Source organism: Malania oleifera, chromosome 13 (assembly GCF_029873635.1).
Source record: "Malania oleifera isolate guangnan ecotype guangnan chromosome 13, ASM2987363v1, whole genome shotgun sequence".
NCBI classification, from domain to species: domain Eukaryota; kingdom Viridiplantae; phylum Streptophyta; class Magnoliopsida; order Santalales; family Ximeniaceae; genus Malania; species Malania oleifera.
The window spans coordinates 10,992,789-11,064,877 of record NC_080429.1 but is presented as its reverse complement, the minus strand read 5'-3'; the positions used below and the strand labels follow the sequence as shown (position 1 = coordinate 11,064,877).

Here is a 72,089-nt window from a genome sequence, read left to right as displayed (position 1 = left end):
TATTATTATTACATTCTCAAACATAATTATTTTCTGGGGCATTACAGTTTGAGTTGTTAGTTGTGGATAAATTGTAAATTTGAACTCAATTAGGTCATTTCTATACAGATATTTTTGGGAAATGCTCTATTTTCAAACGGCATGCTGCCAAAGTTTCTAAAAATCCTCCCAAATCATATTTTGTATTTAAATACTTCCTACTCAATGCCTTGCCTATATACTTCAAATTTTTCATGACTCTTTTTCCTGTTGCCAAAAGGGGGAGAAGAGACAAAATTGGGTACTTGGGAAGCCTTTCTTAGTTGTACCTACTTTTTCATAAGGTATTTATCATCATCAAAAAGGAGGGGGGATTGTTGACCTTATAGGTCATATCCCGTTTTGATTATGAAAAATACTTTGGTATTTAATGTTTGATGAGTTTGTGTGCAAGATCAATTAGAAGTATCATATGGTGCACATGGAGTTGAAAGAAAATGAAGACCCAAAGTTTTTGTTGTAATTTATATTTCATTTTATTAAGGGTCTGTAATATTTAAATATTAATGGTCTGTAATAATTAATGCATTGTCTGCATGATAGGACACGTAAGCTCAAAAGACCATAGACTGACTTTAGGTCCCAAATTATTGTATGAAAAAGCTCTCCATAACTTAGAAGTAACAATTATGTGAACACGGGTGTCTTTAAAAGAGAGTTAGGATTTAAATGCACAAAGTTGGTGTGTTCGATCGACCGAACCCTAGCATACAGAGTACCTTCGGTCGATCGAACCTCCCCAGGGTCAAAGGTTTGACCATCTAGTCAACCAATCTCAAAATGAACATCAACACCCTGGTCGATCGAACTGGCACGTGGGGATTTACCAATGCCTTGGTTGTAAGAACCCAACCCGAGGTATGTAAGTTGAATAAATACAAAAGGGTAAAAAGGTAAATTTTGCAGGCTTCATCGACGAAGCCATGGTCCTCGTCGACGAAGGCCCTCATACTCTTCCTTGCTGAAATTCAGAGTCTCATCGACGAAGAGATATTGAACGCATTGTAAATATCGAAATAGGGTTCGTCGTTGAAGGAGCTGGTTCGTCGACGAAATGCATGGATGATTCGTCGATGAAGTCGCCATCTCGTCGACGAGGTTGGCCAAGTCAAAGCCTCTATAAATATCCTATTTCATTACTTCTTGGCTAAGAATTCCAAAACTCTCTCTCTCTCTCTCTCTCTCTCTCTCTCTCTCTAGAACCAGCGAGAACACTCTCTCTCTCTTGATTTCTTCGCCGTTCATCATTAGAATCGACAATCTGATGTTACTGCGAGGATTAGGGAAGGATCCTCTTCGTGATTTGTGGAACGAATCTTCGTTTCGAAGAATTTTTGAGTTTTGACCCAAAGTTGAGATAAAACTCGGTTTTCATTTCTGGTTCAGTAGAACTGTAGAGAATGGGATTGTAAGTATGTAATATACTGTGGTTTACAGGTTTTGAGAACTCGGTTCATGGTTTAGGGGCCGTAGAGTTTGTGTTTTTATTTTCGGGTTAAGGTAAGATGATTCTATTTATATCAATTTATTTTTAAAATCGGGATCAGTAAACCGTAGTTTACGATCGTATGTATATTTTGGTTACTTATTTGGAGAAAATTATCAGGTGAAAATGAGGGATTTTTGGGTTATAGTTTTCTAGAAAATTTGGTGGTTTCGGGTATCATCTCTATTTTGTTCAGGAAATCATATGTTGTATTAAAACTATAGTATTGAGATGACCGTACCCATATTTGTATTTAACTTTATTCTTGAACTGAAAACAATATGATTTTCTGTATACCAAATAAGTGTGGATGAATGGTTGTATGTAAAATGTTCAAGGTTTTGTAAAAATAACTAGTGGCGGCTAGTTACCGTACGCTGATGAGTATAGGGACATAAGTTCCAAAATTGTTCCAGGTTTTGTGAAATCAGCTAGTGGTGGCTAATTACCATTCGATGAATCATTTAGTGCCAGCTAATTACTGTACATTGATGCCGTGCCTCGGCTAATTACCATGGACGAGAGTGTCCGGCTCTATATCCGAGGGTGTGAAATATCGTCTGTTCTTTCTAGCTGGTCACCGAAGGGTGTGAGCTACACCGTACTGGCAACAGTATCGCTGTGAGGCTTTAGTTATCATAGGGTATTGGGTACTTGAGTGTGACGACACTAAACGTATGTTTGGGTATCGTATGTACTGGAACTGGATTGTGAAACATACTAGAACTGTATTGAAATGTATGGAAATGTATGGGACTGTATGGAAAGGTATTGAACTATATGGAATTGTATCGTATCGTATTGTATGGTGTTATGTTTTACACTGAAATAACACTCGTATGCCACACACTGATATAACCTACTTTCTTCCTTACTGAGAGGTGTCTCACCCCGAATATACAAATGTTTTTCAAGTCCTTCGGGTAGCCGAAACTAGCATCCTAGCGTCCGGAAGCATGGGTGTCGTTTAGCTACATTTAGTACCTATGTAGGTACGAGTTTTGTAACCGGGTTGTCAGTGTTGGGTTTTGTAACACCCAAAGTTTATACTGTAATTTTGGGAACGTATATTCTAGTTCTATATAGACTTTGGTATGGTATGATGTATGTATAGAAATAATATTTTTCGCTGCGTATTTGATGAGTATGGATATGTATGTGTATGTGTATAGGGTTTACGTACACCCCACTGGGTCGGATCCTCATTCAGTATTGTATCATGTATGATTGATACAGAGACAAGTTAGGTTACTATATTCACACCTGGGACCCATCTGCGGGTTTAGAGAGTGACGCTAGTCGATCGAACTCCAAGTTATAAAAGGACCTAGTTGACTGAACGTATGAATCTGGTCAACCGAACCTTGGAGGTTCAAAAATCGCCTCAGGTATGGTCGACCAACACCTCAGTTCAAAAACACCCTGGTCGACCGAACTAGGCAATTTGGTCAACCAAACCTTAAAAATGGTCGACTGAACCTCTCGGGTTGCTCGAATTTTACTGATATTAAAACGTGGTTAATTTTTATTAACCCTATTTAAACTTTCTCAAAAATACCAAATAGGTCCCAAACGGTTATAATTTTTGGGGTGTCTATATATACCCCCTCATTTGGTTTGAGTAGCACCTAATTAACAAATATCATCAGCAAACTTTCTTTGAAATTCAAAAACCCTTTTCTCATATTCAAGCTCTCCACTTCCATTCTTACTCATCCTTATTGAAAAAGTCATTTAGTAAGAGTGTTCTTGTGATGATCTTATAAAGTTTACACCCTCACTTGCTTTTTTTGATTGAGATTTATTTTATTTGAGAGTAAGCTTTGAGTTTTTCTTGGAGACTTTGTCGATAAGTCTTCCTTGGGAAAACTCCTTAGAGCTTGTGAGTTTTGCATTACCATTGCAATACTCAAAATCTTGTATTGTATTTTGTTTGTGAAATAATTTTTACAAACCGATTTCAAATATATCTTCTGCTTATTTTTGAGAAAAATATTTTTGAGATATTTGCTTGTGTGCTGAAGATCTTTGTTGCTGCATCTTGTGATTGAGATTGTGACACAAAGATCCCAACATATACACTCTCACATTCTGATTGGTATACTAGCATTATTTTTTAGAGTAGGCATTGAGACTATATTGAGCTTATCATATCCTATCATACCGTAGTGTGTTGATTATACTGGTACAAATTTTCTTGTTTGAGAAGCATACACTGTGTACAAAAATTGTATTGTGAATCTGTTGTATTCCAAGCGTGGCCTGAAGGGGGTGATAATCTAACTTGAAATGATTGTATAGGTTGAGGTCAGCCCCATTAATTGACCTGGTTGTATTAGGTGCCGCTCCACCCGTTAAGTGAGTCGTAGTGGAATCCTTGTGCTTGTGAGCCAAGGCAGGGATGTAGGCACATTTACCGATCCTCGATAACATATCTGGTGTCCTACTTGATTTACTGTGTTTGCTTGAGTAATTTAATTACGCAATTTAATATCAGCTGCATTTATTGATTCGTTTAATTATCTGCTTTAGATTGACCCTAGGGTTGTGTAATACCGGTGCTGGATATCTAATGCAGGAGAGAAAAATTTTAAAATACCAATTCACCCCCCTCTTGGGATTACAGTAAAACTAATATATTTGTTGATTTTAAAAGGAGTTAATTAAAGATTATTAAATTATATTTGGGGATAACTTATAATTAATTAGGTACTGTTCATCGAACGGGTGTGCATAGGGTGCAAAAAAGTTTAACTATAAACTAATTACCATTTATTTAATTTGACATCTCTCTCTCTCTCTCTCTCTCTCTCTCTCTTATTCTTCTTCTTCTTTTCTTCCTTCTTTCTCTTTTCCAGTGTGCACACACACACACTCTCTCTTATTTCTCTCTCTTCCTCTTGGCTATCTCTTTCTTTCTTCTTTTTTTCCCCCTTCTTCTTCTTCTTCTTCTTCCTCCTTCTCAGTCTCTCCAAATCTATTCTTTCCTTCGCTTTGTTTTTTTTTTGTTTTTATTTTCTCACCAAATGTCTTTTTTTTCTTCTTCTTGTAGATCTAATCTATACGAGGGATTGGGGCTTTTAGATACTCTTAAATACGCCCAAAAAAAAAAAAACCTAAGATAAGAACTCTTTCCTTTTTTTTTTTCCTTTTTTTTTTCCTCCAAACCAAACACCCCCTTTGATTCTTTTAAAATTTTTTTGTATTTTTTTATTTGTTGGGTTCCACTGAACTTAGTGGGTTGAGTTCAAGTTGACTCAGGTGAGTCAACTCACCGAGTTGGTCTTAAATTGACTTGAGTTAACTGAGGTGGGTCAACTCGCTGAGTTAGATTTGGGTTGACTCAGTGGGTTGGGTTTGTATGGACAACCCACTGTTTGGGCTGCATTTGAATTGGGACTTGGGCTCATGCCTAAGGTTTATTTTGGATTGAATCTTAGGCTTCGGTCCACTATTGAGTTTTAAACAAAACTTGGGCTCAGATCCACTACAAATTTTAAAACAAATTTGGGCTCAAGCCCACTATCTTTTCTTTTAAAAACATATTTAGGCCTTAAATTTTGGATTTAAAAAAAAAAAAAAATTTTAAGCAAATCTAGGCCAAGAACTGATGGTCCCATATCCAAATTTGTTCTGGGCCTTAGGTCTGCAGGTGCCTAAGTCAAATGGATCAACCTGGCCAAATGGGTCGGGTTTTCCAAGTTGAACTCAATGGATCAGATCCACAAATTGGATCCAAATCCTGATTCTTTTTCAATGCATTCTTTCATAAAATAAAATATAGAAAATGGAACTAAAATTGATACATACCTAAAGACTTCAACTCCACGAGTCTTTATGTAGCGACCTAGAGAAATTATAATATTTAAATAATAAAAAGAAGGGAAAAAGGGAAATTCAAAATGGGGCAAAGCAGGTCTTCACATTCGTCGACGAAGTGGCATATTGGGCTCGTCATTGAAAGTATGGTTCATCGACGAGAAAATATGGAGAGAGGATTTGAGGATTTTGAATTTCGTCAACGGGTAGAGAGCTCGTCGACGAACTGTCTTCTTGACCTCGTCAACAAGGTGATGTGGCTCACTAATGAAGACCAGTGTATAAGTATGCTAAAATCGGATTTTTCAGTAGAAATTACGTGAGAAACTCCTTCACTCTCTAGATTTTCGTCCCTCCTTCCTTCTCTTTAAGATCTCGGGCCGGATTCTCACCGATTCGAAGCCACCACGACACTCTTGGGGAAGTTCTCTGCATATTTGCCGGAGTAGATCGTTGGTGGGGCTAGTTTGAAATCCATCCCAAATTCAGGATAAGGCTTTCTACTCAATATTTGACTTCTTGACAATTGTAGAAAGTGTATTAAGCGTAGAAATACTGAAGTTTAGTTCTGTAAAATATTGTTTTCAGGGTGTTGAACGAGGAACCCTGCGGGTAAGGGACTGCTTATTTTAGGGGCTTTTCAGGAATCGGGTAGGGGATAAACTAACCTAGTTATTTTATGAAAATGTATGTATGTTATTAAGACATCGGACTTCAGGAAAATAAATATACTTATTGAAATAAGGAATAGCTTCCCAAGAGGGGGGGGGGGAATTTAATTCTTTTAAATTTTAATGATTTTTAAGCCTTTGATTTTAATTATCCAGAAAACAAGATGTATAAATAATAACCACACTTAAAAATACTGAAATTTAAATTCATAAGTTAATTAATGAAATCAAGATAATTCAATCACTCAACCAAGAATATTAGAGTTTTTGTTGATTTCCCTATAAACTCTTAGTATGCACTTTACTTGATCAAGATTTCCGTAGATTAACCAATGTAATCCCTTTTTGGGTTTCCGCAAACGATTAATCAAAACGTACTTTCTAAATATCAAGTACCTTTCTTTCTCACTTAAGAATCTACAACCTGCACTTTTAAATCATACAACAATAGTAAGTGAAGTAGAGAGAAAGACACAAGATTTTTACGAGGTTCAGTTTCAACACAGCCTACGTCCTCGCCTTTGGCAAAACACCAAAGGATTCCACTATATCAGTTCCGTTACCTGGTGGAATAACACCTATTTACAATCACTCCTTCTGTTAGGCTAGAGCCCGCCTCTCCAAACAACAATCCCTTGTTTGGTCCAACGATTCAACAGCTCTGAATTGTCTAAGAATGATGATAAAGAAATTTTGTGTACAAAAGAAAACTCTCATAACAGAGTAAATTAGTACAATGATCAGCACACTTATACTCCAAGGTAATTCAAATATAAGAAATTTGAAGCTTAATACTTAGTATGAATTACCAAATTATTTTCAAAGAAAATGAAAGATTCTGATTTTTGAAAGCTTTACTTCAAAGTATAAATCAATAGTAGATCAGAAATTTAAGGTCAAGAGAGTTTTAGATACTTTGAGAATTTTGAATACTTGAAGATCGGTTGATCTAAAAACTTTTGAAAAGTTGCTTGATCTAAAAACCTTTGAAGATTGCTGGATCTTAAAACTTTTGAAGATTGCTAGATCTTAAAACTTTCGAAGATTGCTTAATTTAAAAAACCTTCGAATATTGCATCGATGTTAAAACTTTTGAAGATTAGAACTATTTATAAATGTTTTAGAAGCCATCCATTACTCGCAAAGATTCCTAAAAATCATTTCCAGGTATTTTGAAATAAAAATGTCCAAAAACAGGGTTTAAAAAATTTTCCCCTTAAGAGATTTAATGCCAACGTTCGAGTGGCAGTCGCCTATCACAGAGCAGACTCTCAACACAGAATGCTGGCAGTCACTTGCCAGAACCAAGGCAGTTGCCTGGCTTGTTCACACAAGCGCCTGGCAGGTTAGGCAGTCGCCTGTCTAGCTACTGACTTTATGGAAAACCATTTTCTTAATGTGGCAGTTCCCTGCCTCGTCACGGCAGTCGCCTGGCCCTTTATTATTTCAAAAAGTTTTCTTTTCTTAAACCCTTTCTTTTTATTGATTTAAAAAATATTCTTTAGAGTATATATATAAAAACATATTTTTGAATATCTATGAGCTTCAAACCACTTTATACTTGAGATTAACTTTGAAGTACTTACATTTAGAATATCCTTGAAAAAATATAATTCTTTTAGTCTTCAATCTTGTTCTTCCATCATCTTTGTGGTTGCAATCTTTCCTTTGAGCTTTTCACGGTATAACTTTGTTCTTCATGCTCTTTATAATCCATAAGCTTTACTTTGTGTTCTTCAAGGATTCTTTGTAATCCATAAACTTTCTTATGCACTTGAGCTTTGTTATTTTCCTAAAAAACTTTTACTTAAAACATATTAAACATATCATTTGATTTGTTATCATCAAAATAAGAATTGTAAGCCTTATTAGGCCAACAATCTCCCCCTTTTTGATGATGACAAAACGAGAGCAAAAATAATAAGATTTTAATACTCATGGCTCCCCCTATCAATAAACATAATATATTTTTAAAGGTATGATTCATGCATATAATTCCATACGATAATCCTTGAATAAACCATACATACAAGTACAAAAAAATTCATCCATCCATTTAAAAATTTCACAAACCATGATAAAGTTTTACAAACAAACCATGATACAAACCATGAGTTTTCACAAACCATGATATAGTTTTACAAACAAACCATGATACAAGCCATAAGTATATTTTTGCACTCACCTTCTCTTAAACATTTCTCCCCCTTTTGACATCAATCAAAAAGGAGAAAGAAATACAAAAACAGAGAAATGCTGAAAGCAAAGTACTAGTTTTAGAATACCAGAAATAGCTTATCCGATAAAACTTGAATACATAAAAGCACATAAAAGTGATAAATATCTTATAGATAAAAACACATCAGTCAAAAGCTTCCAATAGAGTCACTTTCATCATCTAATTCCTCTTGTTCTCTAGATTCATTATTTCCTTCCTCTTGTTCACTTTCATCATCTCCTTCCTCTTGGTCACCAGATTCATCCTCACTGGATGTAGAAGAACTGATACTCATAGGAGATTTTCCTTTAGAAGAACTGGCCAACTGTTGCTCAATCTTTTCAATTCGCTTATCAATATGTGAACAATGAGTTTCTATGGATGTAACCTTCTCTTGCAGAGTACCAAGGCTAGATTTCATACCATCACTGAACGTCATATAATGGTTAAAAAATGGAACAAACCATGAAGGAGTGTTTGGATCAAGCTGAACTGAAGGTGTTTGGATGGAAGATGAAGAAGGTGGTGGTGCAGATGAGACATTCCTATGTTCTTTATGAAACCACCCTTGCGGAGAATTCTTAAAGCCCATCCGTTTGAGAACGGTATCAGAAAATATATCATAATAAGTCTTGCTAATGAAGTTGAATGATGGTGTTAAAACATTGAAATGAGCAAAAACCATATTCAACATTCCAGCATATGGTAGAACAATACGAGGAGCATCGACTTTCATTATAATCCATTGGATGATCAAACTTGGAAGATCCATCTTCTTTCTTTTGAGAATGCAGCACATTACAAAACAATCCAGAAACGAAATATGGTCATGAGAACCGGATCATGGTAAGATGTTGTTTGTAATGAGCTTATGCAGAATTAGGGCTTTTAGACTAAGCTGCTTATAAAGTGGAGGATGCCCAAAGTTAACCGGAGTTTCAGTCATGACCAGAGGTAAAAACTCTTGTGGAGTAAAACCTTGAGCCATAATCCATTGCTTCTCAATAATATGAACCTCAAATTCCCCTGGCTTAATTCGAAGAATCTTTCCCAAGGATATGAGAGTTGGATGGATATTTTTCCCAAGCAAATTTGTTTTGATTCCATTATTGCATCGTTCCATGTTTGCATAAAAAATTCGAACAACATTGGGATAATAGCCTTTAGCTTGGTAGGTAATAAACTTATCCCATCCAATGTTCTTAAAGAGTTCTATGATTTTGGGGAAATCTGAATTGAAGAACGTTACGTCAAGAACCTTACCTAAAATTGGTTCAGTTAAAGCAATCTGATTTCGGTAAAGGTGCTTAGCGTGTGGAGTGCCCAACCATTTCTCCACCTTATCGTTATTTGTCCTTGTTGAAAATGAGGATCCCTTGACACCAACGGATTTGGATCGAGGCTTATTTGTATGGAGAAATAAAACAAGGAAACCCTAAGGTAAGTTCGAGATTTGGTGAGTAGGAAGGATTAGATACTTGGTTTCAAGATGATTTGAGCGAGATTTGTGTATGGAAAGTGATAAAGACGAAAGATTTCAGAGAGAAAATGAATAGTCTAGCACCTGGTGGGTTTTAAAATGACTTAAAATAGAGTTTTAAACCCTATCCTCTGCGAGGCAATCGCCTTCCTGAATGTCGCAGGTGCCTGTCTATGTGGAATTTTAAAAGACAGTAGCTTGGCAATCGCCTGGCACCTTGGTGGAAGTCGCGTGCCAAATAGAACAATGTTTAGCTTACTTCACGACTATGAAGCATGCCCAATTCTCTTCTTATAAATATGAATCTTTCTTCCGATAAAGGTTTTGTGAAAATATCTGCTAATTGATCATTTGTATATACAAATTCTAACATTATATCTTCGTTTTGCACATGATCTCTCAAGAAATGATGTCTTATGTCAATGTATTTTGTTCTTGAGTGAGATACTGGATTTTTTGAGATATTGATAGCACTTGTGTTGTCACATTTGATTGGAATAGTTTGGTATTGTATTTTAAAATCTTTTAATTGCTGTTTCATATACAATGTTTGTGCACAACAACTTCCTGCAGCAATATATTCTGCTTCTGCTGTGGATAATGCTACAGAGTTTTGTTTCTTTGAAGACCATGAAACTAAAGAATGTCCTAGAAAATGACACGTTCCACTTGTGCTTTTTCTATCTATTTTGCATCCAGCAAAGTCTGCATCTGAATAACTAATCATTTCAAATTCAGATTCCTTTGGATACCATAATCCTAGTTCAAGTGTGCCTAATAGATCTCTAAGGATTCTTTTGACTATTGTTTGGTATGATTCCTTAGGAGCTAACTGAAACCTTGCACACATACATACACTAAACATAATATTAGGCCTACTTGCTGTTAAATAGAGTAAGCTTCCTATCATCCCTCGATACTGATTAGTCTCAACTTGTTTCCCTTTCTCATCTTTGTCAAGATTAGTTAAAGTACTCATAGGAGTTCCTATAGGTTTACTTTCTTCCATGTCAAACTTTTTTAACATGTCTTTAATGTATTTAGTTTGATTTATGAAAGTTCTATTTTTCGCTTGTTTGATTTGTAATCCAAGAAAGTAATTTAATTCTCCTATCATGCTCATCTCAAGCTCTTTTTGCAAACATGTGGCAAATTCTTTACATAGCTCTTTATTTGTAGCTCCAAATAAAATATCATCCACATATATTTGAGCTAATAGCATATCTTTGTTTTTAGTTTTAATGAATAAGGTACTATCAACCTTTCCACTTGTAAATTCATTTTTAAGTAAAAATTTACTTAACCTCTCATACCAAGCTCTTGGAGCTTGTTTCAAACGATAAAGGGCTTTTGTCAATTTGAATACATGGTTTGGATTTTTAGAATTTTCAAACCCTGGAGGTTGTTTGACATATATGTTGACTCTATGAGTCCAATCCGACTTTTGATAATGACAAATCACTTGATATTTGATCTGTGCATTGAGTTTGTGAACAGGACTTACACTGAGCATGCACGGAAAGATAACGAGTCATGGATGCCATAAAGTAAATCTTATACATATTAGAAAGTACCATGGAACTCAAAGAGTATGAGAATCAAGATGCAAGCGAAAAAGTTCAAGAATGTCTTGGGAATGTGTTGACCTTATTGGTCACGCCCGGTTTTGATTATGACAAATACTCATTGTATCTAATGAGTAGTTGAGTTTTTGTGCAGGAATCAAGAATGATAAAATCAAGATGTGCACAAAGCAAGAAAGGCTTGAATACAATTTCATAAACTCTTAATTATAATATTTTCCAGTGAAATTGTCTGTAATAGTAATTAGGGTTTTTTGGTTTGTAATAAGCTCACACACATCACATGAATGATTTACTTTGTAAGCTCAAACCGAACACCGGACTTTTTCGGTGTCTTCAAAATTGGACCCCAAGTGACCTTAGGACACTCAACTTTGCACTTGTATGTAATAGGCACTTGAATAGGGTTTGATTGTTGCAAAAAGGGACCAAAATGCACACTTGGTGCACTTTCGGTCGACCGGCCAACTCAGTTCAATTTGGCCCGGTCGACCGAAACCGGTCCGGGTCAACTGTTTGACCCAGGCCCGGTCGACCGAGCACTTATAGGTCATTTGACCTCGGTCGACCGAACCTCCTTGGGGTCAACAGTTTGACCTCCCGGTCGACCGACCATTTTTGTTCGTCAACAACTTGGTCGACCGAAGGGTCTCGGGAAAATTCCCAGCGGTCCGGTCGACCGAGCCATGTAGTTCAAAAAGTGTCCGGTCGACCAAACCTCGGAATATTGAAAAATCGCCCTGCCCGGTCGACCGACCCATTAGTTCAAAATTCCCCCGGTCGACCAAGCTACTTGAGTCCCGGTCGACCGAACCACTTTTGGTCGACCGGACCTCTCGGGTTGTTCCCATTTTTACCGTGGTTAATATTTTTCTAAACAGAGTTAAAATGCATTACACTCCATTAAACTTTTCTAATAATACCCTATAGGTCCCCAACGGTCATATTTTCTCCCTTGCCTATATATATGCCTTCATTTGCAAAGATTAAGAGGTGATTAGCCACTTTGATTAGGAAAAATTCTTTGAAAATCCAAAACCCTATAATACTCATTCTTAAGCCTCCTACACTCATACTTACCTTCTCATACAAATTAAACCCTTTGTAAGTTGATTGAGTGCTAGTCTAAGTAGGTTTGCTCTCCCATTCATATTTGATTGTTTTATTATCCTTGAGAGCTAAACCTTGAGTATTCTTAGGGGACTTTATTAATAAGTCTATCCTAAGAAAACTTTGATAGATCTTCTAAGATTTGCACCTCCATTGCAACATCTTAAGAAGATAGTATTTGTATTTTGGTTGCAAAACATTTTCAAATATCTACTGTGTTATTAATCTTGAAAATATTTGATGAGATATTTGATAGTGTGATAAAATCTTTGTTGCAATACTCGTTAACTCATATATCTTTTGCTGAATACAAAGATTGAATATCCTTTTGCAAACCAAACTTATACGTTGCTAGATCTTCATATACATATGTGTATTGAGAAAACTTGTTGATTGAAATATATGAAGTCTGGATGATATCTTTGTTTGAGCACTTAGATTAAATATCTTGTGATACAAAGATCATTTAGGTTTGCACTCTCACGCACTCATTACAACGATAGTAAATCTATTTGAGAGTTGACATCTTAGACCACACTGAGCTTACAAATTATTTCATATTTGTGGTGTATATTATTGCGCGAATTTGGGTACATATCTACTTTACTTGAAAGCATAATCACTGTACCATTTCAGTATAATACACTTTGGTTGTATTTCCAGGCACGGGCCTGAAGAGGGAGACTAGCCCTGGAATAGTCCCGAATTGGCTTAGACCCGGTAAGGAAAGCTAGGTGCGTCGTCCTGTTAAGGCGTGTAGGTTGAGGTCAGCCCCGCTAATTGACCTGGTTAAGGTTGAGGTCAGCCCTGTGTTAATTTGACCTGGTTGTAAACGGTGCCGCTCCACCCTTAAGTGAGCTCTTAGTGGAAACCTCTAGCTTGTGAGCTTGAGGCGGGGACGTAGGCACGGTTGGCCGAACCCCGATAACATATCGTGTGTTCATTTATATTTCCGCACTTTATATTAGCCGCACATGTATGTTATGGGTGAATGATGCGTATGACTTAAATTTCACATTATACTTATCTACGCATTTGGAAATTAAATAGGCAGACCCTAGGTTGTGTATATACTGCTGTTTATCCGGCTTAACCTAGGTGATAAATTTTAAAATTCCAATTCACCCCCCCTCTTGGGAATACACCAATTCTAACAATTGGTATCAGAGCCTCGTTGCACTTGACTTAAACGTTTTTGTAAAAGATCGCAATGGCTCACATTGGTGTATCCCCATTCGTTGAGGGACAGGCACTTTCCAGCCCTCCAGTATTTTGTGGTATCAACTACACCATGTGGAAAGTTAAAATGACCATTTTCTTGAAATCTATTGACTGGAGGGTCTGGCTTGTAACTGCCAAAGGAAGATGTGCACAAATACATGAAAATGATTTTAATATGATTAGTTCTAATGCCATGAACATGTTGCATCTTGCTTTAGATTCTGATATCTTTGTTGAGTTTGTGGCATATCAAAGTGCACAGGAAATCTGGGATAAACTGGAAAAGAAATACGGAAAATCCCAGGAATTAGAAATGGTAACTCCTCTAGATGCTCCAAGTTTAAATGATCAAGAGGAGATAATTCATGAGCTAGGCATCAAAGATGAGGTATATGACTCTTACTCTAGCCCTCCTGATGATTTATGTAATGAATGCTGTATTGGGTCATATACTGAATCATCTGTTGATAATGCTGTAAATGGTTCATGCGATGTTTACTATGAAAAATTCTGCGATGAATCATATGTTTATCTTTGTGACATATCAAATGCTGGACCATCTGTTGAATATCATGATAAGTTTGATAATGATGTTTGTGATGATTCATATATTGAATGTTGTAGTTTATTAAGGAATGAATCATTGGTTGTACTTCATGATAGCCCTATTGAGCATGCATGCAATGATTCGCATGAAAATGATTGTGATAACCCTTGTGGTGAATCATGTGCTGATTTGAATAGTAAAAGCATGCTATCATATGAAGAACTAGAAAAGACTTTGTTGAAAATCCATAAGTTTCTAGTTATAATCTCTAAGCATGAAATACGCCTAAAGAATGAGAACAAAAGAATAGCAAAACAATTAAAGGGGCTGAAAAATTTAAATGCGATTCTTGAAAAGAAAAAGGTTAAGAAAATATTGAATATTGCATGCTTGGATGAAGAAAGAAATGATTATTCGAAAATTGCTCTTGAGATTAAAAATGATACGAATAATCATAATCAACCCTTCGGATCTAAAGAGAAAACTTTTTTCAAAAAGGGTTCGGGTTGCTCACATAAAACCAATGATCCAGTCTCACTAAAGAAATATGAATTAAATAAGCACAATCCTTCACGTATATTCTATACTTGCTTATTTTGCAAATTTGTGTGGCATATGTGGTTTAATTGCCTACTAAGAAGCGAGAAAGGACTAGAAAAGGAAATGAGGTGGATAATCAGTGAAGCAAACCTTGTAGGACTTAAAGAAAAGCAAACTCAAACTGAAAATGCATTCTTGCTATCCCTTCTTTATTCTTAGGATTAGGAGTTGAGATGATTGTAGTGTCAGGAAGTGAATGTTGTTTAAAACGAAACTCTTAGTACGTAGACTCACTAAACTATCTTGTTATACTAAGAACCTTTATCCACTTCCAAATGGACATGGCATGTACGCCCGGTATTTAGGTCTAATTGCTTAACCCATGCTATCACATCTGTAGGACACTATCCAATCACCACAGAGCTTAAGTTTAGAAAGGCCACACATTCCTTAGTGCCTGGTGCCTGAAATAGATTGATAAGTCAATTCTCGGTACGCACCTCACTTGAGCAATATTTCTTCACCAAGAACCCCTAAGAATCATGGTAATACTGTTACACATCAAATATGGACCTTAGGGAGAACTCTGGATCAAAAATCAGGAAAAACTGGGAAAATTTACTGTGCTCGGTCGACCGAGCACTGCAGTTATAAAATGCCTCGGTCGACCAGCCCATGTAGACTTTGACCCTTCACGGTCGACCGAACCCTCATGAACAAAGTGTCTCGGTCGACCGGAAGTTTCGGTTTTCTCCTGGTCGACCGAAACATGGCACAATACACCCTTACGGTCGACCGGCCATCCCAGTTCATTTTCGCCTCGGTCGACCGAAAAGTGTCGGTACGTGGGGAATTTCAAGCGTCGGTCGACCGTATCTACTCCTGGTCGACCGAGCTGCGATATAAATGTTGGATCTCTTCATTTTCAGCTCATTTGCGCGAGAAATATTGAGAGATCCTTCCCCATTTCCTAACAAACCCAGTTTCCAAACCTCATAGTTGCACTACCATGGCACACATTGAAGCTCACGATCTTGCACATGCCGAGGATGAGTATTTTCTCTCTGACAGATGCAAGATGCGGTACATACGGGAGTTCCGTCCCAAGGAGGTTATACTTGGTAAGATACTCGACTTAGTCTTTATGGGTCAATACTTTCAGAATATATTAGACTTGTTCGAGTATCAGGGGTGGAGATCATTTATCTCCTACCAACCTGGGGGACATTACCCAACATTCGTTAGGATGTTTTATGCCAACCTTGGCAATGATGAGAATGGGTACTTTTCCCGTGTGTTAAGGACAGATGTGCGGTTTAACGCACAATATATCTCTGAAGTCCTTGACATTGGCCTTAGCGATTTTCAGTGCCCCGAAGTGGGTAACACTTGGATCCTTAATCAGGGATTTACCGTAGCCACGTTTTCCAATCTGACCATGTCTGACCCTGGCACAGCTAGCCAGATCCATCCTCCCCAGTACAGACAGTTTAGCCTAGAGGCTAAGATCGTGCACCATCTGATCACATATAATATCCTGCCCAAGGCGGGATCTAGAGTGCACGTCTCCTTTTTGGATTGCTTCGTCATGTGGTGCCTCTTTGCTCGGAAGAAATTGGACCTGCCGAGTTTGATTATCCGGTGGATGATGGCCAAGACGATTGGTCACCGAGTGATCATGCCATATGGGGGAATCCTGAACAAGCTGTTTAGGAATATTGGAGTCACGAGGACGAATGTGGCTTCACTGAAGAGGAAACGACCGGCGGACATCTTCTCTGGAGTGACCCTTAGACTGATGGGGTATGAGCTCATAGGGAACGTTTGGGCGCCCACTAGAGCAGCACATGTTGGGGCCCCACAGGAGCCACCACAGCCTCCACAGCCATCGATGACAGATCTCATGACTGCGATCTCTGGCTTGTCAGACATGTTTATACAGTTTAGAGGATCGGTTCAGTCTGACTTACAGGATCTTGCATCATCATCCACTGCACTTAGGCAGGAGCTCCAGCAGCACTCCATCTCCACTGATAGCCGCCTTACAGACTTGGAGCGGACTATGACAGCCGGCTTCAGTGAGCTGAGTGATCGCATTCAGGAGATGCAGGATGAGAGAGATCGGATGACGATGGATTTTGACTTTGATGCCGCCGATGGTGGTGATGGAGGAGAGGATGGAGGAGATGATGGAGGGGAGATCTAGACTCCAGAGTTGTTCACAGATCAGATAGCGTGGCCTGGATTCTTTTTGTGTTATTTTATATCATCTGATCTGTATTAAATAAAACAGCTTTTTTTTTCATTTTATTTTGTACTCTCATGATACTATTAACATGCTACTCCGGTTATTTATGACATATATATATATATATACATTAGCAGTTTCTTGAGTTGCATGTTCTTGTGGTTAAGTGTGTATGGTATTGAAATGCATGAGTAGTATAGAATGCCTACTGCATGGCGGATGCAGTTGTTAAGAATTGCCTGCTAGTAGATGATAGGTTCTCGTGTGCCCTACCTCTATAATACTGGTTGTTTGAGAACGTTTTTGTGTAGGTAAAAATTGGAAAATGTCCTGTTTACAGCCGGCATGCTGCCGAATTTTCTGTGGATATTTGCCCAAATGATTGAAACATTACTTGTGTGTGCCAAATGTATATATACATGTGAAGTATTTGTTTCATAATTTGCACACATTTAGGAGGAGCATCTAAAAACAAATATCCATCTTGTCTTGCTCACAAAATATACTGGGATTGGGTGTACTTTAAATCAAGTGTGGCTTGTGCTTAAATGAAATGTCTTAAATTGAAATATGTTCATGTTGCCACTGCTACTTGATTTGCCATATGATCATGCATGTAAATCCAAAAATTTTGGATCACTATGGTTATGATTTTTCTGGATATAAATGAGTATGCGCATAATTGACAAACCAGAAATAGTTCTCTTCTTTTCACGCAACTTCCCCCAACTCCTTTTGCACATATTTAAGGGGAATATATATATATATATATATATATATATATATATATGCATATCTATATCTAGTTACAAAAGCAGAAACTGAACTCATATTGGATATATTATATGTCTTGCTAGTGTGCTTACTTGTCTACATGACTTGTTCTTTCCATGCATTAAAATTTATGTCATATCTTAAGGGTGGTGCGTTATATAACTGGCTCATTGATAATATGTGAAAATGCATGTGAATTAGTTAGACTACATTTATGCTCAAACCTTCTTTTTAGTATCATATGCCGTGTGATCCTAACTCAAATCTTCCACGGGTTTTATGATATGTTTCATTGTTAAAGGGTTTTGTATATTTCTGGTTTAATCTCGTTTGCTATGTCATCTACATCTTAGAATCACCAGTTATATTGATTGTGCGCACACGTTATACCTTTATTGCACAACCCGTCCAATTCATGCTAAATATTTCACTTGCTAAAATTGGACCATGCTGAACTGTTTGAGTAGTTGTGGATAAACTGTTAGGAAATATAAACTCAAACAGGTTACATTTATACAGGTTTACTTTTGGAAAGTCCAATTTACGAACGGCACTCTGCCGAAATTTTTCCAACATCTTTCCAAAATTCATCATGTATAAGTACACTCATCACGTATTGCCTAGGTTTTTAAATTCAAATGACCCTTTTTGCTGTTGCCAAAAGGGGGAGATGAAAAAGGGGGCAAAAATAATGGGTTAATGGTTTTATTTAAATACATTAGATGCATATTGTGAGGGGGAGCCTTATTAGGCCTAACCCTATATTTTCGCTTGTCGTATTTGTCATCATCAAAAAGGGGGAGATTGTTGACCTTATTGGTCACGCCTGGTTTTGATTATGACAAATACTCATTGTATCTAATGAGTAGTTGAGTTTTTGTGCAGGAATCAAGAATGATAAAATCAAGATGTGCACAAAGCAAGAAAGGCTTGAAGACAATTTCATAAACTCTTAATTATAATATTTTCCAGTGAAATTGTCTGTAATAGTAATTAGGGTTTTTCGGTTTGTAATAAGCTCACACACATCACATGAATGATTTACTTTGTAAGCTCAAACCGAACACCGGACTTTTTCGGTGTCTTCAAAATTGGACCCCAAGTGACCTTAAAACACTCAACTTTGCACTTGTATGTAATAGGCACTTGAATAGGGTTTGATTGTTGCAAAAAGGGACCAAAATGCACACTTGGTGCACTTTCGGTCGACCGGCCAACTCAGTTCAATTTGGCCCGGTCGACCGAAACCGGTCCGGGTCAACTGTTTGACCCAGGCCCGGTCGACCGAGCACTTATAGGTCATTTGACCTCGGTCGACCGAACCTCCTTGGGGTCAACAGTTTGACCTCCCGGTCGACCGACCATTTTTGTTCGTCAACAACTTGGTCGACCGAAGGGTCTCGGGAAAATTCCCAGCGGTCCGGTCGACCGAGCCATGTAGTTCAAAAAGTGTCCGGTCGACCGAACCTCGGAATATTGAAAAATCGCCCTGCCCGGTCGACCGACCCATTAGTTCAAAATTCCCCCGGTCGACCGAGCTACTTGAGTCCCGGTCGACCGAACCACTTTTGGTCGACCGGACCTCTCGGGTTGTTCCCATTTTTACCGTGGTTAATATTTTTCTAAACAGGGTTAAAATGCATTACACTCCATTAAACTTTTCTAATAATACCCTATAGGTCCCCAACGGTCATATTTTCTCTCTTGCCTATATATATGCCTTCATTTGCAAAGATTAAGAGGTGATTAGCCACTTTGATTAGGGAAAATTCTTTGAAAACCCAAAACCCTATAATACTCATTCTTAAGCCTCCTACACTCATACTTACCTTCTCATACAAATTAAACCCTTTGTAAGTTGATTGAGTGCTAGTCTAAGTAGGTTTGCTCTCCCATTCATATTTGATTGTTTTATTATCCTTGAGAGCTAAACCTTGAGTATTCTTAGGGGACTTTATTAATAAGTCTATCCTAAGAAAACTTTGATAGATCTTCTAAGATTTGCACCTCCATTGCAACATCTTAAGAAGATAGTATTTGTATTTTGGTTGCAAAACATTTTCAAATATCTACTGTGTTATTAATCTTGAAAATATTTGATGAGATATTTGATAGTGTGATAAAATCTTTGTTGCAATACTCGTTAACTCATATATCTTTTGCTGAATACAAAGATTGAATATCCTTTTGCAAACCAAACTTATACGTTGCTAGATCTTCATATACATATGTGTATTGAGAAAACTTGTTGATTGAAATATATGAAGTCTGGATGATATCTTTGTTTGAGCACTTAGATTAAATATCTTGTGATACAAAGATCATTTAGGTTTGCACTCTCACGCACTCATTACAACGATAGTAAATCTATTTGAGAGTTGACATCTTAGACCACACTGAGCTTACAAATTATTTCATATTTGTGGTGTATATTATTGCGCGAATTTGGGTACATATCTACTTTACTTGAAAGCATAATCACTGTACCATTTCAGTATAATACACTTTGGTTGTATTTCCAGGCACGGGCCTGAAGAGGGAGACTAGCCCTGGAATAGTCCCGAATTGGCTTAGACCCGGTAAGGAAAGCTAGGTGCGTCGTCCTGTTAAGGCGTGTAGGTTGAGGTCAGCCCCGCTAATTGACCTGGTTAAGGTTGAGGTCAGCCCTGTGTTAATTTGACCTGGTTGTAAACGGTGCCGCTCCACCCTTAAGTGAGCTCTTAGTGGAAACCTCTAGCTTGCGAGCTTGAGGCGGGGACGTAGGCACGGTTGGCCGAACCCCGATAACATATCGTGTGTTCATTTATATTTCCGCACTTTATATTAGCCGCACATGTATGTTATGGGTGAATGATGCGTATGACTTAAATTTCACATTATACTTATCTACGCATTTGGAAATTAAATAGGCAGACCCTAGGTTGTGTATATACTGCTGTTTATCCGGCTTAACCTAGGTGATAAATTTTAAAATTTCAATTCACCCCCCCTCTTGGGAATACACCAATTCTAACAGAATGGGTGTTTAGAACTCATGTATCTACATTTTCGTATGATTTATCTTGAGGCTCAATATAACTTAGAATGTGATTACGGGTCAAAACTGCGTAATTGGGCGTGTTAACCCGGGCTTTACGGCTTATATTTTTAATTAAAATGTACAATTAAGTCTAATATTTTAATAAAGTGTCGAATTTAGTATTCTTGAGTTTCATTGCACAATTTATGAATTTTTGGTAATTTTTTGTCGCAGGAAAAATCCCGGGAAACAAAACCGACACCTGTTCGTATTTCATGCATAACTTTTCCGTCCGAGCTCCGATTGAGACGATTCAAATTTCTGGAGAAAGAAGAAGGGATCATCTACAACTTTCGTGTTTTGAGTTTTGTAAGATACGGGCCCCAGAAGAGCAGAATTTGCGATGAACAGATAGCAAATAAAATGAAAAAAAATAAAAAATATATATATATGAAAGGGAGTTTGATGTGACCCGGCCATGCATGGCCGGGTCGGGTTGGCAAATTTGGGTAGGGCTTCTTTTTCTTTTCTTTTTAAGCTCCCCCAGCGCTGCTTCTAAGGAGGCGGGACGGCTCCTCTGTTCTTCTTCTTCTCCTTCTTCTTCTTATATTAGTTTGTTTTTCTTTGTTTTGCTCCTTGCTGTCTCTCCCGTAGCTCTCTGCCCCTCTTGTTTTCCTTAACTCTCTATATATCCCTCTCTTCTCTTCCCAAGCCTCCCACGGATTCCCCGCTGCAACTCCTACCCGCAGCCCCTGCTAGCCAACCGAACACCAGCAGACTCTAGCCAAGAGACTTGCTGTCATGCCAACACCAGCAAGCAGCAGCAGCACTCAGCGACTCTACCCGAGTCCCTGTTCCATTCCAACGGTTGCAGCAGGTCCTGTTTCTTTTTGCTGCAATTTTCCAGCACCCAGCAAAGCCCTCTCGGCCAGCAAACTCCTACCCGCCAGCAGCAACACCAGCAGAGCCTCTCCTACACGGCCACCACAGCAGAAGCACCCGAACTCCACACCACTCCACAGCAGCCTTCATCCTCCTTCCAGCCTCCTCTCCAGCAGGTACACAGCAGAGCACAGCCCCTGCTACAGCAGCAACCTGCTGGAAGACCCGTGAAGCACCACAGCAAGCAAGCTGCTTCTGCACATCTCTCCGGCCTGAAATTCCCCTGCAGTTTCTTTCTTTCTCTCTTATCTTTTCTCTTTCTTTGATTATTACTTTGAATATTGTTAACTTGTTATTTGAGTTTATTGTTATTTTTTTGGTTTTGAATATTAAATAGGGTGTTCCATTATTATTGAAGTTTAATTGTTTTTTTTTTAATCTCTTCCGGTTAAATATTTTTCCGTAGATTAGTTTAATGTTCCAAGTTATTTAATTAATTTAGTTAGGGTCAGTTTCGTCAAAGTTCATATTTTTCAGTTTTGTTAAAGTTCGTATTTTTATTTTTTTCGGTATCATTCAAAGTTTAGATTTTTAATGTATTTGCATTTTTGTTCGAGTTCTCGGTTTGAATTATTGATTCGTATTAAAGGTTTGATTGTTAGTGTATGTGGGTTTGATTAAGTTTCCTTTCTTTTAATTCCTTATTTGTAGTTTCCATTTTTAATTAGTGCGTGTCCTAATGTTTCTTTAAGTAGACAAGGATTTCCATATTTGTTTTTTTTTTATTGCAAGCATGAGTGGCTAAGTTCGGTAACTCGGGTTGTGGGTCGACGTCGTTTGCGTTCCATGGTTTATTAGTTATCCTATGATATCATTGTTAAACTTTTATTTAGTTAAAACCGAAAATTGAAGGGATCGTTGATAAATTGCTAGCTCTTACTTCTTGTTTTGTTGTTGACGTTAGGCACATCAAAACCTTGATTTAATCTAGGATTTTCATCAACTAATTTACATGACATTCGGTTGATGCGTAATGAGAGTTTATATTTTCTTCCATTTGGATGTGGCCAATTTACTCGATCTTTAGTGATAAAAATTTCATCTTATTAATGCCTTGATTGGATTAACAAGAAGAGGAGTAAGGTCTAGGAAATTAGTAAACGGTGGAAGCAAGCAGACATTGACCCGTAACCTGAGTATTTGGTAAATTGTTTCAGTTAATCTGTTTAATTTGATTGCGTTAGTAGGTTTACATTTTTGGAGAATTGATAAAATTTTAGTTTCATTTTGATAGTTTACTCAAGCTTCTTTCTCTTTGTTTACTGTTTTCAAAATCATAAAAGACCAAAAAGATTTTCAACTCATATTTTACAGCAACAGGATTTCACTAAACTTTCACAAATACTTTGATACTCAGTGGTCCCTGTGGAATACGATCCTGGACTCATCCTTGATACAACTTGACACTTCTGCACTTGGAAGCATAACTCAGAACGAGTCAGAATGATTTTAGGATTTATGCATTTCATGTACATCATTAGAGTACTTACATGGGCTTAGAATTGTGTTTAAAATCATGAAAACTTGTTTTGTAAAAGACCCAAGCAAAGAATCAAAGTAGAATTTTAAACTGGAAATGAATATGTGTGAAAAATGGGACTATGGTAGCCTGAAGTTAACCTCAGGCGCCTGAAGAATTTCTTCGATAGCCTGAAGATTAAGTTTGGTAGTGTGAAGAATTAAATGGGAAAGACAGAACCTGGCACAGGTACCTCGGTCGCCTGACCTTGGAGCCTCAGGCGCCTAAAGTTGACACTTCAGGAGCCTAAAGTCGAGTTCGGTTGCCTGAACTCGCAGGAAAGCCTAAAAATCAGTTCTTTATTAAAAAGACATGCGAGGTATCTTATTGATCCAATGACTGAGATCAATTCTAAGGGTAATATATTATATATTATGAATATCTAAACCCTAGAAGTGAGAGAGACACACAAGAAAGAGAAGAACACACCTTGTTGCAAGTTGGTTGATTATCTACTCTTAGTGCTATTCGTTTGCCTATACATCATTCTCATATCTCCAAGCTTGGGCAAATCAATTCAGATTTTCAAAGGGAACTTGTTTACTCTACTGTACTTCAATCTAATATTGATGTTTGATCTTTCAAGTTATTAGTCTTGTGATTTTTGCATATCATCTCATTGTTTGTTCTTGACTAGTATTGAGAAGTATTGATCTTGAGTGTGCCTTTCGTACAAAAATTAATTTTCTAAGAGATCATTACTTGAGAAAGTTGATCTAATTTGGTAGATTAAATTTTGGTTCAAGAGCATATTAATATACATATATTGTCTCAAAGGGCTTCTTATTGAAAAACCTAGTTTTTGATTAAAAGAGTGATCTTGAAAGTATCTTTATATATACCAAGCTATTTTAAACAAGATCATTATTTGTTTTATGGTGTGTGACTCATTGAAAGGTTTGATTCAAGTGTGTGGTTTCTAAAAGGATCTATCTTTAGATACATTACTTGATTTAATATCCTTGATACTTATAAATATAATTTTAATTGAGTGATATTTTTCTGCAATTTAATATACTCAGTTTTGTGGTTGAGTACTTGAAATAAAACTTTGAGATTTTGATTGAGTGTATATTCTAGACAAAGTTTTTGCCAACAAGTTCACTTCAATTATATAAGTGTGCATTTTTGCAAAGTGAACCAAGAACCCTAGATTATTCCAAAACGTTTTGAATTTATCTTTACTTGAAAGTTTTGGTTAAAAAGGGATTTGTGTGTTGAGGCATATCATACATAAAACGATTTTATCATTTTCGTTCATTCACGAGCTTCAAGTTATATCATATGTCAATGTTTTAGGAATTTGAATTGTACTCACTAGCTTTTGTTAGAAGCATTGTATTTGAGTGTATTTTCCAGATTCTATTTGTATACATGGTTCGGTGTGTGAACCGGTGTGAGAGGAGAGAGTTGTATCTCTTATAAGCAGTGGAGTAGGAGGAAGCTGTGCCTCTTGTAAACAGCGGATTGTAAGAGAAGCTCCATCCCACTTTAAGGAGCAGGGTTAGTGAATCCTTGAGTGGTTGCTCAAGGCGAGGATGTAGGACAAGTAGGTTGAACCTCGTAAAATCGTGATTGCATTCTCTCTTCCCTTATCCTTTTATTTTTTGCATCATATTTCAATTTCCAACTTGCTTGTGTATGTTGAATAATTTCACACCAACTTGATAAGTGACTAGTTAAACTTAGATATAGGGATTGATTGGTAAATACGTTTCAATGAATTTTTAAAATACCCAATTCACCCCCCCTCTTGGGATTACACCTTAATCAACAATATACTTCTTCATTTATATATCCATTTAAAAATGTGCTCTTCACATCCATTTGATATAACTTAAAATCCCTATAGGCTGCATAGGCTAAAAGCATCCTAATAGCTTCCATCCTTGCCATAGGTGCAAAAGTTTCATCATAATCAATTCCTTCTTGTTGATTATACCCTTGTGCCACTAGCCTAACTTTATTTCTTACAACAACTCTATTTTCATCCTTCTTATTTCTAAACACCCATTTAGTTCCTATAATTGATTTATCTTTGGGTTTTGGTATTAGTTCCCATACTTGACTTCTTTCGAATTGATTTAATTCCTCTTCATAGCTATAATCCAACAATCATCATTTAAGGCATCTTCAATATTTTTTGGTTCATCTTGGGATAAAAAGGCATAATGTTTGCAAATATTTTTTAGTGAGGCTCTAGTGGTTATTCCTTTTGATGTTTCACCAAGAATTTGTTTTTTTGGGTGATTTTTGTCATATTTCCACTCTTTAGGTAGTTTCAGATTCTCTGAAAAATTTTCATTTAGAGCATCCTTATTCTTTTCTTCTTTTATTTCAAGAACTTCTTCCTTTTGTGAAGTGACTTCTTTTTCATCATTCATATATTTAATGTTATAATGATTTGATTCATCAAAAGTTATATGAATTGATTCCATATTTGTAGAAGTTCTTTTATTATAAATCCTCTAAGCTTTACTATTTGTAGAATAACCTAAGAAAATACCTTCATCTGACTTTGCATCAAATTTTCCTAGATCATCTTTAGTATTTAATATAAAGTATTTACAACCGAATACATGAAAGTAGGATATGTTTGGTTTTCTATCTTTCCAAAGTTCAAATGGTGTTTTATCTATTTTTGATCTTATTGATACCCTATTTATAATATAACATGATGTATTTACAGCTTCTGCCCAAAAATATTTAGGTAGACTATTTTCATAGAGCATTGTTCTTTCCATTTCTTGCAAAGTTATATTTTTCCTTTCAACAACTCCATTTTGTTGTGGAGTTCTAGGTGCTAAAAAATTGTGAGTTATTCCATGTTCATTACAAAATTTATCAACTTCCTTATTTTTAAACTCTCTTCCTTGGTCACTTCTAAAGTTTGTTATATTATAGCCTTTCTCATTTTGTAGTTTCCTGCATAAGGTTATTAATTGATTATAAGCTTCATCTTTGTTTGTTAAAAAGATTATCCAAGTAAATCTTGAAAAATCATCTACTATTATAAAAGCATATTGTTTTCCACCTAAACTTAAGGTTCTAGTTGGACCAAACAAGTCTAAGTGCAGGAGTTCTAGGGGTCTTTTGGTGGATATGAATTTTTTCTTTTTGAAACTTGTTCTTACTTGTTTTCCCTTTTGACAAGCATCACACATCTTGTCTTTTACGTACTTAATATTTGGTAATCATTTTACAAGATTTTTCTTAGATAATTTAGATAGTAGGTCCATACTGGCATGTCCTAATTTCCTATGCCATAACCAACTTACTTCATTCATAGCTATTAAACAAGTTACGTTTTGATTTTCTATTTTCTCAAGATTTATACAGTCTACATTATTATTTTATGAGCCATAAACAAGGTTTTTTTATTTTTGGGATTATGGATAACACATTTTTCTTTCATGAACATTACTTTGAACCCTTTATCACTTAATTAACTAATACTTAAAAGATTATGTTTTAGTTCTTCTACTAATAGCACATTATCTATAGTGAGTGAAGATTCTTTACCAATTTTTCTGATACCAACAATTTTACCTTTGGCATTGTCGCCGAAGGTGACGTATCCCCCATCCTTTTGTTTTAAGGTAGTAAACTTGGTCTTGTCACCGGTCATATTCCTTAAGCATCCGCTGTCCAAGTACCATTTATCCGTTGTTGTTGTTGTTGTCCTAAGGCAAACCTATAATGAGGGACACTGTGTGTTAGTTTTTGGAACCCAAATTCTTTTGACTTTCATTGTTTTGTTGTTGGTTTCACCATTTGTTTTCCACTCTCCTTGAACTTTAACATATTTTTTCTTTAATAGGCAATTGAACATCACATGACCTTTAGTTTTACACATATAGCAAGTAGTGTGTTTAGGTTTGTTATTTGATGAAGTACTAGCATAAAACTTAGCTTCCTTAACAAAATATCCCATGTATAGCTTTTTATTCCTTTTATTTGTTTTACCGTTGTAGCCTATTCCTTCTTTGTTTCCATGAAGCCTTTGCTGTCCAATCATCTTCTCAAAGTTTTCTTTACCTTTAGTAAAATTATAGACAATCTTTTCTTTATCCTCAATTACCTTTTTGAATTCATTTATTTCTAAATCTTTCTTATTCAAATCATTTTTATGAGTTTTATCTAACTCTTGTTTTGCTATGTTTATTTCTTCTTCCAACTTCTTAATATAAGTGTTTCTTTCTTCTTCAATAACTATGAATGATTCAAGCTGCTTTACTAGTTCTTGATTTTGATCTTTCAAAGTTATATTTCTTTTAGACACTTTTATAAATCTTTTATGTAGTGAAAATAATTCAGTTTGTAATTCCTTATAAGAAGACAAACTATCACATGACTCATCACAAGACACATTTTGAGATTCTGTTGAAGAGTAATAAGAATTTACCTCTACATCGTTTGCCATGAAGCATATATTTGCCATCTCTTGTTCACTTGATTCGGTTTCAGTTTCGCTGGAACTTGAGTCGTCCCAAGTAGCTTTCATTGCTTCCTTCTTTTTCTTCTTGTCTTTCTTGAATATTGGACACTCCGGTTTAATATGCCCTGGCTTTTTGCAATGATAATATATAGGTAGTTCATTCTTACCTTTATTTTCTTTCCTACTTGTGTCTCCTTTTTCAGTTTTCTTTTTGTAGAGTTTTCTAGGAAACCTTTTATTTCTTCAATAGAATTTTCCTAGTCTCTTAGTAATAAATGCCAATTCATCTTGATCTAAGTCACTTGTTTCGCTTTCTTCTTCACTAGTGCTATGGCTAGATGCTTGTAGAGCTATGGATCTTTTATGCTTTGGTTCAGGATTCCTTTCTTTCAATGCCATTTCATATGTAAGAAGTGAACTTATAAGTTCATCCAAAGAAGTAGTCTTAAGGTTTCTACCTTCCGTGATAGCTGTGGCCTTTGGTTCCCAAATAGAGGGTAGACCTCGTAGAATTTTTCTGATAATTTCATATGTAGTATAGGTTTTTCCTAAGGCGCTTAAAGAGTTTATTATGTGGGTAAATATGGTGTACATGCTTGATATTGTTTCATCAGAATTCATTTTGAATGCTTCGTATTCACTTGTTAGCATGTCTATCCTATTGTCTCTAACATCAACGGTTCCTTCATAAGTTACTTCTAGTTTATCGCAAATCTCCTTGGTTGTTTTCTAGGCCATGACTCGATTAAACTCATTAGCATCTAATGCACAATATAATGCATTTATAGCACTTGCATTTATTTGAAGCATTTTATAATCTAAGTTGGTCATGTCTTTCTTTTCTTTTAGAATATGTTTTCTATCAACTAACTTAGTGGGGATAAGATTTCCATCCATAACAACTTCCCAAGCTTTCCAATCCATGTGTTGGAGATATATTTCCATTCTCTTTTTCCAAAAAGTGTAATTGTGTCCACAAAAGATTGGTGGATGGGTTGAGGATTGTCCTTCACCAAAGGGTGCCACTCCAATGCTTGCCATTAGATCTTTTTACAGTTTCTTGTAAGGAATTTCTATAACTAGGCTCTGATACCAATTGAAATGAGGAATAGCTTCCCAAGAGGGGGGGGTGAATTGGATTCTTTTAAATTTTAATGATTTTTAACCCTTTGATTTTAATTACCCAGAAAACAAGATGTATAAACAATAACCACACATAAAAATATTGAAATTTAAATTCACAAGTCAATTAATGAAATCAAGATAATTTAATCACTCAACTAAGAATATTAGAGCTTTTGTTGATTTCCCTATAAACTCTTAGTATACACTTTACTTGATCAAGATTTCCGTAGATTAACCAACGTACTCCTTTTTTGGGTTTCCGCAAACAATTAATCAAAACGTACTTTCTAAATATCAAGTACCTTTGTTTCTTTCTCACTTAAGAACCTGCAACCTGCACTTTTAAATCGTACAACAATAGTAAGTGAAGTAGAGAGAAAGACACAAGATTTTTACGAGGTTCGACTTCAACACAACCTACGTCCTCGCCTTTGGTAAAACGCCAAAGGATTCCACTATATCAGTTTCGTTACCTAGTGGAACAACACCTATTTAGAACCACTCATTCTCTTAGGCTAGAGCTCGCCTCTCCAAACAACAATCCCTTGTTTGGTCCAACGATTCAACAGTTATGAATCGTCAAAGAATGATGATAAAAAAATTTTGTGTACAAAAGAAAACTCTCACAACAGAGTAAATTAGTACAATGATCAGCACACTTATACTCCAAGGTAATTCAAATATAAGAAATTTGAAGCTTAATACTTAGTATGAATTACCAAATTATTTTCAAAGAAAATGAAAGATTCTGATTTTTGAAAGCTTTGCTTCAAAGTATAAATCAATAGTAGATCAGAAATTTAAGGTCAAGAGAGTTTTAGATACTTTGAGAATTTTGAATACTTGAAGATCGGTTGATCTAAGAACTTTTGAAAAGTTGCTTAATCTAAAAACCTTTGAAGATTGCTAGATCTGAAAACTTTTGAAGATTGCTAGATCTGAAAACTTTCGAAAATTGCTTAATTTCAAAAACCTTTGAATATTGCATTGATGTTAAAACGTTTGAAGATTAGAACTATTTATAGATGTTTTAGAAGCCATCCATTACTCGCAAAGATTCCTAAAAATCATTTCCACGTATTTTGAAATAAATATGTCCAAAAACGTGGTTTAAAAAATCTTCTCGTTGAGAGATTTAATGCTAACATTCGAGTGGCAATCGCCTACTACGACTTGGCAGTCGCCTGTCACAGAGCAGAATCTCAACACAGAATGCTGGCAGTCACCTGACTTGTTCATGCAGGCGCCTGGTAGGTTGCGCAGTCGCCTGTCTAGTTACTGACTTTTTGAAAAACTATTTTCTTAATGTGGCAGTCACCTACCTCGTCACGGCAGTCGCCTGACCCTTGATTATTTCCAAAAGTTTTCTTTTCTTAAACCCTTTCTTTTTATTGATTTAAAAATATTCTTTAGAGTATATATATAAAAACATATTTTTGAATTTCTATGAGCTTCAAACCACTTTATACTTGAGATTAACTTTGAAGTACTTACATTTAGAATATCTTTGAAAAAATATAATTCTTTTAGTCTTCAATCTTGTTTTTCCATCATGTTTGTGGTTGTAATCTTTCCTTTGAGCTTTTCACGGTATAACTTTGTTCTTCATGCTCTTTATAATCCATAAGCTTTACTTTGTCTTCTTCAAGGATTCTTTGTAATCCATAAACTTCCTTATGCACTTGAGGTTTGTTATTTTCCTGAAAAACTTTTACTTGAAACATATTAAACATATCATTTGATTTGTTATCATCAAAATAAGAATTGTAAGCCTTATTAGGCCAACACTTATATATACTTTATGTTTGGAAAATACTGCTGTAATAGATGATATGTTTATATATATATATATATATATATATGAAATGTATTTCGTGTGGCATGAGTAGAATTTATAATGAAATACTATTTTCTGGGAATATGATAAAGATATGGATTTTTATAATGAAAAATCGGCATACAGGCCAAGCTATGGATATGTTTTCCGGCGTACGGGCCGAGCTATGGATATGTTTGCCGGCGTACAGGCCAAGCTATGGATTTGTTTTCTGGCGTATAGGCCGAGATATGGATATGTTTGCCGGCGTACGAGCTGAGCTATGGATATGATTTGCCAGCATACATGTCAAGCTATGGTAAAATATGAAATACTGGCATACGGGCTGATTGTAACGACCCGAAGAATAATGGTATTTAAATAATAAAAAGGGTGGGAATTGGAAACAGTAATGGAAGGAGGCAGCGCATTTGTCGATGATGTTGCACTTTTGGATGTAATGACCCAAGAAAATTTATGAGGTCCTCGTTGACAAACACAGGGGTTTTGTCGACGAGGGAACAAGAGGGCCTTGTTGACGAAGACAAGTTTCATCGACGAGAAGATACCGAAAGACTGTGTTCAAGTTCTAAATTTCATCGATGAGATGATGGTGTTCATCGACGAACCTTCTTCCTGGCCTCGTCGATGAGGTGACGTGGCTTGTTGACAAAGCTCGCAGTATAAATAGTGTTAAAAAAAGATTTTTACGCAGAAAATTGACTGACACTCTCTCTCTCTCTTCTCTCCTACGGTTCTTCCTCCTTCTCTCTTCGATTCCAGCCCTATTAGTCGCTGGATCAATGATCTGAGGCCACCACGATGCTTTTGGGGAAGTTCTCTCCAAGTCTGCTGGAGCGGATCGTCGGTGGGACGAATTTAGATTTCATCCCAGATTCAGGGTAAGGTCTTTTAAGCATAATTTGACTTTCCAGTAGTTGTAGGAAATGTAGTAGATGTAGAAATAATGATGTTTCGTTATGGGATATATGATTTTCAGGGTGTTGAGTGGAGAACCTTGCGGGTGTAAGACCCGTCATAGTAGGGGAGGAAAATATGCTATGCTAGGGAGTTCTAGTATGTTTTCAGTATAAATTATACGTTATTACCTGATTATTATTCACAGAAGAAATTCATACAGTTTATCAAGTATGTTTAATATGTTTTAAATTACTGTGTGGCTTGGGAATACAGATATAGTACAGAAACATGTTTTACATTATTTTTCAGAGTTATGTTATACATAATATACAGATAGTGAATATGTTTTATAGCATTTTTTAGAATACCATGATTATACAGTTTTACAGTACAATGACATACAAATTTATAGTTAATCTCAGAAACATAGTTGATATAGATACAGTTTACTACAGCGTCATGGTTAATACAGTTATTACTTGATCATGGTAAAATAGATAGTTCTATATAGAGACGTAATATATAGTATCAGACCCTGATGGACCATTACAGATAAAGTTTATAGAGTACAGTATTGTTGCTATATAGAGAATAGAGTGCAATCGCCTATTTAGACAATACGTGGTAGATAAGTCGATCATGCCAACATGTGGACAGACTCCCCATTAGACATGGGTTGAGGAGGGCTAATTGGACTGACAGAGTATAGTGGTTTATCTTGGTAGGCCAGCCAGTGATAGATCCCGCCTGTGGGCCGCACAACCTTATCATGAGGGGTTAAATCATGACATACAATTATCCATCTAGGGAAGTTTTCAGTTATTATTATGTATGTACAGTTTCATAAAAATAGGGAATATATTTATATATATTAAAAGTATTATGTATAGAAACCTAAAATACAGATATGTTAAGCAACATGGTAAAGGTGGTGGTTTATATTACTTGTACTATATTTACAAAATTCAGTTATACATGATTATATAGAAACATATTTTCATAGTATTGTAACTTATTTGCTACACATTAGCAATAGCATATTTCGTCTTACTGAGCGTCGTCTCATCCCATTAAATTAATATTTTTTAGGTGATCCAGCTGGGCGAGCAGATCAAGCTCGTATATAGTGCGGCTTCAGTACTGCCTTATGCGTAGAGTGAGTATTTTGGGGAGTATTTCTGTATAGCCCTGGCCCAGTCGAGGGTATTTCGAGAAACAGTCATATATGTATAGTTTGGGAACACTGTAACTCTCTAGTACTGTATATATTTATATGTGGTGGTGGTTGTGTGATTTTAGCTTCTTACTACTTAGGGTGATGGTTTGGTTTAATTTCGCAGGTATCAGAGCATTATAAATTTCATTGTATAGTATAAAAAAATAAAATAAAATATTGGAAAATAAATAGCAGGTCATTACAGTTTGGTATCAGAGCCTAGGTTGTTAGGTTTTGTAGACTTTAGAGTGCAACGGAAATAATACCAGAGTATAGGAAATGAGTTGAGGTTTGTTTTGTGGTTTGGGTACTGGATTATCGTGGTGGTTTTTGTGTTTTTCCTGGGGTGACGATTTCAGGAAAACCATAGTAAACTATTGTCGGGTCGTGTGTTTAGGTTGTAGAACTGGATATTGAGTTAAGGTTAGGGAAGGTAGTTAATTTTGAATTGGTATAGGATAGATCTATGTAGAAGATAAGGTGCTTAAGTGTGTTTCATATTTTCAGGATGGACCCAGGAAGTAGTGGTACGAATGCTGGGGAGGATAGGCCAGGACGTTCTAGCATAGGTGAAGGAGATACAGATGTTGTGCTGCGCAACGTCACTCAGTAGGTGATGCTGAGATGGCCAGGAACTCTAGGGAACGTTGTTGTTTGATCGAGCAGTTTACGCGGATGAAGCTCCCATCCTTAATTGGAGGAGATGACCTTATTGTAGCTGAGAATTGGGTCGAGGACATCGAAGAGATGTTGGTTGTGCTCCCTTGTACGAATGAGCATAAGGTAGTATTTGTAGCATTTAAGCTAATAGGGGAGGCGAAGCGCTAGTGGAGATTAGCGCGATTGATAGAGGAGCAGAGGCCGGTTCTAGTACCAGTGACGTGGGACCAATCCAAGGAGCTGTTATTCGAGTGGTATATCCCTTCTATCATTCGAAGCGCAAAGGCATCATAATTTATGCACCTGGTAAAGGGGCAGATGACCGTATCTTAGTACGCGGCTCGATTTATCGAGTTATCGTGTTTTTCTCCACATCTAGCAACTGATGAAAAGAAAAAGACAAGGAAGCTTGAGAGGGACTAAGACAGAAGTTGTTTGAGCAAGTGATTGGCTTCAGAGCTCAGACAATTACGGAAATTGTAGATGGGGCTGCAATCATTGAGAGTGGTATACAGAGGGGTATAACGGCCCAGAGTCAAAGGAAGGGGCCTGCGCCTCAGGGTTTCAAGGATGGCTCCAGTAGGGGTCTATGGAGAGGAGGTCGTGATAGGGGAGATTAGAGGCAGATGACTGGACCTAGTGAGAATCAAGGTACGCCGATTTTCTCGGTATGTCAGACGTGCGAGAGACATCATTTGGGGGAGTGCCGGCTAAGGAGAGCTGTCTACTATCGTTGCAGGAGACCCAACCACATGGCATGTGCATGCCCAAGTCTTCCAGACCAAGTCCCAGCTCCTAGGCTCTATCAAGGAGGATATTAGGCACCTTTGGAGGTCAGCAGAGGAATGTAGCCCCGACGAGGGTTTACGCGTTGAGATCGGGTGATGCTGAGGCTGCTACGGATGTGGTGAGAGGTACTTTTACTGTTTTATCACATTTCGTTATTGTTTTATTTGATTTAGGTGCTACTCATTCCTTTGTATTTGTATCCTATGTTAAATTATTTGAAAACGAGACTCGGTTATTAGATAGAGAACTGTCAGTAGCTACACCGTCTAGGTCAGTATTGAGGTGTAAAAGGCTACTCAGAGGCTATCCTATAGAAATTCAAGAGAGGGTGCTACCAGCAGATCTAGTTGTGTTTGATATGTGTGGGTTTGTTGTAATACTGGGAATGGAATGGTTGGCAGTTAATCACGCCAGTATTGATTGCCATAAGAAAGAAGTAGTTTTCAAACCACCTGGTAAGAAAGAATTTAGGTTTACTGGTTCACGTGTACGTACGCCGTCGCAATTTGTATCCACTGTGCAGGCAAGGAGACTACTCCGGGACAGAGGTCAAGGGTTTGTAACTTTTGTAAAAGAAGTGACAGAGAATGAATCGAAGCTTAACAATACCCCAGTCGTACGAGAAATTCAAGACGTTTTTCCAGAGGAGCTACCTGGGTTGCCTCACGAATTTGAGGTGGATTTTCCTATAGATTTACCTCCAGGTATGACATCGATTTCCAAGGTTCCTTATCGTATGGCTCCAGTAGAATTAGGAGAATTGAAGAATCAGTTGCAAGACTTGTTGAATAGAGGTTTTATACGACCCAGTGTATCGCCATGGGGAGCTCCAGTGTTGTTCGTAAAGAAGAAAGACGGGTCTTTGAGGATGTCTATTGATTATAGAGAAATCAACAAGGTGTATTCCAAGATCAACGTCAGATCAGGTTATCATCAACTGAAGTAAAAGCAGAGGATGTTGCAAAGACAACTTTCAGGACTAGGTATGGGCACTACAAATTCCTCGTTATGCCGTTTGGTATGACAAATGCCCCAGTCGTGTTTATGGACTTGATGAATAAAGTTTTTCACCAGTATCTAGATTAGTTTGTAGTAGTTTTCATTGATGATATACTGGTGTACTCGAGGAGTTTTGAGGATCATGAGGTGCATCTAAGACAAGTTTTGTAGACACTCAAGGAAGAGAAACTCTATGCCAAATATAGAAAGTGTGAGTTATGGCTTGAGAAGGTTGCATTTTTGGACCATGTGATCTCAGAAGACATATTTTAGTGGATCCTAGCAAGATTGATGTGGTAGTGAATTGGGCTAGGCTGAAGAACGTGCAGGAAGTCAGAAGTTTCTTGGGACGGATAAGTTATTACCATCGGTTTGTTGAGGGGTTTTCAGCCTTATCAGGGCCTCTCACACAGTTGACCAGGGACGAAGAATGCAAGCAAAGTTTCTAGGAATTGAAGCAGCAGCTTATCACTGCACCAGTTCTGACGATTCCATCAAGAGGTGATGGGTATGTGATTTACAGTGACGCGTTTTTGAAAAGGCTCGGTTGTGTACTGATGCAGCATGGTAGGGTGGTAGCATATGCGTCTAGGCAGTTGAAAGAATATGAAAATAACTATCCTACTCACAATCTGGAATTGGCTGCAGTGGTGCACGCACTGAAGATCTGGAGACATTACTTATATGGTGAGAGATGTGAAATATTTTCTGACCATAAGAGCCTAAAGTATTTCTTTACATAGAAAGAGTTGAATATGCTGCAAAGGAGGTGGTTAGAACTTATCAAGGATTACGACTGTACCATCAGTTACCACCCAGGTAAAGCAAATGTGGTGGCTGATGCTTTGAGCCGTAAATCAGAAAATACAGCACGACTAGCTGTAGTAGTTCAGCACCCAATTCAGATGGACTTGGAAAGACTCGGCATAGAGCTAGTGGAAGATGATCCTCATACACTTATTGCCAGTCTGGTTGTATAGCCTACACTATATGAAAGGATTAAAGCTGTTCAGGGGGATGATCCGGAATTAGCAGGAGTAATAGCCAGAGTACAGGATGGACTGGGAGAGGAATTCAACATTTTTGATGATAGGTCTCTGAGATTTCGCACTAGATTGTGTGTTCCAGTGGATGACAGCATTAGGAGAGCGATTTTAGAAGAGGTGCACAGATCTCTATACACTGTTCATCTTGAAGGTACGAAAATGTATAGGGATCTGCGGGAGTATTTCTGGTGGAGTAGTATAAAGAGGGAAATAGCAGAATTTTTACAGTAGTGCTTGATGTGCCATCAAGTTAAAACTGAGCACTAGAGGCCAGCAAGACAGTTGCAACCACTTTTCATTCCTGAATGGAAGTGGGACCACATATCCATGGATTTTGTTACTGGGCTACCGCTGGTGCTGCATGGTCAGAATGCTATTTAGGTGGTGGTTGATAGGTTGACGAAGACAGCGCAGTTTCTACCCATTAAGGTTAGCTACCCTATGAACAGGTTAGCTGAGATTTATATACAGGAGATTGTTTGACCCCATGGAGTGCTGGTATCCATAGTCTCGGACCGTGATCCACATTCTACATCGCGGTTCTAGAGGAGATTGTAGGAGGCATTAGGGACTCAGCTAGCATTTAGCACCGCTTTCCATCCTCAGACAGACTATCAAACAGAGAGAACTATTCTGGTACTTGAGGATATGTTCTGAGCGTGTGTATTGGATTTTGGGGGTAGTTGGACTCAGTATATGCCATTGGTGGAATTTGCCTACAACAACAGTTATCAGGCTAGCATAGGCATGGCTCCTTATGAAGCACTTTATGGTAGGAGGTGTCATTCCCCTTAATACTGGGAGGATCTGGGCGAGAGGCAAGTTTTGGGGCCAAAAATCTTACAATTGGCGTACGATAAAGTCCGACTCATTCGAGATAGAATTAGTGCAGCACAGAGTCGGCAGAAAAGCTACGTGGATACTCACAATCAGGAACTGGAATTTGAAGTGGGTGATAATGTATTTTTGAAAATAACACCATTGAAGGGAATCATGAGGTTTGGGAAGAAGGATAAGTTGAGCCCTAGGTTCATTGGCCCATTTAAGATACTCGAGAAGATTGGGTCAGTTGCCTATCGACTGGCTTTACCACCATCTCTATTTAGGATTCACGACGTGTTTCATGTTTCTATATTAAGGAAATACATCCCAGATCTTTCCCATATCATCAGCTATGCAGAATTGGAACTTAGTGGTGATCTAACATACGAAGAAGTTCCAATACCTATCTTAGATAGAAAAGAACAGGTATTGCACAGTAAGAAGATACCGTTAGTAAAAGTTTTGTAGATGAATCACGCGGTAGAAGAACCCTTGTGGGAGCTTGAAGATGAGATTAGATAGAAATACCCTAACCTGTTTAGTGGGTTATAGTAGGGATGTGTAATTAAATTAGTGATAATTTTGTTTTGTACAATGTAATTGTAATGTAGAGTATAGGATAGGTAGTATTTCGGTTTTGGAGAAATTTTCTTTTATACTTGTAATCTCCTAGAACTACCTATGTAACCATGGTATTCCTCCCCCATAAGTGAGGGCAAGTAATAAAATAAGTAGACCGTTTTGCCTTTAAGAGAATGATGAGTTATATATGAATAGTAAATTTCAAGGATGAAATTTTATAAGGGGGGGCGGGGGGAGAATGTAACGACCCGAAGAATAATGGTATTTAAATAATAAAGAGGGAGGGAAATGGAAACAGTAATAGAAGGAGGCAACGCATTCGTCGATGATGTTGCACTTTGGGATGCAATGACCCAAGAAAATTTATGAGGTCGTCGTCGACGAACATAGTAGATTCGTCGACGAGGGAATAAGAGGGCCTCGTTGACGAAGACAAGTTTTGTCGATGAGAAGATACTGAGAGACTGTGTTCAAGTTCTGAATTTCGTCAACGAGATGATGGTGTTCGTTGACGAACCTTCTTCTTGGCCTCGTTGATGAGGTGACGTGGCTTGTCGACGAAGTTTGTAGTATAAATAGTGTTAAACAAAGATTTTTCCGCAAAGAATTCACTGACACACTCTCTCTCTTCTCTCATACGGTTCTTCCTCCTTCTCTCTTCGATTCCGGCCCCGTTAGTCGCCACATCAACGATCCGAGGCCACCACGACGCTCCTAGGGAAATTCTCTCCAAGTCTGCTAGAGCGGATTGTCGGTGGGACGAAGTTGGATTTATCCCAAATTCAGGGTAAAGTCTTTTAAGAAAAATTTGGCTTTCCAGCAGTTGTAGGAAATGTAGTAGACGTAGAAATAATGATATTTCATTATAGGATATATGGTTTTCAGGGTGTTGAGTGGAGAACCCTGCGGGTGTAGGACTCATCATAGTAGGGGATTTTTAGCAAGAATCAGGTAAGGGAAATATGCTATGTTAGGAAATTATAGTATGTTTTCAGTATAAATTATACGTTATTACAAGATTATTATTCACAGAAGAAATTTATACAGTTTATCAAGTATGTTTAATATGTTTTAAATTACCGTGTGGCTTGACAATATAGATATAGTATAGAAAAATGTTTTCCAGTATTTTTCAGAGTTATGTTATACAGAATATACAGACAGTGAATATTGTTTACAACATTTTCAGAATACCATGATTATACAGTTTTACAGTACCATGACATATAGATTTACAGTTAATCTCAGAAACACTTTTGATATAGATACAGTTCACTACAACGTCATGGTTAATACAATTATTATAGAATCATTATAAAATAGATAGTTGTATATAGAGATGTAATATATAGTATCAAACCCTGATGGACCATTACAAATACAGTTTAGAGAGCACGGTACCGTTGCTACATACAGAATAAAGTGCAACCACTTATTTAGACAATACGTGGTAGATAAGTTGATCATACCCACGTGTGGACAGACTCCCCATTAGATATAGGTTGAGGAGGGCTGATCAGATTGATGAAGTATAGTGGTTTATCTTGGTAGGCCAGCTAGTGATATATAAGGCCTACGGGCCGCACAACCCTGTCATAAGGGGTTAAATCATGACATATAGTTATCCATCCAGGGAAGTTTTCAGTTATTATTATGTATGTACAGTTTCACAGAAACAGAGAATATATATATATATATATATTAAAAGTATTATGTATAGAAACCTAAAATACAGATATGTTAAGTAACATGGTAAAAGGTGGTGGTTTATATTACTTGTACTATATTTACAAAATTCAGATATACATGATTATATAGAAACATATTTTCATAATATTGTAACTCATTTGCCACACACTAGCAATAACATGTTTCGTCTTACTGAGCGTTGTCTCATCCCATTAAATTAATATTTTTTAGGTGATCCAGTTGAGCGAGCAGATCAGGCTCGCAGGTAGTGGGGCTTCAGTGTCGTCCTGTCAGTTGAGTGAGTATTATTGGGAGTATTTATGTATTGCTCTAGCGCATTCGAGGGTATTTTGGGAAACAATCATATATGTATAGTTTGGGAACGTTGTAGCTCTCTAGTGTTGTACATATTTATATATGGTGGTGGTTGTGTGATTTTAGCTTCTTGTTGCTTAGGGTGATGGTTTGGCTTAATCTAGCAGGTATCAGAGCATTATAAATTTCATTGTATAATATAAAATAAATAAATAAATAAAATACTAGAAAATAAATAGCAGGTCGTTACACCGATGATTTTCATGATATACGTATATATGCAAAATGATATGATGATATTGATTTGGTAATTATTGGTATGAAATGTTCATGTATCACAGTTTCATTATATGCTATATGTTATCAGAACCTAGTTGGTTTGGTTTAGGCTAGCATTTGCACGGTACCACTGCTATGTATTCGTGATCATCACGATATTGTGTTAATGCTGCTATATGGAGTAGCGTGAGGACGGATAGTCAATGTGGTTTTAAGAAGTGTGAGCGCCCCTGGTGTACGGACTAGGTTTGGCAGACCAATTAGACTTACAGACTGTACTATTGACTTGGCAGTAGTCGGCCAACCATTGTGAGGTCCCACCCTCGGGTTACACAACCCAGTCATATGGGGGTAATACATGACAATAGCCAGCTAACCTACCAGGATTGTTTTCGTATTATTACTATATGAGATGATTTATGTTATGAAAATCCAGTATGTTCTGCCATGGTATATTTGTACATGTTTTTCCCAAAAATGATACAGACATATTTACTTAATATGCTTATATATGATTTTATGTACAGCACAGACAAACTCATGTTGCCACACACTAGTATTAGTTTATTTCCTTTACTAAGAGGTGTCTCACCCTGAATTATATGAAATTTTCAGGAGCCCCTGATAGGAGAGCGGATAAAGCTCCGCTGAGATAGTATTGTGGATCTGCCCTCTTTGAAGGGTAAGTTTTGGTAGGGACATATGGATTTTGTGAGAAATGTCCCTAGGACTTTCTTTTTGGGATGTATATACCTAAATACAATGAATGCAGTAACTCTGGTGTTGAGATGGATGGTTTTGTGTTTATGATATTATGATTTTATGTTTACTGCTACCTAGGCTTCCATTTTGTGTGTCTGTTATATCCCTAGTACCCACGGGTTCAGGTTGATCATGATCTGCTGGATGTGTTTTACTGGTTTTATTGAATTATAAAAAAATATATGTTGAAATTAAGCAAGTCGTTACACTTTCAGTCCCCTTTTTTTGCAATTTCAAAACACAAATTCTGATTTTCTGAAGCCTTTGAAATTGACAATTTTTCGCAGCAAATCTGTGTGCAACTCACTGTTTCCGAATAGCTTCTATCTAAATGCTTTTCTACATCAATGCATGTGAATCACCTTCTAAACTTCTCCTCTGTATGAACGCCTCCCAAAATTCCTACTTTGTCTATATACAAATTTCTTCTGTGAATCTCACTATAACTCTCCCACACTCCATATATAATCTCCTCTGTTATTTGAATGTTGTCTTAATACTTTATGAATTGTTCACTATTTGTTGACTTTTTTAGTTTGATCCCTATTTTGATGTTGATAAAGCACGTGTATTTTATATATGCATTTAGTGTGTGAATAGGTTTTCATTTAAGCACGAACATAAGATACCGAAAAATGGAAGCCAGCAGGGACATAAAGCTCACACACTCCTAGCAAATTCCATGGAAAATGAAGAGCAAAAGAAGAAGACTTTTTGCTTTTACTTGTATTGCATTTAAGTTTTTATTATTTGGTCTGTAATAATGCATGCATCTGCATGGTATGTTTGGATTCTCAGACAAGACCATAGTTTGACCATAGGGAACCAAACGACCTTAGGACAATTTGCACAAATTAGAAAAACCTTTTCCTTAAATATTAAAATCATACAAAAGGTTTTAAAATAATTTAAGGTCAAATTCAGGGGCAAAATAGGAATTTTGATGCCCTTGGTCAATCGACCAGTTCGAGCTTTAATAAGCTCGATGGACCGAACTAGCCGAGAGTCAAAAGTTTGACTTGGCTTTGGCCTACCATGCACGGTCGACCGAACCTTCAAACTTGACTTTTCCTTCTTACCCCGACCGACCGAACTATTAGTTCAAAATAACCTCGATCAACTGAACAAACCATCCCCTCAAACTGAACCCTTGACCGGGCGACCAAAACCACAAATATTTGGAAAATCACCCGACTTAGTCGACCGGTCGTTGCCCATGGTCAACCAAACATTAAAAATCACTTTTACTCTTTGTGAGTGTTCGGGCGACCGAACCTCTCGGGTTGGCTTAATTTCCAAAGCCTAAACACAGTTAATTTTTAATTAAACTTTTTTTAAAATACCAAACGTGTCCTTAACTGTCACTTTTTCATAAAAACTATAATTACCCCTTTCATTTGTTTAGTTAGGAACTTTGTTTAGCAAATTTTTTCTCACAATTTTTTTAGTTAATCAAAGTTCCCCCAACTACTTTTTCATTGCAAAAATCTTTATGGGGTAAATTTTATACTCTCCTAAACTCTCTTTATCACTCTTTGAAAAATCTTTTAAAAAAGTGCATTTTAATTTTTTTGGGCATTTCATTTTTCAATATCACTTACTCTCTTGAACTTTTAGTTTGAAAATTACTTTTGAGAGTAGGTTTATAGTTCTTCCCATACTATTGCTTTGATAAATATTTTGTGAGAAAAACTCTTCGTAGCCTTTGAATCTTTGCACGTTTATTGTAAGATTCAAATACTCAAATAGTATTCATTGCACAAATTGTTGATTAAGGTGTAATCCCAAGAGGGGGAGGGGGTGAATTGGGTATTTTAAAAATTATTTGAAACCTATTCACCAATCAATCCCTATATCTAAGTTTAAAATCCCTATTTCTAAGTTTAACTAGTCACTTATCAAGTTGGTGTGAAATTATTCAACATACACAAGCAAGTTGGCAATTGAAATATGATGCGAAAAATAAAAAGATAAGGGAAGAGAGAATGCAACCACGATTTTACGAGGTTCAGCCTACTTAGCCTACGTCCTCGCCTTGAGCAACCACTCAAGGATTCACTAACCCTGCTCCTTAAATTGGGACTGAACTTCCCTTACAATCCGCTGCTTACAAGAGGCACAACTTCCTCCTACTCCGCTGCTTACAAGAGACACAACTCTCTCCTCTCACATCAGTTCACACACCAAACCGTGTAAACAATAGAATCTAGAAAATACACTTAAATACAATGCTTCTAACAAAAGCTGATGAGTACAATTCAAATTCCTAAAACATTGACATATGATATAATTTGAAGCTCGTGAATGAATGAAAACGATAAAATCGTTTTATGTATGATATGCCTCAACATACAAATCCCTTTTTAACCAAAACTTTCAAGTAAAGATAAATTCAAAACGTTTTGGAATCATCTAGGGTTCTTGGTTCACTTTGCAAAAATGCACACTTATATAATTGAAGTGAACTTGTTGGCAAAAACTTTGTCTTGAATATACACGCAATCAAAATCACAAAATTTTATTTCAAGTACTCAACCACAAAACTGAGTATATTAAATTGCAGAAAAATATCCCTAAATTAAAATTATATTTATAAGTAGCAAGGATATTAAATCAAGTTCTAATGTATCTAAAGATAGATCCTTTTAGAAACCACACACTTGAATCAAACCTTTCAATGAGTCACACACCATAAAACAAATAATGACCTTGTTTAAAATAGCTTGATATATATAAAGATACTTTCAAGATCACTCTTTTAATAAAAAACTAGGTTTTTCAATAAGAAGCCCTTTGAGACAATATATGTATATTTATATGCTCTTGAACCAAAATTTAATCTACCAAGTTAGATAAACTTTCTTAAGTAATGATCTCTTAGAAAATTAATTTTTGTACGAAAGGCACACTGAAGATTAATACTTCTCAATACTAGTCAAAAACAAACAATGAGATGATATGCAAAAATCACAAGACTAATAACTTGAAAGATCAAACCTCAATATTAGATTGAAGTACAGTAGAGTAAACAAGTTCCCTTTGAAAATCTAAATTGATTTTCCCAAGCTTGAAGATATGAGATTGATGTATAGGCAAACGAATAGCACTAAGAGTAGATAATCAACAAACTTGCAACAAGGTGTGTTCTTCTCTTTCTTGTGTGTCTCTCTCTCTTTTCTAGGGTTTAGATATTCATAATATATAGTATATTACCCTTAGAATTGATCTCAGTCGTTGGATCAATAAGATACCTCGCGTGTCTCAAAGATACCTCACATATCTTTTGTGATTTTGATTGAGTGTATATTCAAGACAAAATTTTTGCCAACAAGTTCACTACAATTATATAAGTGTGCATTTTTGCAAAGTGAATCAAGAGTCCTAGATGATTCCAAAACATTTTGAATTTATCTTTACTTGAAAGTTTTGGTTAAAAAGGGATTTGTGTGTTGAGGCATATCATACATAAAATGGGTTACGCCTGACAAGGCTCCCCCTTAATTAATGCATCAAATAACCAGTAAATGACCACATGATTTAGCTCGAATTCAAATGAAATATGAAATATGCTCATCATAAATGTGATATTATTATTTGAATCCATTTTATTATTTTTGCTTCCAAATTCTCTCCCCCTTTTGACATCAACCAAAAAGGTGTATAATAACTAAATCAAGAGTAAAAGTACTCATATGTTCTTCTCCCCTTAGAAATTTTTCAGTTTTGAAATGTGTCCAATTGTTGATACCAAATAATGAGTAATGCAAATACCAAGTGATGATTATTAAGTGATGTTGCTCCCCCTGAATTATATTATCTAACAAGATTCTAAGCAACCTCTCAACTATGCATGAGACCTAATTCACGTCTAATTTGTATAAATCTATCCTTCACAAGTGGTTTCGTGAATATATCAGCCCATTGTTCATTCGTGCATACAAACTCTAGTCTTACATCCCCTTTTTGTACATGGTCACGAAGAAAGTGATGTCGTATTTTTATGTGCTTAGTTCGTTAATGTAATATGGGATTCTTTGAGATATTTATTGCACTCGTGTTATTGCATCTTATAGGTATGGTTTCATAATGTAATCCAAAATCCTTCAGTTGTTGCTTCATGTAAAGCGTTTGAGCACAATAACTACTAGACGCGATGTATTCAGCCTCAGCTGTGGAAAGTGCAACTGAATTTTGCTTCTTGGAAAACCAAGAGACCAAAGAGTGTCCTAAGAAATGACAAGTACCACTGGTGCTCTTTCTATCTACTTTGCTACCCGCAAAATCAGCTTCTGAATAACTAATAATTTCAAAGGATGTGTACTTAGGATACCATAACCCAATGTCCATGGTTCCTATCAAATATCTAAGTATCCGTTTAACAGCTAGCAAATGAGACTCTTTAGGAGCAAACTGAAATCTTGCGCACAAACATACGCTAAACATTAAATCTGGTCTACTGGCAGTCAGGTATAACAAACTACCTATCATTCCACGATATAGCTTGACATCTACTGGTATACCTTATTCATCTTTATCTAATTTCAATGAAGTGCTCATAGGTGTACCTAGGATTTTTCCATCTTCCATATTAAACTTTTTGAGTAAGTCTCTTATATACTTTGATTGATTTATGAATATTCCATGATTTGCTTGTTTGATTTGAAGTCCTAGGAAGAAGTTTAGTTACCCCATCATGCTCATCTCAAATTCATTTTGCATGGTATTGGAAAAATCATTGCACAATTCTTTATCTATAGCCCCAAATATTATGTCATCTACATATACTTGTACCAAGAGAATATCATCTTTCTTAGACTTTATGAATAGGGTTGTATCTATCTTTCCTCTTATAAATCCATTCTCTAGTAGAAAACCGCTTAGCCTTTCATACCAAGCTCTAGGAGCTTGCTTTAAACCATACAACACTTTAGTTAGTCTATACACATGATCTGGATTCCTATGATTTTCAAAGCCTGGGGGTTGTTCTACATACACTTCTTCATTTTTGTAGCCATTTAAAAATGCGCTTTTGACGTCCATTTGATATAACTTGAAATCTTTAAAAGCTGCATATGCTAATAACATTCGTATGGCTTCCATCCTAGCTACAGGGGCAAATGTTTCTTCAAAATCTATACCTTCTTCTTGATTATATCCCTGAGCTACTAATCTAGCCTTATTTCTCACAACTACTCCATGTTCATCTTTCTTATTCTTATATATCCATTTGGTCCCTATGATTGACTTATCCTCTGGTCTGGGGACTAAAGTCCACACTTTGTTTCTTTCAAACTGATTTAATTCTTCTTGCATGGATAGCACCCAAGATTCATCCTCTATAGCTTCACTCACATTCTTAGGTTCTTCTTGAGATAGAAATGCAAAATGACTAACCATGTTCATAAGAAAGGAGCAAGTGGCTACTCCACGTAATGGTTCTCCTATTATTTGATCTATGGGATAATTATTTATGTATTTCCATTCTCTAGTTGGTGCATTTACCTCAGTTGTAGTTTCATCAATTTCAATGGATGGTTCTCTAAGTTTATTTTTCTATTCTGAATCATTCTCAATTGATAGTTCTTTTAGTTCCTTGTTTAATTCAGGTTCATCTTCATCAATTTTTTTGGAGAAGGGATTTGTCTCATCGAACACTACATGAATAGACTCTATGACCGTCAATGTTTGTTTATTATATACTCTATAGGCTTTACTATCTAGAGCATATCCTAGAGGGATACCTTCATCAGATTTTACATTGAATTTTCCTAAATGCTCATTGTCTTTAAGCACGAAACACTTACAGCCAAAAACATGAAAATATGATATGTTTGGTCTATGACCATTCCATAATTCGTAAGGAGTCTTATTAAGTGATGGTTTAATTAGAACTCTATTTAGCACATAGCAGGCGGTATTCACTGCCTCGGCCCATAAGTATTTAGGTAATTTATGTTCGTTAAGCATAGTTCTGGCCATTTCCTATATAGATCGATTCTTTCTTTCAACTACGCCATTCTGTTGTGGTGTTCTAGGAGTTGAAAAATTATGGGTAATTCCTAATGAGTTGCAATAGTCTTCCATGCCTTGATTTTTAAACTCTCTAACCCTATCACTTCGGATTTTGGTTATTGTGTATCCCTTTTCATTTTGTACTTTCTTGCACAGGTTTATAAATTTTTCACATGCTTAATCTTTATGACCTAAGAAAAGTACCCATGTGTATCGTGAAAAATCATCAACTATGACAAATGCGTATGATTTTCCTCCTAAGCTCTAAATTGGGTTTGGTCCAAATAAGTCTAAGTGAAACATTTGAAGTGGCCTAGTAGTGGAGATCTCTTTCTTCTTCTTAAAGCTTGTTCTTGCTTGTTTTCCTAGTTGGCATGCATCACAAATTTTGTCTTAGGCAGTCCGTTAACTAATTCTTTCTTAACGAGTTTTGAGATTAAATCCATGTTTGCGTGTCCTAATCTCCTATGGCAAATCCAACTTAATTCATTCATAGCAGATAAGCATGTTATACTTTGTGAAGTTAAGTTGTCAAAGCTTGTGGTATATACGTTTTCATGACGCTTAGCAATGAATAATGTCTTATTATCAATTTTGTGTTCAACTATGCACCTGTCATGTTCAAGTGATACTTTGTAGCCTTTATCACATAGTTGACTTACGCTTAATAAATTGTGCTTTAAACCTTCAACTAATGACACATCATCAATAATGAGTGAGGAATCATTACCAACTTTACCGACTCCTGTGATCCTTCCCTTAGCATTATCACCAAAAGTAACAAACCCTTCATCATTGAGTATGATGGATGTGAATTTTGCTTTATCTCTGGTCATGTGGCATGAGCATCCGCTATCCATATACCATTTGTCTTTTGAGGATGCTAATTTTAAGCAAATCTGCAAGACACAATTAAACAACTAGCTTTGGTACCCAGATTTTCTTGGGTCCAAGGGGGTTAGTGCTACTTTGACCTTTCACTTTCCATACTCTCTTAATTTTTACATCTTTATTTTTCAAAGGGCAGTCAAATTGTATGTGACCCAACCTTCTACATTTAAAACATGTAGTGTTTCTATGAAAATTCTTAGTTGGAACATATGACTTCGTTTCTTTTGTAAAATACCCCATGTAAAGCTGTCTATTCTTAATATTTTCTTTACCATTAAAACCGAGCCCTTCTTTTTCTATAGAATTTCTTTGAGATCCTAAGAGCTTTTCAAAATTGTTGTGCCCTTCAGTAAATTTACAGATAATTTCAGATTTATCTTTCAAATCCTTTTCTAGCTCTTTAATTTTCAGATCTTTATCTTATATAAAAGATGCATGGGATTCATTTTGGCGTTCAATTAGATTTGAAAGTTCTTTGATCTTGCTTCTTAACTGAGAAATTTTCTTTGTTTTCTTCTCAAGGATTTTAATAGTGTATAGGTATTCTTGTTTTAGTTCATCATATGACATCAGTTCATTTTTATTTTCAGATTCACTAGAATAGTACGAAGATGATGAAAAAGTTGATTGTACCTCCAAGTCATCATGTGCCATTAGAAACAAATTTGCTACCTCGTCGTCGTTGGATTCATATTCTGAACTGCTAGTACTGTGTGTATCCCAGCCGACTTTCAGCGCGTTCTTCTTTTTCTTTGAAGCTTTTATGAGTTTGGGGCACTCAGGCTTGATGTGTCCAACTTCTCGGCAATTGTAGCAAGTTAGTGGATCCTCATTCTTTTTCTTCATGCTTTGCTCTCCTCTTTCTGATTTAGAGTTCCGGAATTTTCTGTTGAACTTTTTGTTCTTCTTCAAGAACTTCCCAAACTTCTTTGTGAGCAAGGCCATGTCATCATCCGTTTCGGAATCGCCTCCTTCACTTGAATAGCTTGAGGATGCCTTAAGTGCAGTGACCTTCTTAGCTTTGCTTTGCTCAGTTTTCCTCTCGTTTATCACCAGCTCATAGGTGATGAGTGATCCAATGAGTTTATCCACTGACATCTCCTTGAGATTTCTCCCTTCAGCTATTGCAGTAGCTTTAGCTTCCCACAAGAAGGGTAAGTTTTTCCAAGAGCATTTAAAGAGTTAATGATGTGTGTGAATCTAGTGTACATGGATTGTATGGATTCATCAACCGTCATTTTAAATGCTTTATATTCACTAGTAAGCATGTCTATCCTGCTATCCTTTACTTCCTTAGTGCCTTCATATGTAACTTCTAATTTTTCCAAATTTCTTTAGCTGAGTTACATGCCATTACCCTATTAAATTCATTGACATATAGTGCACAGAAAAGTATATTCATGGCCGTGACATTACTTTGAACTGACTTCCAATCCTCTTCAGTATATTCATCCTCAGTTTTAGGTACATTAATCTTATCCATGACTTTCATGGGAATGTGATTTCCTTTAGTCACAATTTTCCAGACCTTCCAATCTACGTTTAGTAGATATATGCTCATCCTACATTTCCAATAGGTGTAATTTACACCATAAAAAATGGGTGGTCTAGTGGATGAGTGTCCCTCACCAAATGGAGTTACACCAATGTGTGCCATGTGATATTCTTACAAATTAACTATCAAGTCTAAGTAAGCCCGCTCTGATACCAAATGTTGATTAAGGTGTAATCCCAAGAGGGGGGGGGGGGTGAATTGGGTATTTTAAAAATTTTTTGAAACCTATTTACCAATCAATGCCTATATCTAAGTTTAAAATCCCTATTTCTAAGTTTAAAGTCACTTATCAAGTTGGTGTGAAATTATTCAACATACACAAGCAAGTTGGCAATTGAAATACGATGCGAAAAATAAAAAGATAAGGGAAGAGAGAATGCAACCGCGATTTTTACGAGGTTCAGCCTACTTGGCCTACGTCCTCGCCTTGAGCAACCACTCAAGGATTCACTAACCCTGCTCCTTAAATTGCGATGGAGCTTCCTTTACAATCTGCTGCTTACAAGAGGCACAACTTCCTCCTACTCCGCTGCTTACAAGAGATACAACTCTCTCCTCTCACACGGGTTCACACACCGAACCGTGTATACAATAGAATCTGGAAAATACACTCAAATACAATGTTTCTAACAAAAGCTAGTGAGTACAATTCAAATTCCTAAAACATTGACATATGATATAACTTGAAGCTCGTGAATGAATGAAAATGATAATATCGTTTTATGTACGATATGCCTCAACACACAAATCCCTTTTTAACCAAAACTTTCAAGTAAAGATAAATTCAAAACGTTTTGGAATCATCTAGGGTTCTTGGTTCACTTTGCAAAAATGCACACTTATATAATTGAAGTGAACTTGTTGGCAAAAACTTTGTCTTGAATATACACTCAATCAAAATCATAAAGTTTTATTTCAAGTACTCAACCACAAAACTAAGTATATTAAATTGCAGAAAAATATCCCTCAATTAAAATTATATTTATAAGTATCAAGGATATTAAATCAAGTTCTAATGTATCTAAAGATAGATCCTTTTAGAAACCACACACTTGAATCAAACCTTTCAATGAGTCACACACCATAAAACAAATAATGACCTTGTTTAAAATAGCTTGGTATATATAAAGATACTTTCAAGATTACTCTTTTAATCAAAAACTAGGTTTTTCAATAAGAAGCCCTTTGAGACAATATATGTATATTTATATGCTCTTGAACCAAAATTTAATCTACCAAGTTAGATAAAATTTCTCGAGTAATGATCTCTTAGAAAATTAATTTTCGTACAAAAAGCACACTCAAGATCAATACTTCTCAATACTAGTCAAGAACAAATAATAAGATGATATGCAAAAATCACAAGACTAATAACTTGAAAGATCAAACCTCAATATTAGATTGAAGTACAGTAGAGTAAACAAGTTCTCTTTGAAAATCTGAATTGATTTTCCCAAGCTTGAAGATATGAGATTGATGTACAGGCAAACGAATAGCACTAAGAGTAGATAATCAACAAATTTGCAACAAGGTGTGTTCTTCTCTTTCTTGTGTGTGTCTCTCTCTTTTCTAGGGTTTAGATATTCATAATATATAGTATATTACCCTTAGAATTGATCTCAGCCGTTGGATCAATAAGATACCTAGCTTGTCTTTTTAATAAAAAAACTGATTTTTAAGCTTTCCTGCGAGTTTAGACAACCAAACTCGACTTCAGGCTCTTGAAGTGTCAACTTCAGGCCCCTGAGGTTCCAAGGTCAGGCGACCAAGGTACCTCTGCCAGGTTCTGTCTTTCCCATCTAATTCGTTAGGCTACCGAACTTAATCTTCAGGTTACCGAAGAAATTCTTCAAACGCCCGAGGTTAACTTCAGGCTACCGAAGTCCCCTTTTTCACACATATTCATTTCCAGTTTAAAATTCTACTTTGATTCTTTGCTTGGGTCTTTTACAAAACGAGTTTTCATGATTTTAAACACATTTCTAAGCCCATGTAAGTACTCTAATGATGTACATAAAATGCATGAATCCTAAAATCATTCTAAGTTATATTGAGCCTCAAGATAAATCATACGAAAATGTAGATACATGAGTTCTAAATACCCATTCCCAAGACATTCTTGAATTTTTCCGCTTACATCTTGATTCTCATACTCTTTGAGTTCCATGGTACTTTCTAATATGTATAAGCTTTACTTTATGGCATCCATGACTTGTTATCTTTCCGTGCATGCTTAGTGTAAGTCTTATTCACAAACTCAATGCACAGATCAAATATCAAGTGATTTGTCATTATTAAAAACCGGATTGGACTCATAGAGTCAACACAAATATCTTTGAGCTTAACTCCTAGATTCTCCAAATATTTTTATTTGCAAAAATATTCTTTGGAGAACATATTTATCATATATATATATATATATATATGAATTCACATATATTTTATTTGTGCAAAAATTAGTTGAATGCAAAACCTAGGTTCTCCAGTTATTTTTTGAAAAATACTTTTGGAAGAATATTTTTACTAGAATTATATCTTTGAGTATTTTATCATACACATTATTTCTCAAAGATTGAAAATATTGTTTTGAGAAAACACCATTTCTCTATTGAGCATAACTCATATCATATTAGAGTGCATATCTTTGAGCTTAATGTGTACATCTCTGCTTATATTTTCAGAAGCATGTTTTATGTAAAAAAACATGTTTTTATTGTATCGGTTGGGTTTAGTCCAAAATTGAACTGGGAAGTCCTTGCCTCACAAGGGAGAGAAGTTGGGTTTAGTCTTGTAATTGAGCTAGGGTTTACTTTGCACCGTAAGGAGAGGTTGTAAAGGGCGTTTCTGCTCCGCTCATTTAAGTGAGCAGCGTTAGTGGAATCCTTGGGGGGAATGCCTAGGGCAAGGACGTAGGCTAGTTTGGCTGAACCTCGATAACAAATATCGTCTCTCTCTCTCTCTCTCTCTGTCTCTCTCTCTCTCTCTCTCTCTCTCTCTCCTTATCTTATTTAATTACTGCACTTTAACTTCCGCATGTGTGTGCTTTCATTTATCGTTATAATTATTTACATGCACACCTCTATTTAAATGAGATATGTTCCACGTGTATGTCTGCATTTATCGTTTTATTAATTTACATACACACGTGAAAATGAGATATGATATGTGGTGAATCGGCATAAATGTTTAAATTAGTTAAAAATTTTTGAAACCCAATTCAACCCTCTCTTGGGATTACACCAATTCCAACACTATTTATAGGCTTTTGAGAAAGTCTAAACTTAATTGCGATTGATTCTAATTGATTAATTTGCTCAACTAATTTCCAATTTCATCAATTTCATCAATCATCAATTTAAGTTGAACTGTCATATTAACTCTTAGAATTTCAGCACATGTTTTTGACCTCTTTTTTCTTTCTCAGGTTTCATTTGATTGCAGATTAAAGACTGCTTTGGCTGACCTCCATTTTGCCTTATCTGTATTTTTTTTGTATTTTTGTACCTTGTTTTGTATTTTTTGTATTTTTTCTATTTTTTGTATTTGTATTTTTTTTTTTATAATTGAAACAACCATGAAATTTCTTTTACCCCTTTTGTTTTTGTAGTATAAGACCCCCACACAATGTGGGGTGTTTGCAATCAACATAAATGTACACATTCTTTTCATAATATATTTTTTCATCATGCTCAATTGCAGTTATTTTATGTAAATAGAAAAGAGGGCATGCACATGAAATGCATATTGATGCGAACCTCAATCGACACGCGATGAAACCCAACAACCAATATTGGAATACTTACCAAATGATGTGAACCTCAAGCGACATGTGTTGAAACCCAACAACCAACATTGGAATACTTGCCCAAGAAAGCTAAAATTTAGATTCTAATAGGAACTTCGACCCAACGTTTATAAATGGAAAGTAAACCAAAGGTATAAAGTAACAAACTTCAATCCAATGATTATAATTAAATAAAGAATAGAAGATATAAAGTAAAACCTCGACCCAATGATTATAGTTAAATCATGAATTGAAGGTATAAAATATGAATGCCACAAGGAAGAATTCTTTGATAAGTTCATAAGTTCTCTAAATAACCAATAGAAGAAACAAAATCTCACATTTTTATTCAATGTTGGTTTTCATTACAATGAGTGCATGTTATTTATAAAGCATGGCTGAAGAAAAGACTATAAAATAGGTACGTAAATCAGCCAACTAATTTGTCTGGAAAGTTAATCAGCCAACTAATTTATCTGGAAAGTCAATTAGCCAACTAATTTGCTTAGAAAGTCAATCGACCAATTAATTGGTTGTCTAGAAAGTCAAGTGACTAATTAATTGGTTGTCTGGAAAGTCAATCAGCCAACTAATTTGTCTGAAAAGTCAATTGGCTAATTAATTGGTTGTCTGAAAATTCAATCAGCCAACGAATTGATTGTTTGGAAAGTCAGTCGTCCAACTAATTAATTGGTTATCTGGAAAGTCAATCGCCTAGCTAATTGGTTGTCTGGAAAGTCAATCGGGCAACTACTTGCTTGTCTGAAAAGTCCGCCCAGTTAAGCAATATCAACTCCATCAGTTAAGCAAGATCTCCATAAAAAACATGGATTAAGTTTATTATGCCTTCATCTTTCTTTGAGCCAAGCTTAGAGTGCCCTATTTTTGAATAAGCCCAAATATCTTGAATTAGCCCATTAAGTGCTTTTTTAATCTTCTTGAAACTCGCTCTAGTGATAGACTCAATTGGAAATGCAATGGATCCTTTAATAGTGCTTATTGATTCTCATCATTCTCCCTCTCTTCAAAAGGATTTGTCCTCGAATCCGTGTAGTATTTTAAACTAATATCGACGACAAGACAATATTATAGAAACAACGAATCAAAGAAAGATGACAAAAAAAAAAAAAAAAACCTTCATGAGTACCAAATGAAAGTATCTGTTGCTTCAATATCACCCTTTTTATTTTATTTTTTTACCTTTTTTTTCTATTTTTTTTCAACTTGGTACATGTCACAAAATAAGAACAATGAATAATGAACATAAACAGAACAAGATAGGATATCAAACAAGAAACAAAAGATAAAAGGATAGTAAACCTGATTTTAGGGCCTAAGCTCTCATACCAAATGATGCGAACCTCAATCGACACACATTGAGACCAAACAAACAATATTGGAATACTTGCCAAATGATGTGAACCTCAACCAACCAACACGCGTTGAAACCCAACAACCAATATTGGAATACTTGCCCAAGAAAGCAAAAATTCAGATTTTTGAAAGGAAATCCAGACCCAGCGTTTATAAATGAAACGTGAATTGAAGGTATAAAGTAACAAACTCCGACCCAATGATTATAACTTAATTATGAACCAAAAGTATAAATTGCCAAACCTCGACCCAATGATTATGAATGAATCACAAACCAAAGGTAAAAAATTTGAACGCCACAATGAAGAACCCTTGATAAGTTCACAAGTTCTTTGAAGAACCGAAAAAAGAAGCAAAACCTCACGTTTTCTTGATTTCTATTCCATGATGTCTCTATTCTTATAATGAGAATATTATTTATAGGCATAGCTTGAGAGACAAAGTATTAAACACTTCCAACAACTCTTGACAACTCTCAACAACTCTTAACAATTCCCAACACTTACTAAGACATGCACATGCAAGCAAACAAGTTGTCTTACAAGATTACAAATTAAATATAAAAAAAAAAAGTCAAAGGGAGGCCCAATTTCATGTGGGCTCCACATGGATATTGGACTCAAACTTGATTTGACATATCAATTGAGGTCTTAATGCTCCGAAAGTCTTCACGTAATCCATGTGTACACCCATCTTAGTAAGATAAGCTCCATCAAAAAGTTGGATTAAGTTTATTACGCCTTCATCTTTCTTTGGGCCAAGCTTGGAGTGCCCCATCTTTGAATCAACCCAAATATCCTGAATCAGCCCGTTAAGTGCTTCTTTGATCTTCTTGCATCTCGCTTTAGTGATAGACCCAATTGGAATATGAAATGGATCCTTTAATAGTGCTTATTGATTCTTATCGCATATAGAATGAAGTTTTTTTTTTTTTTTTTCAAAATGAAAATAAAATCAATGTCTCTCAAAAGGGGGGGGGGGGGATGAGAAGTAAGCCAATTATTCATATTTTTTCTATCCCTTCAATCTCTCTTACGACATTCTTCTTATCAAATTCCAATAAATATATTCTGTCTACACATACTCATTAGTTTTCGCTCTATTTGAAAAATTTTCAGTATATTATGCATGCATTCATATTAATTTCTTGTACTTTATCTATAATTTGGTATATCTACAATTTGGCAATTATTAGAAAATGTTTAACTATAAACTAATTATCATTGAATTAAATTCTAAATATAAGAGATGCTTTTAAAATGAATAAAAGGATGATCAAATGAGTTATTTGCAAAGTGTAATGAGTCTCATGACTTATATAACCCTAAGAAATACATTACCTATACAAAGGGATTACTTTGCGTCTAATTTTTAAATTCTTAAAATGATTGTACAATCATTTCTTTTCACTACTTAAAAATCACCGAGTATGTTGATAAAAAAATATATATTTAAATAATAAAAAATAAAAAATTCGAGAGTCGAGTAAAAGAATTAAGACATGATCTAGTTATGTAAAAAAGTCAAAAACTAGCATATGAGCACTTATGCTATGCACTAATGCACATACAACAATTTTATTATTCAAATGAATAAGAATCTTAAATTTGAGTATAAATTTGTCAAAAACAAATCGAATCAAATAATACACAAATGATTAAAAAAAAATTGTATAAAAATTAAAAATTATATTGATTCATTAAATGTTGAATTAATACCTCACTTCAGTTAATCTACAATGTATAAACCCTAAAAAAGAGAAAGAATAAAAATTAATTAACAAGAAACTATAAGATGTGGCAAAAATTAGGTCATCAACCACTAAATAAATGGAGTTGTCTTGACAATTTTGAATATTCAAGTTCTTAGTTTCATGTGCAATAAGATGCTGGGATTTATAAAGAATTTGTCTTACTACTTTGTATATATATGTTTCTAGCAAACAATACTTAAATGTTTGCAATGAGTCCTTACAACACATTAACAAACAAATAATATATGAGATGAGTTCGATTATTAGCACTAAATATGGTAAATGGAAAGGTTAAAATCGAATTTCTACTATAGGCCACAATTTCAGAGTGAGGGAACTTCAAATTCCTAGATTAATTACAAGCTCATTTTTCAAAACCCCAAATAATCTCTAATAACCCATTTACTCTGTAGACATCCTATTTTGTCTTGGGCTTATATAACAAAACTGGGTAACATCTTCATTTCATAAAATGAGAAAATACAAGAAAATAAAAAAAACAAGAAAATTGATTTTTTTACATTGAAAATGAAACAAAATAATAGAAAAATAAAAAATAAAAAAGGGGAAGATCAGATACTCCAATTCTATGCTAGAACCAACACACACGTACAAAAGAGTAACAGTTAAGAAATAAAAAATAGAAACTAATTAATATGATTGATCCCCTTAAATTGGATAATCAATTTTATTAACCAATTTTTTTTAAGTTTGATTAATCAATCAAATCTAATCCAAATTACTTCTCTTAGATCTCTAAATAGGGATCTTTTGAGGGTGAGAAAGACACACAGATAGCCATACAGACAATTAAGAATGGGAGGCGAGAAACCGAGAGTTTGAGAGAGTTTGGATTGCTGAGAGATTGAGTTGATTGAGATAAAAGAAATCAATAAAAATTGAATATTGAAGGGTTCGAATTGCAGCAGGAGCTTAGAATCGAGAAGTTCAGATAAAAAGAGAAGTACAGAGAGTTGGACTTGGAAGGCAAGTACAATATAGAGAAATTCAAGAGATTCAGAGTGGAGAATTTCAATATTAGTCCTTCAATTCTTCTTTGATTTTATCTGCAATCCTTCAAACCTCGAATTCTGACATTCGAATTCCAACCAACTTGTTTCTTTCATGATATCTCCAACTCCCAACCTCAATAGCTCACCCTTGATCAGAACTCTCTGATTTTATCATATCTGCTTGTATGATTTCTCTTTATGCTTGTGTGTCTTTGTGAATGTGTGAATGTATCTCTCAAAAATCCTTTATTTAAATGCTTTGGAGCATTGATCAACATTATGTTTAATTGATAAATCAACATTTAAACTTGATTAATCAAATAAAAAAACGGATCAATCAAATTAAAAAATAGATCAATCAATCTTTGTTGTTGACAGGCCGGCTCTTCACAATATGGGGTCCTCGGCGAATGTTTTAATCAATGATCTTTCATATTTTGTTTAATTTTTATTTTATTTAAAATTAATATTTCTAACTTTTTGAGATGCAAAATTACTAATTATGGGAATAGAGCATAATAAATAATGTTAATATTATTTAATTAAAAAAATTTTTGGGACCCAAATACTATATCATTATATTAAGAAAAAATTTGGGAGCCCCAAAGGCAGGCGCCTCAATTGCCTAAAGGCAGAGCCGGCCCTGGTTGTTGATTTCCCAACAACTTATTCTTCTATGTGTGTCTTATCCCTCTAAGTTGGATGCATTGATTAGCATAAATTAACATTTAAACTTGATCAATCAAATTAAAAACAACAGATTAATCAATATTTATTGTTGATTTCCTAGTAGTTTATACTTTCATGTGTGTGTGCAAGTGTCAACGTGGAGAATTGAAGAAGCTGGACCACACTTTTGTTTTTTCCATTTTATTTTTTTCCTTAATTTATCTATTTATTTATTTTCATTTCCCTGTGTTTCATTTTTTGTATTTTTTATTTTATGGAGTAAAATCTTGTTAAATTTTGTTATATGAGCCCTAGACAAATTGGTGTGTCTACATTTATTATTTTTAAAATTTATATATATATATATATATATTTTGTTAATTATATTAAATTTATATGACTATTTAATTTTTAGTTTAATTTAAAAGTGTATAAAATGAATAATTTAATTAAAAAAACTATTTCTAGTTATTAAAATTTATGACAATAGGTTGTCAAATTAACTGAAAATCATAAAATCTAGTTTTCAATTTTTTAGTAAACAATTGAAAATCGGTAACAGAAATAGAAAATTGACAACATAAACAAATGTATTTTTATAATCTGTTCTTCACTGTGGAGAAACAGAAAAACGAAAAACAGGAAATAGCAATGATACCAAGCAGAACCTTGATAATTGGGCTACCAATATTCTAACATTTATGGTGATCAATGGTTCTAAGCTTTAGGGGGTAAAATTGACTAATTATTATTATTATTATTATTATTATTATTATTATTATTATTATTATTATTATTATTATTATTCCATCTTCAATGTCAATATTATTTTTGTTTATTGAGACATTATAGTAAAGATAATTTAAGAAGTGGGATTGGGTACGTAATTCAATATTTATGATTAAATAAATTACAGAGTCTTATAAATTTTTAATTACAAAAGAGTAATGAAAATGATTCAAATATTTATGAATTTTTTTTCGATAAGAAAAGGTCAAATATTTGATCATATTTGACATTCGGGTTGAAGGCCTTGCATTCAAATTTTAAGAATTTAAAAAAAAAAAAAATGAAAACTCAAATTTTATTGATAGCCCTCACTTATGGCGGAGGAATACCGTGGTTACAGTCAGAACACATGAGATTTACAAATAAACTATCAAAACCATCAGACATAAAAACCAATACTAGAAAAACCAAAACCATTATCCAACTAAAAAAATCTAAACATGTCTAAATGTAATCAAAACCAAACAAAACAAACAAAAACAAATTACCTGCAAAATGATGTCAATTACCTGCAAACATAAATCAGAGGAAAATGGAAAACTAAATGATGAAAATTAAAGACGAAAACTTGGAATACTCATCTTATCCATACGAATGAGACCTCTAATTTTACTCAGCAACACATCACCTATAAAATATCTCGTTGTTTTGCCTTGCGCGCCTTGACGAGCCAAGATATCCGCCACATGATTATCTTCCCTAAATTGGTGCTTTATAGAGAACTGAAGACCTTATAACTCTGTCTCTAACATTTCCCAAAAGTTCCATAAGTACCAAAAGGAACAAACTCCAGAAGTGTTCCATCCCACCTCCAATTCCAAGTAGCTTTCAATACAAATATTCTGATATCCCAACCCTTTACAGAGCCAAATACCACTAGTATGAGCCTGCAACTCCGCTTTATTATTAGTACCTAACTCAAATTGCTCAGAAAAAGTGGCCTTAATATTACCCGATAAGTCACGGATGATACCACCACCACCACCACAAGAACTCATATTCCCCCTTCCATGCTGGCTTTCAAATTTTAAGACTTGATGGTGATAAAAACAGATAAGGACGAGTTTATCATTTAATGTGTAGCTTGAGCTCAATTGATCTCTCATCACTAAGCTCTTAAAAACAAGTGCTGTAAATAGGGTCATATGTTTTTGCCTATCCCTTCAATCTCTCTTATGATATTTTTTCTCACAAATTCTAATAAATATCTCCTCTTTAAAAAAAATATGTTAGAAATGAATATTAAAGGAACAAAATTTAAATTCAATATTAATAATTTAAAAATTTTCAACCCACTACACATACTCTTCTTTTACACCCCATTTGTGACTTTTCGATGAGTATGCGTATTTTACTAGTATTGTAGTTGAAAATTGTATTTTAGTACGAGGAGAATTGGTTTAAATTGATATTTGTATTTTCCCTTTGAAGACAATTTAATAGAATTGTGTATCAAGCACTTATTATCATCCAATTAAATTATTCACTAAATTTATAATGCTTTTTTAAAAAAGAAAAAAAAAAGAAAAAAAAAAAAAGAGAGGATGGTTAAAATGTTTAACACACTCATTTATGTCGCTCGGTTGCAGTTGTTTTATACGTAAATAGAAAAGAGGGCATGCACATGTGATGCACGTGGAATGAAATTTGCATCAACTTCAACTAAACGTGACCTGCAGGCGCGCACACTGTATGCGCTGAAGTACTGCACCTAATTGCCATTAAATTTATTATTGAGAACTACATAAGAAGCCGCATGGCAAATTATTTTCTTCTCGGTACGGAAACAAAGTTAGACCGCCGCCGGCTCCGGGGCCGGTGTTGATGTAATAACATCTTCTTTAGTGAGCCACCATAATCCTGTTTTGGGTGCTTCTGCAACAAAACCAGAGCTTCGGATCTCCCCCATTCCCCTTCGCACGCCAGTAGTGAATTTTGCCTCGCATAGTTTAGGAAGAAACACACCTAATAAAAACACGACATTAATATTATATATATAAGTATATATATATATATATTCCCTACAGTTCTCAATCTTTTCTGCCACCAACAGCAACAAATATATTTATATATTTTTTGGAAATATTCAGATTTTATGGCTATTTAAATTTGATTATTATTATTATTATTATTTTAAAAATTCATATACATAATACTCCATAATTGAGTTACGGTAGAAGTGGAGGAGATGATTAATACTTGACCGACCCAATCCAAAGATTTGAAGTTGAGTCGACAAGACACAGAAACAGTGGCACATATAACAAAATATAGAATCATGATATAGATACATAGGTTTAGATTAGATTTAATATAAAATTATATTAATTTTTTTCTAAATCCACACAAATTTAAATTCAAAACTAAATTCATACTCTCAAATGCAATTTGAGAATATTAGATTTGAGTATTTAATTTAAATTTGTGTAGATTTTAAAAAAATTAATATAATTTAATATTACATTTTATTTAAATATACACAAATTCAAATTCAATCTCCTTTCAAATACAGGATTATCACTATTTCTACCATTTTTTCCCATTAATAAAAAAAAAAAAACTTGAGGTAGTAATAAAGATCTAAATCTCACACCCTTATGTTTATTCTCAGAAAAAAAAAATATCATCCGAAAAGCATTTTTCATATGAGAGGAGTAGTGTAGTTCTTCCATTCGATCTTTTTATCCGATAAAAACGTTTTAAATAGTGATAGTATGTGAATTATATAAAGTAGAACTCACTATTTAGAGTATTTTCATGAATACAAGGATCTATCGAAGAGCCATGAGGAGATGCACTTCCAGAATTCCATACTAAATTATAAACCATTTAAGAATTAATGAAATTACGTTCGCCACTAGCCAGGTCAGCTCACGAGGAAAGGGGGACGAGTAACTTTGGTGATCCAAAGTCATGAGTTTAATTTTTTCTTAAAAGTTTATCCCGATGAATTACGAGGGTGTATCAATGGGTGGACGGCTTTCACTCCCTGATTTGGTATCGTATCATAGTATTTAAAGTGGCGTGATGGCTCGAGTTATTGGAAAAAAAAAATGAAGTTACCTTCGCCGGCAGCAAGGTTGAAGTAGAGATCAACGATGTTGGGGCAGGACTGGTAGCACTCAGAGGAGCAAAGCTTGTGGGTGAAGCGAGACTCAAGCAGGGAATCGGAGGAGATGCCGAGAGACTTCCTGTCGACGCCGCAGGCCTTGATGCACTCGTCGCTCTCCAACAAATCCTTCAACTTGTTGGCTTCAATGTCCGACGTGCGGCACACGAACTTCTCTTCGCCGGTGCGCTTCACCTGCTTCTCCAGCACGCACCGCTTCCCCATCGCCGACACCGCGAACGCGCACTTGTCCTCCCCCAGATTCTCACAAGTTACTTCCCCTACAGTACATCGATCACGAAACCATAGCACGACAAAATTAATGGTGTTCGCCTTATCGGCGACATTAAAAAAAACCAACACAAAGCAGAAACACCAAATGATTAATTACCTAGAGTGCCCTCCACGAAGACGGCAAGGGCGAGCGCGAGCAGGGAGAGGGTCTTCCTCTTCAAGCCAAAACGAGAAGCCATGGCCTGACCGAGCTGGGAGGAGATGGATGGTGACGGTGGCCGGGATGACTGCTGTGTAAAGCTAGAGAAAGCCGAAGATGGGGTGGTGAGGATTCCGGTGGGGAGCGGAGGGGGTATTTATACATACATGGCTTCAAGGGGGGACTGTGGAATTAAGGAATATTGAAGCTAGCTAACATGCGCAGGGTAAAAACTTAAAACTAAAAAATTAATATTGTAAAGAAAGAAAAAAGACGATAGAAGAAGGGCAGGGGTGGCGTGCAAGCACAAAGCCCAAGATCGTCGGAGGCGGAGGGGAGAGTGATTTGTGAGATCACATAGTAGTCAAAGACCCCGCCACTGGTGGCGGGTTAATGTGTTAATTTGTATCCCTCTTTCGATGCTGCCACATGCATGCTTGCTTTGGTTGCTCGTGAAAAACAATTCTAGCTTTCCCTGATTTTACTTTCATAATAATAAAAAAGGGTCTTTCACTCTTTCTCCTATTCCATGCGTATATGTATTTTGGTTAGGCCAATGCACAGACTCTCTTGGTTTTGTTGTGTTGTTGTTGTTGTTGGGAAAAAAAAAAAAACTTTCATTAAATTATTAGGGTTCTTGAAGAGATAAAGATGACTTATATAACTTATAAGAACAAAAGGAAAAAAAAACTATTCTACCATCATATAATGCAAATAATTATTATCACTAACACCCCTTCTCAAACTCACAATGTGGCAGTAAGAAGTATCGAGAGTTTGTCATCCCCCTCAAACTTACGATGTGGTAGCAAGAAGCATCGAGAGTTTGTAAACCAAAAAAAGAAAGTGTTGGACGGTGTGAAACTTCGTAAAAAAGTCACCAACCTACATGGAGGATGGAACAAAGGGTAAAGTAATAGTCCCTTAGTGAAGGTGGTGTCTCGTGACATGACAATCAATTTCAATGTGTTTGGTCCGTTCATGAAACACCAAATTCCTTGCAATTTGGATAGCACTCATATTGTCACAACACAAAGGAGTACGAGTAGAAAATATAACACCCATATCAGGCAATAACCAACGTAACCACACAATCTCAGTCATGGTAGTCGCCATCGCACGATATTTAGCTTCAATGGAAGTGTGCGAAACAAGTGCTTGCTTCTTACTTTTACAATAAATAAGGGATCGCGTCACCTAAAATATGCAAAAGCCGGTAGTGGATTTTCGATTAGTAGGATTAGTAGCCCAATCAGCATCGAAGTAGGCACAAAGCTTCAACGACGAGGTCGAAGAGAATAAAAGACTCTGATAGAGAGTCCCTCGAAGATATTGGAAGATGCGCAAAACAATTGACCAATGCACATATATAGGTGAAACAACAAACTAACTCACGTTGTGGACAACGAAAGCAATATCTAGGCAAGTAATAGTCAAATAGACCAAACTACCAATAATAGTACGATACAAGGTGGGATCAGGTAGGGGAATACCATCTGTGGGAGTGTAGCAGCCGTTAACCCCAAGAGGAGTATCAAATGTTTGACTATCAATAAGATGACCATGGTCAAGAATATTCGCAACATACTTCGATTGATAGAGCATGTAACCTTTAGGGGAGTAGGCTACTTCAATTCCCAAGAAGTAGCGAAGTGGCCCCAAATCCATTATGTCAAACTCTTGAACCAACATTTTTTCAAGGCCACAATACCATCAACATCATCACCCGTAATAATCATATCATCAACCTATAAAGAAAGAATAATACGACCAGCAGAAGTATGCTTAACAAATAAAGTTAAATCATGAGCACTAGAAAAGAAGCCAAGAGAAGTGACATCGAAAACTTCTCGAACCAACCTCGAGGGGTTTGTTTAAGATGATATAAAGCATTCTTGATTTTGTAAACCTCACCTAGGTTGTGAGAGACACTAGGCAGAAGTACCATGTAAAGTTCCTTCTTCAGATCCCTATTCAAGAAGGCATTTTTAACATCTAAATGAGAAATAGCCCACCGACGAACAGAAGCTATCACATTAAGAACACAAAAAATTGTCATCTTGGCAACCAGGGCAAAAGTCTCCTCAAAATGCATGCCATACTCTTGGGTAAAACTCCTAGCAACCAAACGAGCATTGTTTTGCTCAATATAACCTATTAGTCGTCCCAGCCCCGAGAGTATATAGTCTAGAGGGGAGGTGAATAGACTCTTTTCTCGAAATACATATTTACAAAATGAAAACTCTTGGCAAGATATAAGAAATTATATCGCAATATAAATATAAATCATGCACAAGATATAAAATAGAGAGTGTAAGGGAGAGAAAGAATAACACTGGTATTTTAACGTGATTCGGCACCAAGCCTATGTTCACGCCTTAGCGTCAAACCAAGGACTCCACAATCCACTATGAGTACTCCTTCATCGGTGGAGCAAGCCTTACAACTTGGGTACCAAACCCTACACTCGGGAACAGATCTCTGTCGCGCTCACTAAGAGCCTTCACTTCAGTTCACAAAGAACATTCACTTCAGTTCACAAAGAACCTTACAACAATGGTTCACAAAGAACCTTACGAGAGATTGGAAATACAAATTAATACTCCTTAAATGAGCCAATATGAAATACAACAAAATCCTCACTCTATTCTCTCAAGGAATGAATCTTACAAGATAAGTGAGTAAGAGAGAATTAAGAACTTGTGAAGAATAACTAAAATGCAAAGTCCAAAGTGCTTTGGTTTGAGATAAAATGATATTTTTCACAAATATGATCAACAATGCTCAAAACCATGTTAATACAAGTCTAATAGCTTGTATTTATAGCCCAAAAGCCAAAGGAGTCGTTAACTAGCCGTTGGAGAGAAGAAAAATTATTTTATTTGGTAAAACTAGCCGTTTTTTTCCTATTGGAGCGGTTCTGCCCATTGGTCTCATCGACGAGCCCCTGCTCTCGTCGACTAATCACACACTGAAACTCGTCGATGAATCCCCTATGTTCATCGATGAGTTCCCTAAATTAGAAAAAGTCATCAACATGAAAGTTGTGGCATTTTGTCTTAACTTTCTATAAACACCAAGATTGTCCTTTATGGACTTTTCTAGAAAAAGTTATGCCCAAAATACTGAAGCGTCTTCAGGACTCAAGGTTGCACTAACGTAGTGACGATTGCTTTGTTTTTCCTTGTCAATAAGAGTTTTAATGACTTAAAACATTTTTGGAAAAAAGTATATGAAATATATTAAGTCTAATGAAGATTAAAACTTATCCAAATGAGTTTCCTTTTGAACATAATATATCTTGATTAATAAAACACGTTTGAAAACCCATTTTGATATCTTATATGCTTAGTATGTCCTTTTATAAATATACTTGACTTTCTTTGAACCTTTAGAACATAAAACTTGTTTTAACACAATCGGGACTAAGTATAAAAAAGTTCTTAAAACTAGAATGTTAAAAACTTGTCCTTTTGAAAACATATTTGAGTTTTAGGATTCATTTGACAAACTCTTATTTTAACTTAGAAAATTATGAATATTGAGTTTGTGACTTTAGTGCAATCCTACATACTCATATGTCCTAGTATGCTTGCATTTGCTCAACTCTTGCTTAGAAATCATGCAAGAAATACACTCACAAGAGTTACAAAACATACTACCTCACACAACCCTTATTACAAATAAATGTACAATTAGGCTTCCTTTGGTTGTGCTTAGGTCCTTTCGAGTACGTGTCCATTTGATCTTTCCTTCTTTACATCTACTCGGTCCGATCTTTGCCTTCAATCCAATAATTACTAAACATGATCTGCAAAGATAGGAAAACACTAGAAGCAACATATAGGTTAATATCATCAAAACACATTCAATATGATATTGTAACCAACAAGACTAACATTCTCCCCCTTTTTTGATGATGTCTAACCTATTACTAATTTACTTAATCTTTGCATTTGAGTTTAACTTACCATAACTTATTATGCAAAGATAAGCTAACCTAGAACCACTAATGAGTTGTTATCATCAAAACAATGCAATTAAACTCACATAGCCTCTAAGGCTAATGTTCTCCCCCTTTTTGATGATCACAAACCATTGGTGTTTTCTTAAAGGGTATATATTAAAACTCCCCCTCAAAATATGCATATTTTTAAATGATTAACATTTGCTCCCCCTTGCTATATGCATATAAGGCACAATAAAATCATTTCATATTCATGGAGCTTTGATATGCAATTCGTAAGATAGAAAGTTCTTGTAAGATAAGACAAGTAATAAGCAAGTTGAACTTTTCATGCAACCATATGCATTCTACCCCAAATGCATTTCACTTCTCTCCCTCACCCTCACATAACACCACACATCATTCTTTTAACAAAGAGGACACCAAATATCTTCTCCCTCTTTGATCATCATAAAAAAGAGAGGTACAATTCATTTTACCTAAAAATGATTTCTCCCCCTTAATCTAAGATTCCATGGTGGTGAGGCGAGTGTGTGCTAAACACATATACCAAAATTTTGGGTGCTAAACCATAATATTAGAAAAGCCTAGATTGACTTCCTTCCAAACTCATGAATGATGATTTAGAAGTTAAATCATTTGTCATAGATCAATCATTCAATGATCATTCAAGAATGGACATTTTCAAAATAAGCACAAAATAGTCATGCTTGTAATTTAGGCTTGGTAAATGTGTCTAAACAACTTGGTAAAGAGCATGTGTATAATTTAGAGCATTCTAGGAAAATTCAAAGGATTATTGAAAATTTTGCATGTTTTTCAATATAGCATACAATGTTTAGGATTCAACATGCACCACTACCTATTCAGTTATTTAGCATGCATTATAAAAATATTCATAAAGTTCAACCCACATGCAATGGATTTCAAGCCATGATCATTCAACATGCAAAGACTTATAATTACTATTGAATTGTCATGCAAATGATCTTTTTATCATGCATCATTTACAAGTATTCATTAATGACAATGTGCATGAACCAGTCTAAGTAACCACTTAAGGTTAAGACACTAAGTTCAACTTGGTCACTATACTGATACTACATAAGACTTTCAAAAGTATTTAGAATTTAAAAATAAGTCTTATGAAGTCATAATTTTAGTCGACTAGCTAGCATGTATGTCTAAAATAGATCAATGAATTCAACATACAAGACCCTAGTCAACTACTAGTATGCAATGCACAAATATGCATCAGCCAAGCAGATGACGTTCAAATCAGGCATGTAGTTCAGTATATCCAATCAATATAAACTATTCATCAAATAATATAACATTTGTAAAGTAATGGGTATTCTCATATTGGCTTGATTTTCCTAATGTTCTTAGCATAATAATAATGTATACTAAAATTTAAAATTTTAAGCACAAAACACTATTACCCCTTATAATCTAACAAGAATCTTATGAGGAAAAAAATTTTCTATTAAGATATCTCATAAGATAGCATGCAAATATAACTCATGATTCAATAAAGAATTTAACACAAGATGTAAATCATGAATCATGGCATGAGATAAAGTAGAAGGAGGAAGATATACCTTTTCAATTAACTTGGCTTTATTTGACAATGCTCTTAGAAAATAGGAAACATGTTCTCCCAATTCGCCACTAATGGGAAGGTATTCCTCAAACATATGATATCACAAATAAATGCTTCATTTTAGAATGCCACTTGTTGTTATGATTATTTTTACTAAAATTTAATTTTTGAATGCTATGTTTAGATATTCTACTATGTATTCAAATAAGAGCATATATCATCAAAACGAATTATGTGATTAAGAAATACATTTTTGTTCCATAAGAGATGAATTTAACTATCATAGCATGCCTTTGAACTTAAATTCAAAACCTTAGTAACTCATATAGGAAAACAAGGTTTTTCTATGTAAAATACTATTTCATCCCATTGAGCAAAAGCCAACATTTTTCAAAAAGAAACCAATTGATAGCGACATATACAACTAAAGCATCATATTGGTTTTATAATTTTAATCTCATCAATATTGGCATGATCCTTAAAAAATTTCCAGAAAAATAATTTAAAAAAATTAAAATATAAAAACTGGAATTTTCTCATTTTGACCACTACAAAAATAATTGTTTCTAATTTAGCACTATGACAATTCACTTGGTCAACACTTATTTCATTTATCCTAGGTTACGATTAGTGATTTAACTTGTACAATTTGCTTTGTGTTTGAGAGTGTTTTTGTACGCAGATATCTGTTCCTTTCTATTAGATCTTTGAAGGTTCAAGGTATAGTTAGATCGTTGCACCAAATATAGGTTGTTGCTTGGAGAGGTTTCTCTTCCTGAAAAAGAGGTTAGTTATTATAAAGGTTTTTGTTCTACCCAGAAGGAAAAAGGTACAGTGAAATCCTTAGGTGGTTGACCTAAGGCGAGAACGTAGGCTGGGGTAAGCCGAACCTTGTAAAAACACCGTCTCACTCTCTTCTCTTATTCTCTTTAAATTTCAGCAACAATATACACTGCATGGATGTGTTAATCTTACAAACAACTTTGGATATTAAATAAAACTAAGATTAAAAATTGATTGGGTTGATCATTATTGATTGCAGAAATTGAAAGGGAGTACGTTGGTTAATCAACTTCTAAATTCTTTTAACTAAGGGCTTAATTAAAATTTAAGAGTGATTGGATGTTATTTTAATTTTTAGTTCAAAGGCCAACTACAAGACTTGCACATTCATATACAGGGCTGCTAATAATTAAGTTGAATACTGCCAAGCATACATTAATTAATTTCTTGTATTGTGTTTGATTGGTTTGAATAGTTGATTATTTGGTTGTTAATATTGTGGATGTGGATTGAATAGAATACGTAAGCTTTTCGTGTGGATTGCCTAATCAATAAGAAAATAATAAGTCTTTAAAAAAAAGAATTGTAAAAGGTTGAGGTTTCGAAAAGGGAATTAAAAGAAAAATTTTAAATAACCCAATTCACCCCCCCCTCCCTCTCTTGGGACTACACCTTAGGTTTCAATTGGTATCAGAGAGCGGTTATAGCAAATCCTAACTAGTAGCTATATAAAGATCTAAATGGCACAAATAGGAGTTGCTTCCTTTGGTGAGGGTCAATCTTCAACTAGACCGCCCATTTTTTGTGGACTCAATTACACCTTTTGGAAATGACAAATGAGAATCTACCTTCAAACAATGGATTGGAAGGCATGAAATGTTATCACAAATGGAAATCCAAACTCTACTAACCTAGTAGATGGAAAAGAAGTACTTAAAGAAGAAAAAAGAACTAATCGAATCAGATTACAAAATGTTGCAAATTAACTCAAGTGCAATAAACACTCTATATTGTGCACTTGATACAAATGAATTCAATAGAGTGATGACGTGTAAAACAACTAAGGAAATTTGGGATAAATTAGAAGTAACCTACGAAGGCACAATAGATGTTAGAGATAGTAGAATTGATATGTTGACTAGTGAGTACGAAACTTTTAGGATGAATACTGATGAAACCATCACAAGCATGTATACTAGGTTCACGCATATCATAAACTCACTAAGTGCCTTAGGAAAAGCATATTCCACTCATGAGATGACTCAAAAAATTCTAAGAGCACTTCCACCTATTTGGGAACCAAAAGCCATAGCCATAGCAAAAGGTAGAAACCTCAAAACAACTTCATTAGATAAACTCATAAGATCACTTCTAACCTATGAAATGACTTTAAAAGAAAGAAGCACTGAAAATAAAAATAAGAATTCTATAGCTCTAAAAGCCTCGAAAGACCACTCAAGTGAAGAAGATAAAGAATCTAGTGAATTAGAAGATGAAGAATTAGCTTTCATAACTAAAAGACTTGGAAAATTCTTCAAAAGAAACAAGATATTCACTAGAAAATTCAATGGATCAAAAACTGAAAAAGGTGAAAATAGCAAAAAGGAATACAAGAGCAAAAATGAACCACCCACTTGTTATCACTGTAAAAAGATCGGACACATCAAGCCAGACTGCCCACAACTCAAGAAGGAAAAAAAGGAAAAGGAAGCCTGCAATGAAAGCAACTTGGAATGACACAAGTTCAAGTGAATCGAAAAGCGCATCCAGCGAACAAGAAGTAGAAAACATGGGTTTCATGACACACAACAAAGAGGTAAACTCTTACTACTCTCCTTCGGTAGATTCGTGTAATGATTCATGTGAAAGTAGGCCTTCTTATAAAGAACTTCAAGCTGAATTATCCTGTCTTCAAAATAAATTCATGAAGGTCTCAAAAAGGAATATAAGCTTGAAACAACAAAATGAAACACTTAGAAATCAGCTTGAATCTTTGAAAGTTGTTGAAGAAGAAAAATACCTAAAAATTGATGAGTTTGAGAAGAAAGTAATTGGCATGTCTAAGAAATTAGCTAAGTCTCAAGTGAATGAAGATGGCAAGAGAGAGCTAGAAATAATTGATCTTAAAAACTAAATTCAAGATAAGGAAAAGATTATTTACAACTTCACTAGACATAAAGCAAACTTTGAAAAAATGATAGGACAACAAAGGATGGCTAACAATAAAGAAGGAATTGGCTATAATGGAACACCAACCAAAAGAAAGAAACAATTGTTTATGGGGTATTTTGTAAAGCAATCTAAACACTATGCAAGTACTTGATCCACAAACATTTATAAGCATGCTACATGTGTAAAAATAAAGGACATATAATGTTTAATTTTCCCCTCAAGAAAAAGTACATCAAAGTGAAAAATGAATGGAAGATAAACACAAAAACTAGACAAGACTTAAAGAGAGTTAAGAAAGTTTGGGTTCCAAAAGTAACCACATGAATCCTCTCTTGTAGGTTTGCTTTAGGTCCACTTTGTCTAAAGAAAAAATGGTACTTGGACAACGGATGCTCAAGACATATGACGGGAGATACATTCAAGTTCACTTCTCTCACTCAAAAGGATGGAGGATATGTAACCTTCGATGACAATGCAAAAGGTAAGATCATCGGAATTGGTAAAATAGGTAAAGACTCTTCACTCACTATTGATGATGTCTTGTTAGTAGATGGTCTAAAGCATACTATTAAATATTAGTCAACTTAGCGACAAAGGATTTGAAATAATGTTTAAGAAAGACAAATGCATAATACAGAATTCTAAGGATCATAAGACACTATTCACTACACATAGAATGAATAATGTGTATTGCATAAACCTTGTTAGCCTGATCACTCAATATATAACTTGCTTAGCTGCCATGAGTGAAAATAGTTTGATTTGGCAAAGAAGATTAGGACATGCTAGCATGGATCTCATATCTAAACTCTCTAAAAAGAATTTAGTTAAAGGCTTGCCTAATACCAAGTTTATCAAAGATAAAATTTGTGATGCCTATCAACTAGGAAAACAAATCAAGAAGAGCTTCAAAAGAAAGAAACATATATCAACTAGTAGACCCCTAAAACTCATACACTTAGACTTATTTTGTCCTACTAGAACTCAAAGGTTAGGAGGGAAACAATCACATTGACATAAGATATCACTTCCTAAGAGATCATGTTCAAAAAGAAGACATCATTATAGAATTTATCAATACAAATGATCAATGAGTTGATATCTTCACTAAACCTCTTCTGAAGATAGATTCCTAAACATTAGAAGAGAACTCGGCCTATTGCACAGTAGAGAATGTTGGCCTAATAAGGTTTACAATTCTTATTTTGATGATAACAAATCAATGATGTGTTTAATATGGTTCAAGTGAAAGTTTTTCAGGAAAGTGACAAAACTCAAGTGCATAAGGAAGCCTATGGATTACAAAGAATTCTTGAAGAACATAATAAAACTTATGGATTACAAAGAGCATGAGGAATAAAGTTATATTGTTGAAAAGCTCGAAGAAAAGATTGAAACCACAAAGATCATGGAAGAACAAGATTGATGATCAAAGAATTATACTTTTTTAAGGATGTTCTAATTGTAAGTACTTCAAAGTTAATTTCAAGTATAAATTGGTTTGAAG

The 72,089-nt window shown here is 35.4% G+C and overlaps 1 protein-coding gene across 1 annotated transcript; it reads right to left on the bottom strand.

Moving 5' to 3' along the window:
- Nucleotides 1-21,694: 21,694 nt before the first annotated feature.
- LOC131145686 (uncharacterized) lies at nucleotides 21,695-62,097 on the bottom strand. Its single transcript, XM_058094885.1, has 6 exons — nucleotides 62,016-62,097; nucleotides 61,579-61,905; nucleotides 60,314-60,480; nucleotides 60,140-60,226; nucleotides 59,004-59,024; nucleotides 21,695-21,850 (listed from the first exon to the last, which is right to left on the bottom strand). The coding sequence occupies exons 1-6, from the start codon at nucleotides 62,095-62,097 to the stop codon at nucleotides 21,695-21,697; spliced, it is 840 nt and encodes a 279-aa protein (XP_057950868.1).
- Between the last annotated feature and the right edge of the window lie 9,992 nt (nucleotides 62,098-72,089).

Coding starts and splice junctions, on each gene's coding strand:
- LOC131145686 (XM_058094885.1), bottom strand. CDS start 62,097: ATGGCTTCTCGTTTTGGCTTGAAGAGGAAGACCCTCTCCCTGCTCGCG. Junction 61,906..62,015: donor CTTCGTGGAGGGCACTCTAG/GTAATTAATCAT, acceptor GATGTACTGTAG/GGGAAGTAACTTGTGAGAAT. Junction 60,227..60,313: donor CGGCCCCGGAGCCGGCGGCG/GTCTAACTTTGT, acceptor AATGGCAATTAG/GTGCAGTACTTCAGCGCATA.